The following is a 56,563-nucleotide window of genomic DNA, read 5'->3' on the forward strand; positions in this document are numbered from 1 at the left end:
AGCATTAATACTTGGAGTTGTTTGAGCCAAAGGTCTCCCCTGCACTAACAGGCTTCTTTCCCTAGCATTTCATTGAGAAAAAAACCCAAAGTGTTTCCCAAACATACAACAATTCATACATTTTTATAACCTTTTGTTCATTTTTACAGTGATAATACACTTCAAGAGTACATTACAGTTTTAATATCAAACATTTTTTGTGGTTCAAGTATCACAGAAACATGTAAGCTTTTCTTTACACGTTTCCATACTCATAGCTTTTGTAGCAGTTGAGTAATTCACATAAATAATATTTAGCCTTACAAACACTGGAATACTATGAAAACCCAGCAGTCTTCCTCTTTATTTTCCTAGTGGATATGGACCTAGTTCCAGACACAATAAAGTTTTTAAGAAACTTAACTGCTATTTGAAGAGGATTTCAGCTACTCTCAATAAGCTACTCTCAATAGTAGCACGAAGCATTTTTTAATCTGGACATATAAATCTTATACAGGAAAATCCATAAGAACAAATGAACCAAACCTGATATGTTGTAACGCAAGCTGGTATCTTAATTATTTGGATATTCATCAGCTTCCCCAAAACTTGAAAGTTAAGGCTGTTTTGCAAGTGTGGTAATCCATCTGCTTACTGTTGTAGGCAAACAATTATTTCCCACATGGGGGAAAAAAAACTGTTTCAAAAAAGATAACTCATCTTAGACATTGAGCTCAATATCCACTATCTATCATTTTTAAACATGGTATGACTAAAGATTTCAGCATTAAATCATGCCATCATGTGATATCGGAAAGTCTCTTATGCCCTGTCTGATTGCTTAAAATAACAAATTGCCATTCCTTTGGGTTACGCAATTACTTAATGTTGGTATAAATAATGGCTGTGATTTAAGCTTCTGTGTAAGATGCTCCAGAAAGCCTGCTAAGGCTAATTTCACAAACATCTTCAGAATGGCAGCACATCTTCTCTTCCCCCTAAAATATCAGTGTATTTGTTAGAGAAAGTATGGTCAGTGAACAGAATATCAGCATGTGAGGGTACTGAATTTCACTGTTGAGTACGTCACTACTACAGCTGGAAGGTGAGACATCTGCTAGAATAAATACTATTACGTGGGGATCTTACAGGTAAACCTCCTGTTTTACACTGCTAAAGGCTTTAAGGCCAGTATTGGTAATTTCTGCTCAGAATTGTATGATTTCAGAAATTATTCTAACATACCTAGCAGATACAGGAAGAATGTTCTGAAGTTGCACATAAGGCAGTTTTCACAGTAAAAGACAACATAGCTGAAATTGGGAAGTAGCCATTTCTTCAGTCCAGACAAGCAGTTATCACTGGTAAAGGTTTATCTAATAAAATTCCCAGTCTAATGAACAAAGCAGTATTTCAGTTTGATTCTGTTTATTTTGGGGAGGTCAATGAAAACACAACGCACTCCGATTAGATCAGAACTAGAACTCAGCTACTATAGAAGAGACGACACTGGTGAAGAACAAGCTGACATCTGCAAGAAGTGAGGTTGTTCAATATGCTTCCAGCAGTGTTCAGCTGTTTCAAATGATGTCTACCATCTACAAAAATAGTTTAAAAAAATAAATAAAAAATGCCATGCTTCTTGAGATTGAGGTTTTATAAAAAGAGGAAGGAATAAGTAAGTGACAGAAAGAGACAACAGGCACAAGATGCCTGCCCCACAGATGGGGCATCCACAAACTCCTTGGGCAACTTGTTCCAGTGCATCACCATCCTTTGAGTGGAAAACTTCCTCCTAATATCTAACCTAAACCTTCCCTGTCTCAGCTTAAAATCATTCCCCCTTGTCCTATCTCACCCATGTATCAACCCATGTAAACAGTCATACCCCCTCCTGTTCATACGCTCCCTTCAAGTACTGGAAGGCCACACTGAGGTCTCTCCAGAGCCTTCTCTTCTCCAAGCTAAGCTAGCCCAGTTCTCTCAACCCTTCTTCATAGGAGAAAGGAGAAGGTACCAAAAGGATTTCATTTCATTTTTAGTAGGCCAGTAGTTTACTATTGATGAGGGTATTGCAATATTCTCCTCCAAATCCTTCTAGTTCTTTCCTTGCCATTTGAATAAGACAATTTCTGGTTGTAGAATCAACGAAATCCCAACTAGCAGAAAAGAAAGCATGCATAAAATTTATGAAGGTACCATTATGATTGATCTGCTGTAAGCCTCCTTAGCAGTGGACAGAAGTGATTTTTTTATACCCAGGGAAAATCTTACCCTACTTCTTGTTTATTGATGTGGAAATACTGACCTCTGTAGAAAAACTCAAACTAAAAATATATCTGACTACAAAATTCCCCAACAAGAAATTTCTGGAAGTTGAATCCAAATAATTCTAATAAACTAAATTCAGTTCTATTGTTAAATGAGGATACGTTGATAAGTCTCAGGTTTTCACAGAGTTCAGACAGTAGAGAGAATATCATAAAAATACATTCTTTTCCAAGAGGTCTATTTTCACAATTGATCCTGTTTTAAATTCATTATATTCCATGATTCTTGGAATGCGTATTTATTCTCCTCCACAATATACCATAGTTGTAAAAGTTCTTGACTTTCATACTTCTTAATATCAAAGAAACTGTATAATTACATCAGCCTGGTACTTAAGTCTGACTTCAGTTTTACTGAAGTAAATCCATATTATCATAGAAATGCATAAAAAATAAATTTTCAAGTCCCACTCAAATACGCAGAGACAGAGGTCAGTCTGTGAACCTCGATCACTGCTGTGATTGTCTTCAGAAATACACAGAGGCTCACTTTACTAAAGGAGATCCAATCAACCAAGGGATGACATTCTGTGCAATATTTTTGGATGACAGCAAAGCTTTCAATACTGTTTCTCACAGTATCCTGATGGACAACATGTCCAGCATACAGCTAGGCAAAAACATAACATGACAGGTGAATAGTTGGCTGATGGGTTGGGCTACGTCTGTCAGCGGTGGGCTTCACACGGCTCCATTTCAAGTCCAATTCTTTTCAATGTTTCTATTAATTACTTGGATATGTTTCTTGAAGGTATACTAAATAAGCTTGCAGATGACATCGAGAAGGAGCTGTTGACTCCCTTGAGGGCAGAGAAGCTCTGCAGAGAGATCTTGGTACATTGGAGAGCTGGGCAATCACCAACTGCATGAAGTTCCACAAGAGCAAGTGCTGGATTCTGCATTTGGGATGAGGCAACACCGGATCTAAGTACAGACTAAAGACAAGAAGATGGAGAGCAGCCCCATGCAAAGTGATATGGGGGCTGTGGCAAGTTGAATGTGAGCCAGCAGTGTGCCCTGGCAGGCAAAGGGTCCACAGTGCCCTGGCAGGCAGCAGGCCCAGCGCTGCCACTGGGCGAGGGGAGGGGTTGTCTCACTGTGCTCTGCGGTGGGTGGCCTCGCCTCCAGCACTGGGGGCAGGTTTGGGTGCTACAATATAAGGACATAAAATTGTTAGCGTCCAAAAATTTGAATTAGACTTTTAATTTTACTGTTATTAATTAAGGAATTAATTAAAACAATTCTAAAGAAATCAGATTTTTGTCTAAAATTGTTCCACTTTAAGAACTTCAGGAGTTATGATTTAGGCTTGCTATTTATACATAACTTCTGAGTTATCTAAGGGATTTTTTAAATAGATATAATTAAACTAATACAAACATCAGTGAGCTAATATATATGAAATAAATTTACCTATATCTGCTGAGGATTGTGAAGATTAATCCAAGTGTTACTGTGTATTATCAAAGAGGCCAAGAAATCAGACTGATTTATCATTTATCAGACTGATTATCAAATGTTGTCTCCCCAGGTCAAATCTGAAGGTTGTTTTTTTTCAGTTTTGCATCTGGAATACACATAGTTCCCAAAGATTACATCTTAATGGATATTATTAAAAAAATAATAATTTGTCACTTACTTAGAAATCACTTCTACTAAGAGAGTCGTATTTCAGAGATACAATTGACTGCAGTTTAAAGCAGAATTTAGAGTGCAAATTAAAGGGTGTAAGAACTCAGAGGACTGGTAAATGTTGGTGTGGGTTGACTAATAGAGGACGTAGAATGAACATACGAAGTTTAATTCTGTTTGGCTAGATTGAACGCCTGGTAGAATAAGAAATCTGATGGAATGAAAAAGATTGAGTGAAAACAGTTTTACTCAAAATGCAACATTTCTAAACAAGTAGAAGAAAAATTGTCACAGAACTATAGAGGTAGTTCTGTATATATAGCATAGAACTATAGAGGTAACTTCAGCTTTTCAAGGCAATACTGTAGCAACATTTTGTTTGCAGAATAGACAACCACAAGATGGCTCCTTTCATACTACGTTAGCTAGAGAAACCTCGTAACGTAAACTGCCTGTCTTTTTACTCTGTTTCATGAAGAAAAACACCAGACACCATCTTCTTTAACAAAAAGATGGAGCTATGATTGCTTGATTAAACCACAGTTAGGACAGAAGCACGTTCTTTCTGAAATGAGTAGACTTAAACCCTCAAACATAGCAGCTAATCTCAGGTTGAGGGTTTCAAGAATACTTGCCAGGCTTAGAAATAGACGTGTCATACTCTTCATCTTTCTCAAGACTTTTGTTTGTTCTCTTTGTAAGAGGATATGACATTTTTCACTTCAATACGTGTTTTTCTTTCCCTGTGGAAAGATTTCCAGATTATGGAATTGGAAAATCAGATGATTTATCAATTCCAGATCCATGTAAATGCAGTCATGTCATGGATTTATTTGTTACTTCATTTGACATTTAAATAAATGTTACCTAATATATTTCTTCAAGCTTCCACCCAAGTGCAAAACAGAATAGTACACAGTAACTGTAAAGATATTCTTAATGTAGAAAGATTTGTTTGGTGTGATTTATCATGCTCAGTTGCATAGACTCCACATCTGCAGCCATGAATTCCAAGAGCTGCAATACGCAGCACCCCGCAGTATCCTTCTGGATGCGAGAGATGAAATTTTCACACAGTCATTAGCATTCCTTACATCTCAACGTAGCACAGAGCACAAAGTAACACGGACAGGTTGCTTCCTCCACCGCTGCACAGCAGGGCGGAACACAGCAACTACTCACTAGTGCTTAAAAGGGAGGAAGACAGCATCTCTAATGAAGTATCAGGAGGAATTCAGGGAGTCATCATGTGAATTGCACAAAGAGAAACTTGAGCAACACTCCTCCACACACACACACACTTCTTTTCTTTTTTTTTTTTTTCCCTGATGGAAGTTTGTTAATGAATAAAAGTGCTTGGGAATTCAGTTTTATATTCATCTTCAGTGTGGACATAAATGGAGAAATGAACTTTCAGTGTTCAGGTAACGTTGCAGATTATTTATTTATTTATTTATTTATTTATTGGAAGACAAGAACGCTGAAGGACCTTTTTATTGCAGTGGTTTAGGCTCAGTACAAATTGAAATGGTTTGATATCGATTCCTTACAGGTTGTTGTTGTGGTTCTTGTTGGATTTTTTGTTTGTTTGTTTGTTTTTAACAGGTATTTTCTCTCTCTCGAAATCTTGATTTTCAGTTAAACCTTGTAAGGAATGTTGAAAAGTGAAGGACAGTTTGTCAATAAGCCAAAAATCATAATCAACTCCTTTACTGTCAGGCAGCAGACCTCTTTAAACATGGCCCAGATAAGTCCCACCATGAATCAGGAAAAGAATTAGTTGCGTGGAGGCAGAATTGGCAAAAACTCACAATGAATAAGGTCACTCTTCCCAGGCTCGTAAAAGATGGCAGCTTTACAACTGTAGAGTAACAAATCTGTTTTTATTTTTTACCCACAAAATCACATTGTTTCCTAAGCAATGAAGATTTTTTTAAAAGGCTCCTTTATACGTATGTAAATATTTTTCTAATGTAATCTTAATATATCTTGCAAACCAATCCTAGTTTATTTAACAGTGAGATAGCTTTCTCCAGGGAAGGCAGGAAGAAATGGGGGATGGCAAAGGGAGAGTTTGGCTCCGGCTGCAATAAGCAGCTGCTCTTTGCTACTTGCCTGCAATGGAGTAATACGTCAGTAATTATTTGAAAGTCAGACAGATTCCCTGCTTTCCTTGCCAAACAAAATTCTGAGAACTGAGGGCTGGAAAGGAGGACAAAGAACTTTCAGTTTGCTCTTTTTCCACTCATGGCTTTCTTTCCATGTAAGCAGCTACTGCTGCTATTAATTTTCTGGTCTTTGTGCTCTGAGAGGCCTCACATACTATGCAAATTTAATTTTAGCACTTGGGCTTTAATGCTTCTATGTTTATTAAATTAACTTTTTACAAAAAGAATTCAGCTGCTTCTCCCAGTAACTTCCACCGGAAAGATTAATGTTGATTTGCCACACTGTTTTAGGAGCAAACACAACAGAACAGTTGGTCTTCTAGAAGAAAGGTGAAGACAGAAAAAAATCCACAAAAGAACGAACAAAGTAAGTCAAGTGGTACAGTGCTCAGTCGTGGTCTTAAGTGTAAGAAAAACCAGGAAGTAAACCTAAACTTTGAACTCGTCTCTGAAGACGATGAGTCAGATTCTATTTGCACTAAGGAAATTATAGAAAGTTTCTCACCACTGCTAAAATAAATACATGGCATCTAAAGAGGTGCTACATTTTCACCGCAGTTCACAGATTTCCAAAATAAAATGAATGATGAATAATGTCAGAATTAGTTTGTCCTTTTGTACTTGGACAGCATGGAATTGCACGACAAACTCCTACAAATACAGGTTGTTTTAAGGGAATCAGTTCCAGATAAAATGTGAAGAAGTCCCTGTGTGACCAGGTTCATCAATGTAAATGATATTCAAGAAGGGCCTATTTGTCAGAATGTAGATTCTTAATGCAACCTAACAAGGCTGTTATTCAGAGATACATTAGCTTTGTACAGTGGCAGGTAACCTACATAAGCTTGTACCATTTTCCTGCAGCAGTTGGCAACAGGCAAGAATACTCTTGGGCGTCTCAAATGGCACTAGACAAGTATGTATGGCAACTAAATAAAACTCTAAATGTTAACCAGTGCAAGCTCTCCATAAGAAAGAAGGAGGGATTTGAACAAAGAATGTATTCTATTAAATTCCAAAGTTGGAGTGGTGGTGGTTTTGTTTTGTTTTTTTTTTTTACAAAAATACCCAAGACCATTCTGTGTGAGTTATCATAAAGTCCTCCATCTTCAACCTTCCTGCAAAGAAAAATCAGCAAATGTAATTAATTTGTACAAGAATGGCACATAGAAAATGCAGAGTACATTACAGAGTTGTGTAAATCATGGAATCATTAAGGCTGGAAAAGACCTCTAAGATTATCTAGCCCAACCATCCACCACAAATGTTGCCCACTAAACCATGTTTCTTAGTACCACACCTAAACATTTCTTGTACAAGTCCAGGGACAGTGACTCAACCACCTCCCTGGGCATCCCGTTCCATTGCCTGGCTGCTCTCCCAGATAAGAAGCTTTTTGTAATATCAAACCTGAACCCTGATGCACGTTGAGGCCATTCCCTCTCGAACTATCACTGTTACCCAGGAGAAGAAGCTGATTTCCACCTTCCTATAACCTCCTTTCAGGTAATTGTAGAGAACAATGAGGTCTTCCCTGAGCCTCCTCTTCTCTAGGCTGAAGAATCCCAGCTCCCTCTGCTGCTCCCCATAAGATCTGTGCTCCAGACCCCCCACAACTTCACTGCCCTTCTCTGAACATGTTCCAGGGCCTCAATGTCTTTCTTGTAGAGAGGGGCCCAAAACTGGACACAGTACTCAAGATGCAGCCTTATCAGAGCTCAGGAGATGCGTTCACAGTGTTCACAGAACACTTTAAAATCATGTATTTGGTATCTAAATGTATACTTATTAGACTCTACTGAATATTCAAGAAGTCCTCATTTATGGACTATTTTATTTTATTTTATTTCACAACCTTGAGGCAAAAGAGAACATAAAAGTAAAACCAGCTAAAATAAAACTGCATCTTTTCTGTTACTTCCTTGGGGGAAATGCTGTTCTGTTAAACTCCTGAGTAAGCAGAAGGCCCACCTCCTTGAACTGACAGAGACAGAAAGCTTCTCACTTCCCTTGAAAGACCAGGAATAGAAAGAGGACAGAATTAATGCAAATAGGCTTGCAAATAACAATTTTTTTTCAAAACACACATATATGTGGGCAACTAAACTTAGTGGTTGAACTCTTCTGAAACATAAGAAATTATGAATATATTTTGTTGTGTAAGTAATACAGTAAGCATACTATTTATACTACTTAGTTAAAGAATTTTATCTTATAACATGCAGCATAATACCAGAACCAGTGATTTCTGTGAAACTTAGAATATTTGGTATAGATAACCGGTAAGGAAATACAAAAGGTTAATGTCACAACAAAAATTCTAGTCGCAAAACTTAAGCCTGTAGACTCACTGGAAGGCTGAGGCTGGCAGGGCCCTCTGTGTCCCTTTGGCCCATCCCCTCATCATCAGGGCCACCAGAGCAGGGTGCCCTGGCCTACAGCCAGGCAGCTTTAGGAGGCCTCCAAGGAGGAGAATCTATAGCCTCTGGGCAGCCTGTGCCAGTGCTCTGGCACCCACACAGCACAGAAGTGCTGCGTGCTCTTCAGAGGGAACTCTGAACTAAACTGTATTGCAGTCTGTGCCCACTGCTGCTTGTTCTGGCACTTGGCACCCCTGAAAGGAGTCTGGCTCCATGCTCTTGGCATCCTCCCTTCAGGTATTTAGTTACATTGATGAGATCCCTGAGTCTCCTCCAGGCTGAAGAGCTTCAGCCCTCTCAGCCTTTCCTCACTCCAGTCTCCAACTATCTTGGTGACCCTCCATTGCACTGTTTCCAGTATGTCAAGGTCTCTCTTGTACTAGAGTCCCAGTAGTTCTCCAGATGCAACCTTAGCAGCACAGAGAAGAGGGGGGTCTCTGCCACAACCTCAGGTCCTTCTTTGCAGAGCTGCTTTCCAGCTGGGTGGTCCCAGCATGTTGTGGTTCCAGGAATTGCTCCTGTCTGGATACAGGACTCAGCACTTCGACTTGTTGAACTCCATGAGATCTCTGTCATCCCTCTACAGCCTTCAAGGTCCCTGTGGATGACTGCTTACTGTGGTGACTAAAAATGCTAGGATTCAGTTTCACAAGCAGAATTCCTGCATAATACAGTTAAACCACTTCCTTTCTTGGCGTTTCACTTCCTTATTTGTAATATGAGTGCAACTGAACTCAGCTATCTTGCAGGAAGTGGTAGAAGTTAGTAAGTTAATGAATTTATATAAGGAAGTTAGAAAGTCCACTGTCTACCTGGTGTGGTAGTTTCCATATCCCCGCAAGAGATGCAAAACATATGCAAATCCTTAATATGAATCCTCAGTAAAGTACTGATTAATTTCTGTTCATCATAATTAAAAAAAAAAATTTAATATTCATTACTTTTTATGATAATCATAAACAACACGAGTGACTACAAACATTAGTGTGTATATGCACTGTAAAAGCCGCTTGCCTGCTTTCAGTTGAAGAAGCTGTTTCATTTAATACCAGACGTTCTGGTAATTACCATTTTTATAACATAAGCTGTTGGTAGGGTTGTATTTTTTCCTTCTTTCAACTGTTCTATCATATGGTACCTTCATTATTTAATTCCAAAGCAAGTCAAACAGTGAGCATCAAACAGAGCAGTTTGATGTGGGGAAAAAATACACATAAATCACAAAAGAAGTGTGTATGGGATGATAAACTGTGAAAGCTAAGGCCAGGTGCAGCCTTGCATGCCCCATCCCTGGAGATGTTCAAAGCCATTTTGGGATAATCAGAGGACTGGAGCACCTCCCTATGAAGACTGGCTGAGAGAGCTGGGCTTGTACAGCCTGGAGAAAAGAAGGCTGCGGGGTGACCTCATTGCAGCCTTTCAGTACCTAAAGGGAACCTAAAACAGGAGGGGAATCAACTCTTTGAAAGGGTAGGTAACTGCAGGACAAGGGGAAATGGTTTTAAGTTGAGGGAGGGGAGATTTAGGTTGGATGTCAGGGGGAAGTTCTTTACAGAGAGTGGCGAGGTGCTGGAACAGGCTGCCCAGGGAGGTTGTGGATGCCCCGTCCCTGGAGGTGTTCAAGGCCAGATTGGATGGGGCCCTGGGCAGCCTGGTCTAGTATTAAATGGGGAGGTTGGTGGCCCTGCATGTGGCAGGGGGTTGGAGCTTCATGATCCTTGAGGTCCCTTCCACCCAGGCCATTCTGTGATTCTGTGGAGCTGTGGGCAGCGCTCCCTCCCTTGGCCACAGCGCTCGGTCTCTTTGTGCTTCAGCATCACCATCTATGGAAGGGCTCATTTGTAATCCATCCTCCCTCACGCGACCTAATATTTATAATTATTATTTTGGGAAAAAAAAAAGACGGGGGGCCGATGAGGCAAAGTTTCAAACTAATCTTGCGCGTGTCTTCACACTGACAAGTATCCCTTCTGCCGGGGCACTGACAGTCGCTAACAGCACACGACGGCCGTCAGACGGACTCGCTGCGCTGCAAGCCCAGCTCGGGGCTCACCGTACCGACGGCTGTCCGCCTGGAGGCAGCGCTGCGTTTCCGGGCGAGAAGCTGGAACGCGGGCTCCCCTTCTCCCCGCCGCGCTGCCCCCTCAGGCGGCGGCAACAGGTCCTCCGCCCCGGGCAACGGGAAAAAACGGTCCAGCAGTGCGCGCAACGCCAGCAAACTCTGCCCAACCCCCCTCATCCCCCCCTCCCATCCCCGCGAAGCGGATTGGAAGAGCCGGGAGCGCGGGGGCAGCCGCGCGCTTCCCGCCGTGCTCTGCCTCGCGCCCGCCCCGCCCGCCCAGGGAGGCGCCGCCCCGCCCCGCCCGCTTCCTTTGTGCTCGGGCGGTAACGGCTGCCGCAGTCGCCGCCGCTCGCAGCCCACTCCGCGCGTCTCGGCCCGCCCGCTCGCTCCTTCTCTCCCCCTCCTTCCCGCTTTCCCCCCCCTCGCCCCGCTGCCATCCCTCTCGCCGCTTTCCCTCGCCCTGCCCGCCATGTCGCTGGGCGCCGGCCCCGAGGCGGGCTTCTCCAGCGAGGAGCTGCTGACCCTCCGCTTCCCCCTGCACCGCGCCTGCCGCGACGGCGACCTGCCCGCCCTGTGCGCGTTGCTTCAGAGCGCGCCCCGCTCCGATCTGGCCGCCGAGGACTCCTTTTACGGCTGGACGCCCATCCACTGGGCCGCGCACTTCGGCAAGGTGGGGCCCGGCGCGGCGGGGGGAGGGAGGCGAAGGGAAAGAGGAGGAGGAGGAGAAGAAGGAGGACGGCGGGCCGGCGCGCGGCGCCATCTTTACCCCTTCGCACGCTGCCGGGAGGCTGCCTCTTCAGAGCCGGGCTGGGGGCGGCGGTACCCGTCAGCACCGGGCGTTCGTGCCCTCCTCGCTGGGAAGAGCCGCCCCCACGGCCGGGCTGGGGAAAGGCGCCCGTCGTCCCCGGGGAGGGCTCTTCCCTTCGCTCCGATGGCCCCGGCTCGGCCGTCGCCGTCAGGCTCCTCCGCACCTGGAGACGGTCGTGTTGTGCCGGCCGTGTTATCGCAACGGGCTGGCTGGGCGCCTGGGGAGATGAGTGTGCCTGTGTGCGCCTCCTGCGCGGCCCTCGGGCTGGGAGGCGAAGCGCTTCGGCTTCGTCGCCGTGCGGGTGGAGAATCAAAAGAAGCGGCAGCGTTGAGCTGAGGATGTTGTTTGTGGATCCCGCGGGCAGAGCGCTGTTCAGGTGCAGGGTAGCAGCGTTTGCTTGGCCTCGTTCCTCCGGCTCCTAAGAGCCCCTGAGCGATGGTGGTGAAGCGGCGGCGGTGCGGGCAGCCCCGCGGTGTGCGAATTGTACTGCCGTGCTAAAAACCGTGCTAAAAACCGCTCAGCTCCTCGTTACCTTTGTTACCTCGTTACCTCGACTGACGAGCCCGAACGCGGGCGTTAGCAACTCGTTGCGAATGGAAAAAGATACGCGAAGCTTTCTAAAACGCCCTCCTTCCCTTGGGTTATCGCTAACCTCGAACCTGAAGAGGAGTGGTGCCTTAATGTATTTATTTGAGCTGGGCGTTCCCTGTTTATAAGCGTTCAGCCGGCACAGCGTTCAGGCCTGGGGGTGCGTATTTCTTTTCTTCAGTGATTTCTCTGCCTCCTGATTTTCCGGGACTTACGCTCTGTGCTCTCGCTCTCCCTTCTTTTCCTAATATGTTTCTACTGTGTATTGATGGTGTGCCAGGGAAGGAAGATTAATGTGTTCACGCAGGTGTAACGATTTAGGCGAGTACATTAAGAGACGGGTTCTGTATGTTAAGTGATCTCATCTGCAGTGCTTGTGAAATACCTTAGAAGCAGAGCTAAGTAGTCCTACTGTCTCACAGAAAAAAAGAAAAAAAAAAAAAGACAATAAAACAACAGAAACTCCAAGACAATCTGTCTATCCAGAAAGTAATCTTCCGTGTTCAGAAACAAAGTGTAGTAACTTAGGTTTTGTCTTGAGATAAAATCTGTCTTCATACAAAATCTGAAGATACTGGTTTAACATTAAAGCTTTATATTTGTCTTGTTTGTCATAGAGTCATAGGATGGCCTGGGTTAAAAAGGAAAACAAAGATCATCTAGTTTCAAGCCCCTGCTATGTGCAGGGTTGCCAATCATCAGACCAGGCTGCCCAGAGCCACATCCAGCCTGGCCTTGAATGCCTCCAGGGATGGGGCATCCACAGCCTCCTTGGGCAACCTGTTCCAGTGCGTCACCACCCTCTGAGTGAAAAACTTCCTCCTGACATCTAACCTAAACCTGCCTTGACTCAGTTTAAAACCATTCCCCCTTGTCCTATCACTATCTACCCGTAAACAGCCATTCCCCTTCCTGTTCATATGCTCCCTTCAAGTACTGGAAGGCCTTAATGAGGTCTCCCTAGAGCCTTCTCTTTTCCAAGCTAAGCTAGCCCAGTTCCCTCAACCTTTCTTAGAAGAAGTGCTCCAGCCTGCTGTTTCTTTTAGCGTATCAAAGGAATCCTTTACTTGCGTGTTAGTCACGTTAGTGTCCTTCAAGTATATGTTCAGTTCTGTTTTCCTTAAGCACCTTTAGTTTTCTGCTAGCCACCTGGAATAAGTAAATCATGGGTACCTTCTTTCCTATTGGAGAGATTATTGCATAGAAAGCTGTCAAAGGGAGTGAGTCAGTGTGCAAGCTACCCTATTTGCCATGTTCACTCCTAGGTACCTCACCAAAAAGTAAAGATTTGTTTTAAAACTTCTTGCAATTAAAGTAGAGAGAAAACTTTTTTTTTTTTTTTTTTCAAGTGAAGTGAAACTTTTTAAAAAGCTTTCTGACAGGTTAGGTGGACTCTGTGTGTGAAAGATACCTGCGTGCTTTGTAGCCTTGTTAAGTAATGTTTCTTTGAGTCAGACTGTGCAATGGAACTGCGGGGAGGCTGAGGTAGGAATGGGCCTGTGGGTCCCTCTGGTCCCTTGGGCTGCAGCAGGGCTGCCAGAACAGGTTGATCGTGTCCAGGTGGTTTCTGAAGATCTCCAAGGAAGAAGGCTGCTCACCATTCCAGTTACCAGTCCCCTCACAGTGGGAGAAGTATTTCCTGATGTTTCCCTGTGTTTCAGCGCTCTGGACAAGTTACATTTCTGTAATTAGGTACAGTGCTTGACTGACTTCTCACCAGCTAATAGATGATGGCCAAAAGGGAGACAGTAACTGTTTTTAGTGGACATTCATATGCATGTCATATGTTATTTATGTTTTTTCTAAAATTTGGAATCATTTTTGCAAATGGGAAGTTTGTCTGCATCTCAAAACACTGGGGCTTTAAAACTTCTATTTTTGAAACATTCATTAGGAGTTACTAAATGACATTCTTTCCTCTCTTCTGAGAGCTACTTGTTACATTGGATTCTGTGGGGTTCTCACTTGGTTTTTCTTTGCCTGTAAGAAATTAAATGGCAGCTGAACTTCATGGCTGTTGATCTGATATGGGATGCTTCAGCAGCACAGTCCAGCAGGCACGACCGATTGTAAGAGGCTGAAATGACAAAGCTGATTTAGTTCCTCTTTACAAGAAGTCCTTGCGGAACAACTTGCTGTAAGCAGTGACATCTAAAACCCTTTCTGCACACTTGCATGCACGTACACGCAGTGTTAGTCTGGGCTTGGTGAAAAAACCCTCTGTGCACCAAAGGACAATGCAAAATTACTTTGGAAGAAAGCTAGGTAGAACTGCCTTCCTACACATAGTTGTAGATGCCCTGCAGTAGGGAAGGAACAAAAAATTTAACTTAGGAGCGAAGTTAGAAGTGAATGTGCAGAAGATGATAACTTTTTCTTGGGAATTACTGATCTAATACTAGTATCAATAAAAATATAGTACCCTATGACTAGAAGAAGAAAACGTCATGCACTTTAAATACATAACTTACTCTGGAACGTGACTGTGGACCTTACAATTAATAAGTGAAACACCAGCAGAGTCATTTCTCAATGATAGATAAGCATTCCTAGTTGCAATATCTGGAATTTTAATGACAATATGGTCTGTTTTTTTCTTCCAGAAGGCAGTACAGATTTAGATAGCAGTGTGTTCAAATTTACTTGCTGGGTTGAACATCCGTGGTATCTTACACTTACCTTTATTCTTTGTAACCACTAGCATGTGCCTTTCTGTGCCTTTCTGTTTTCTTTACTTATATCTGCTTACTTGTGCTCTCTTCCTCCTTCTATTTTTGCCATTTGATTGTTTACGTTATAGGAAGCAAAACAGTAAGTACATTCTGTTTCTTCTGGAACAAAAGTAGTACAGATAAATAAAAACCACACATTGCCTCCCTGGTGTTTTGCCAGTATTACGGCTTAGATTGAGGCCTGTCTTTCTTCTTTGTTAAAACAGTTTAGGTATAGCAGTACAGTGGAAAATATCTTCTAAAATGTTATTTAAAAAACCAAACTGATATGTCCTGATCCAAAGCAGAACTATTCCAGTGGGATATTGGTTTTTGCGTGTATTGCCTCTTCCTCTGCACAGAAGTAATCTACCACGCTCTTTTAATAGCATCCTAAGTAGGAGCTTCTGTGCTGCAGAAGAACCTTGCTCCAGCTTTTAAGGGGATGAAACATTCTCTTTGTTGTTAAAACCCCAAAAAAGCCCTGGGGGGAGGGAGAGGGTGACCATCAGGTAGATGATATTGCAAATGCATTTTCACTGGTATGCTTGGAAGAGTCCGAGGGAAAAATATGGGGAAGCTATGCACAAAGAATGTTTAAATATGAAGTTTAATTGTAATTAATCATGCAGCATTTTTAGAAAGCAAATCTAACCAGTGAGGGATGACACTGATGCACCGGTTTTAATGCTTTTCCCCTGTCAATTGCCAGGCTACTGTGTCTACATAATTAAGGAATTTGATTCAGCTGTTTCTGTGCAGGAAATATTTCCTGAAGATGTAATGTTTCTCTGTTTTCAAATTAATTATAACAAACGCCTGGTGTTCTAAAAACGGCATGGATTTTATTTTTGTTTGAAGCAGAGGAGCCTCTTGGGGTAGCTGGTGCTTTTTGTATTGTATCACTTACTAATGATTACAGCTTTACAGTTCTTAGTCATTATTAAAGGGTGATTTAAGCAGTATTGAGATTCTAGGTTGTAGACTCTGAGGGAAGTCTTAAGATTAACAAATATAAAATTTATTTGGATAATTTAGCATTAGAAAAACACAATTGTAGCACTTCTAAGAATATACATGATGAAACTTCTTTTTCCCTAGCAAATGTACTGGTTTGTTTTGGGGAAAGTTATTTTTTTTCTTCAGTAACGTTGAGATTTCTGGAGGTGGAGCTGTTAGAATTGTAGTAGTTCAGTTAGTTTGTGGTAAGTTAATGGTATGACTTTGTTAAACTCATAAGCTGGGGCTCTTCAGCCTGGAGGAGAGAAGGCTCTGGGGCGGACCTTATAGCAGCCTTCTAGAACCTGAAGGGGCCTACGGGAAAGCTGGGGAGGGGCTTTCTATAAGGGCAGGCAGTGACAGGATGAGGGAAAATGGCTTTAAACTGGAAGAGGTTCGATTTAGATAGATATTAGGAAGGAGTTCTTTACAGTGAGGGTGGCGAGACACTGGAACAGGTTGCCCAGTGAGGCTGTGGATGCGCTCTACTTGGAAGCATTCAAGGCTAGGCTGGATGGGGCTTTGAGCAACCTGGTCCAATGGGAGGTGTCCCTTCCTACAGCAGGGGGTTGGGACTGCGTGATCTTAAAGGTCCCTTCCAACCCAAACCATTCTGTGATGATTCTGTGATTACCGTCCAAAGGAATCTTGCTTGTAAAGAGTAAGCTTAGTATGTTTCTTTGAATTGTATAAGGGGAAAAATATGTTCTTTATGAACAGCTTATTTTGTAGCTATTCTATGGCTAATAAACTTTTATTTTTAACAGCAAAACACTGACGTAGAGGTTTTCATTGTATGTGAACCAATGACCGCAGTCAATGTGATGTTTCTTTGTTTTGTTGTTGTGGAGGGTTGTTTTTAACCCTAACAAATGGAAGCCTAGACTAAACTGTTTATGGTAGCAGTAGAACTTTCCTGTCTACCACAAGGCAATGTTATTATTTGACAGGAAAGGAACTTTTTTTTTTTTTTTTTTTGTTAGGCTATTTGTGAAAGTTGAGGTCATCCTGGCTGAAGTTCGGGTAGCTTCTACAAATGTTATGTTGCAAACAGTTAAATATAGTAGCTGGATATTGGATACTTCTGGTAGTACCAGTGGAAAATAGAAGTCAGAATATAGCTTGACAACACTGCACTTTTTTTTTTGTTGTTGCTGTTTAAAGTAAAGAGAGCTTTATTTTTTGGTGTTGGCGCAAACATGCAGTACTGGTTTTTAACATTTCTTCACCCGTAATAACAAAATTGTGAGAATAATGGATTGCATGCATAGGTTTTTAGCATAGTATTAATGGTATTAGCTGCAATGAATTATCTGCTTCTTTCACTTCAGGAAAACATTAAAGAAATGTAACAGCTTTCTTGCATTTTCATTTAAACTCTTCTGGAAATGTCTGTGTATCTCCTAACAATGCTTCTGTTTTGCAAAACATCAGCTAATGTCTGTTTAATAGTAAATTTGCAGCTTTGCTAGATCAGAAACTTTTCACTAACAGAAGTGAACTAAATAGCTTTCATGGTCAGCTCTGAGGTATTACTTGGGCCCTCTCCCTTATTCCAAAAAATAAATGCTGGAATTGAGTTTTGGTTGAGAATCAAGTATTTTTCAGGTATGCGGTGTGACTGAAGGAGGGGGCAAATCCTATTGTTCATGTCTTCCCATTTTTTTGCATCCACTTGGTTTTGCTAGTAAGTTGAGTTTTTCTGGACTTAATTTATGTATTTGGCAGATGCCAACTGTGGTACCTCTGTGTAACAGCTTTTGGTTTTTCTTCCTTCATGTCTTTAAAGCTGGAGTGCCTAATGCAGTTAGTCAGAGCCGGAGCCTCTGTAAATGCCAGTACAACACGGTTTGCTCAAACACCAGCCCACATTGCTGCTTTTGGAGGACATCCACAGTGCCTGAATTGGTTGATCCAAGTGGGGGCCAACATAAACAAACAGGTATGATTTAATGTGTGTTTCATGTCTGCATATGATTCTGTAAGGAGTGTCTTGGTCCTTTCTTGCTATGCGTGTGGTCCTTACATTCACAGACAGACAGGTTATTTTTAACATCTCTCCAAAAGACAAAGCCCTTTATCTGCTAATTAAGATGTCACTGTAGTAGAGAAGGGCTCATAAATGTTGTAGGTCACTAAAGTTCTGGAGAACATTTGTTTCAGGAACTAGCATCTTTCTCCTTCTGGAACAAAATGGTGTCATGCTGCTTTGGTGTTGGCAGCATTACCTGATGCTCTGATCCTGTAATGCCTATGAGGGGAAAAGCAGAAAGGACTAGTGAGATACATCTTACTTCACATGTGAGAATTGGAAAATCAGCCAGTTAATTCATCATTGCCTATGGAGCCATGAGACCTTTGTGGTCCTTGATGACTAATCAGATATCTAACTAGTGACATCTTTCAAAGATATGACTTGCTTTAAGATGTGTTTGGTTTCATGCTGATATCATCTTTTAAATTATGTCTAAAACTCTTCCAATAACTTCCTGCAGGTAGATCAGAAACATGCACTTTACTAACAAATAGTGAATACATGTGTGGTTTTTCTTAATTGATAATTTTCCATTACTGTTACCATGGTTATAGATATTAATTTATTTGATAGCAGAATGCAATTAATATAATAAAGTTCATGTAAAGGACTTTCATGCTCTGCTATGGTAACAGAATCAAGTGCTTAAAAATATTATTCTTTTGGAGAAAACATTTCTAGTATTGAATGGATTTATTATGTATGCTATGCATACATAATGTGTTCCCTTACAGCAATACTCAAAATTATTTATGATCTTATATGAGAGCAATTATTGCTAGAGTTAAACTAAGATTGCTGGGGAACTTGAACTTTGCATTTCTGGAGTTGCTTTTTTTTTTTTTTTTTTTTTTTTTAAAGTTATGCAAAAATAAGAAATGGGGAAGTTTGTGTTGAGTTTTCAGAAAAGAAGGCTGGTGCATTGAGAACAGCTGTGAGACACCAGGAGAATTGTAGAAACAATGAAGGTGACGGGATGCAGAGGCTATAGATGGCATCTTCTCCTTGGTACCTGACAAAAGTAACTTATTGCATAAGTTATTGCTGCATAGTGGTAGAATCTTCAGAAGAGAAAATACAAGAACTAGAAATGCATCTGGAGACCAGGTAAGAATGTAAAGAAACTGTGATTAGAGAGGAGACATGGCATGCACAGAATAAAGATGTACAGATATCTTCTAAATGAGAAGAAAAGAATGAATGAGAATGAATGAGAAGAATGAAAGTTTCCAACTGTGGATAAAGAGAAGAACTGACCAGTAAGGCTGAAAAGGCTGAAGAACCACTGTTCTAGAATAATACCTTCTAGATGTTCTCCTGGAACATCTACAGTGTGAGGTTATTCAAAAAAAGAAAAAAAAAAAAAAAGAAAAAAAAAAGGCAAGAGGAAAATAGCAGCTAGCTCTGAAGAAGAGAGGAATGCAGAGAGAGCTATCTGTGGACTGAGGGCAATGCACAGATGATTGTAAGGGAAGCAGAAGACAGTATGATATGCAGTTTAAAAATAGACTGGTAATTTGTCCCACCTTAGAGGAGGCTAGTTCTGGTGACTAGCCAGTGACTCAGGAGTCTTTAAAAATTGGTAGCCTGTTACAAGAGCAAATCTAAGCAATAGAGGAGGAAGAAATAATGTGATTCTGAATTTTTCAAATGAAATAATGCCGATAGTATCCTACAGACTTTGAAAGGCAAATTTAGGTGTTCACAGGTAGAGGATACCAGCGTGAACAGCACTTGAGAGTTGATATTGTGGGAAGCTGTGTGTGTTGTTGATAATAGTAGGGTCAAGTTACACTTCTGTAAAAACTCCTTTTTTGCTTCCACAAAATATTAATTGAACAATAGGAAGAAATTTTAGGTTTGGTTTGATGGAGGGTGTCTCAGTAGTTAGAATCATAGTAGAAACAAAAATAGCTCTTTATTAAGATGCATCTGTTCAGTCACACTGGTTTCGCATGCATGAGCACTCAAAGCTAGACAGTTTACTTTTGTGATACCTACAGCAAATGCAACCCACGGATACTTGTGATGTTTCACACATGAGTGTGTAAAGCATAGTGCATGCTGTGCTCTCCACAGTTCCTTCAAGATGTTTATAGAATTGCAGTCAAAAGCCTGCTGATTCTTGTTTGATTTGCACTGCTTAATATATGATTTTACTTACTTAACTTGCAAGCTCTTTGAGGTGATCATCTGGGGCTTCCACTCACACTTGAGGTTTTGGAGCGCTATTTCCTGATGTGTATTCTGTTTATTCCTTCCAGCTCGCTGACTGATGCTGTACTTCAAACAGACATAGTCACTGGCTAATGCTTGTGTGAGGACAAGTGTTCCATGGACACTGGATACAAAACACATGCTGAGAAAGATCTGGGAATACTTGATATTTAAACTAGTAAAACTTCCCTTCCAAACTGACTCCTGGTCACTGGCTACAGACTAACCAATCACGTCTGGAAAAAGAAAAGGATAGCTTCTGAAAAGGAATCCACTCGAGTCTCTCAGTCCTAATGTAAACCTCTGGTACTCAGTAGAACTTGCGTGCATGTTTTCCTTTTATCTACCCTGAAGTATTGTAGCTCATGCTGCCTGCCATGAAGTTTAGGAAAGCATTAAAATGCATATCTTAATGCTGGTGGCAGTTGACTGAGAAAGATCCTGGGCAGCAATGAAGGATAAATGCTGAAATCTGCTTGTCCCCACTCTACCTTGCTCTCTAAAGTAATTTCTGTGAGTATATCCCATGATGTCCAGCCCTCTTGTTTAACTGTATGTGCTGGCTAGAATCATTTATCTTTTTTTTTTTTTTTTTTTTTTCCCTCTCCTTGATTGGTGGGCAGTTTTTCCCTGCTGTCCCTTACCCCCTAAGGGTCAGAGAAAGCCAAAGAGCCAAGCAGTGATCCTGCCTGTTCCTGCCTGCCACTGGACACAACAGGAAGTTATTTCTTTTTCTATTCAATGAGCAGTGCCTACTAATAGTTCTTAATATCGTGAGTCAAAACTTGCATTTAGTTTCCCTCTTGTTTCAGTTCTCTCTAACAGTACAAAGCAATTATGCTGCTACTTTCCCTGATTTTTTGTTTTGTTTTTATCCACGTCAGAATGCAGAGTGATTCTGTGCTGTTGTGCAAGATAATGCAGCAGATATTCATAAGTTCTTTCTGATAAAGCCTGTTCCTTCATTCAAGTGTATTTTTCCTCTGACCTCGGTACATCAAATATTTCTTCTGTGTTACCTTCCATAACTGGGGAAAGTAAGCAGAAGAATGTCGTGTGGCCTGCCTTAAGGGGAAGGGCTAAGAAATACTCCATCCCTACAGGTGATGTTAACTTTACATCCCACCAGTTTACCATAATTTGGTAGTGAGGGCAGACAGATATAGGAAATATAGACACCTATACTGGCAACAACTGTAAACATACTAATATCCTTGGTGAGGAAAAAAAAAAAGTCATTTCTTACGTGTTTTAGTAGCTTTGTTAACCATCTATGCCTGCTGGATTAAATCCAGATTTAAAAAAAACACCATTATTTCTCATCTGTACTGAAGATCCAGAAGGTAAAACAATTGTGAATTCAAAGCATATCTTACTGAAGAATGTGGGGAAAAAGTTGCATCTTCCCAGCTTTTGCTTTCTGGCTTCAGACAGGTTAGATTTCTAGGTCTAGGAAATCTGACCACTTTTTGGGAGTGTGGTCAGTTACAGGCTTTTGAAATTGAATCAATTGAATAAGGGGTGGTATTGGTTTTATTGTCAGGTAAAATAGTGCTTCTGTGTCTTAAATGTGTACTAGAAGCATTATACAACTGCTTGTGTAGTTCAAAAGCCTTCAGTATAAATGTGCATGGGAGTATTTTAAGAAAGAAAGAAAAAAAAAAAGGCAGGTAAGTAACTTTCAGAAGGAAGGGAAGTAAATGTATGAACTTAACTGAATCATTCAGGAGCAAGTTTTCCACTTTCTCCTCCAAGTTCAACTGGAACATTGTAACACCAACAAATTTGTATTCTAAAAAGACAGAACTGGGGGAAATCGAAGGGGAGGAAGTGTTATAAAATGAACTGATGAACAAATGAAAATGTCTAGAAGTCTGGAGAAACTCAGAGTCTGAGGAGAGGTTTATAAAGGAGGTGTCTTTTGAGGCTAAGCAGCATTGTAATGAAAGGCAAACTGATTAACCAAGCTGAGATGAATTCACTGAAGAAAAAATAATCAACAGAAACAAAAGATTCCTCAGACACGTTTATAAATGTAAAATAAGGAATTAAACTATATAGCTAGTCAGTAAAATGAAAAGCATCAAACATAATCTAGTATGTCTCCAAGCTGAATAAAGGAGAAAAGCTTTGTCTTTGCAAACTAGAAGTATCACTCCTCCAAGGGGACGGAGGAGGATGTGGTGTGACAGTGAGTTGCAGAATATGTGTGGAAGTGTGTTCATGGTGCCTTGTGACACTTCCATCTGTTCAGAAGCACTTTACGCAAAATATCATCTTCACAGAAGCAAACAAATTTGTGTTATCTTGAATGCTGTATTAATACTAGGAAATATTTTTTCCTGTACATCTGTTTGCTATGTGACTTCTGGATTATGAGAGAAGTCTGGTCAGTTGGTGCAGTGCTACATAAGAAGGGTAAATGGGGACCCCAAAATTTAATCTAGACAGTGTTCTTGGAAAAACCTCTATCTTAGTGCATTTTGTGTTTAGTGCCATCCACTCCAATTGTTCAATTAACAAAGTTGCTTTCAGTCTTGTAGAATGCTTCTTCCTCTTTTTTTTTTTTTTTTCTGTTGAAAAAATACATAAGCTTTGCAGCTGTTTTGCAGTGGAAACCTTTTTTTTTTTTCCTTTCCTCTCAGTATAGCTCATAAGCCAAAGAGAATTCCTTTACAAAGCTAGGAAACTATTTTAGATAAAAAGGAGAGCAAATAGTTGTGGTTCCACAGGAGAACTTCAGAAGAATGTAACTAATGTTAGTGAATATAGAAAATGAGGTGTAGTAATTTAAAAAAAAAAAAAAAACAAACTATTACAATCTAAATCCATGCATTCTGTTCTCAAATTATTTTCTCAATTCCTTAGCTTCAAGGAAGTGCGTGCCTTTCTGGGCTAGTGATTGAAAGAAGTCCTTCTCAAGACATACATTCTGAGATACTAATGTTTTTCTGGTTATTGGTGACAAGTTTAGAGCAGCTAATAAGCATAGCTTATTCTCATAACGTGGCAAGGAGTATTTTCCAAAGGTCCTTTCTCATCCTTCTATCACTTCCCAGCGGCAGTACTTCATAATTTGGCTGAGCTCTTACTGTGGGCAACAGATCTGTTGAATGAGTAGAGGTTTTTGTCACCTTCATCATACGCATTGGCAAGGTGACCTGATTTGTCCTAAACTGAGCTTCGTATTGATGAGTATCTTTTAAATTAAAGGTGAGGCTATAAATACTAATGCTGAACAACGAAAAAGAAGTGTAAAAAAGAAACTGTTTTCTTTTAAATTTGTTTAACAGAAATGGGGGAATGGAAACCATAACAAAGTGATGCAATTGATGACAGTTGCTGTGATGGGAAACTTTATTCCAACACTAAAAAAAATTCTTTTTGGATGCGTTAGTGCCAGATGAGTTTTCATATAGCTAATAAAATTGTCTTCCATTGGGCTTATCAGTCTTCTGTAACTTCTAGAAAAGCTATAAATAAAAGAAGTGATATAAAGTTTGTTAGCACAAAGCTTGCAAGTGGTCTTAAGGATCATCTTCCAACCGATGTGCTGTGAGTGGTGTTGTCACCCACCAGGTCAGGCTGCCCGGGGCCCCATCTGACCTGGCCTTGAATACCTCTAGGGATGGAGCATCCTGAGTTTCTTGGGCAGCCTGTCCGTGTGCCTCACATCTTAAGCTGTCTTCTATTCATGAGATACAGCTGTTTTGGAAGAAGGAATTTATCACTCTTTCCTAATACCTATGGACTACAAGAAGTTTTCTGTTCTTTTCTGTCTCTCTGCCAACCTCAGCAATTATCCTTAATTTAATAAGAAGGTAAACTTTTTCTGGTTCCATGACTGTTCCTTGCTGGGGCTGAATATGTGTCTTAAACAGTCATAAACTTGTTTATCTTCCATGAATTTCTAATGTGTTTAAAAAAAAAAAAAAAAAAAATCATAATTAGCAAATTGAATATGTGGAACATAATCCAAAATTCTTTCCTTCATTCCAAGTTACATTTACGTGGTCTAGAAAATGTGACTGAGTTTCTCAGAAGCTTGGTGGAAAAATTCCAATGCTTACTACCTTACATGAAGATGGTGGTGTGACCCTGTTTTGAATATATTCATGTCTCAGAGCTGACAGCGTAGCCAGTAGTGCACAGCTAAGCATGGGCCACTGTTTTGTGTATAGACTGCTGACTTAGTAAAGCTGGTGTTGGTATTTCAGTAAAAGAAGAATAGTGAAAAAAGGAAGAACAGAAAGCTTGCTACGCAATGGAAATGTTGAGGACTATGATAAAATGTAACAAAACAGTAACTGAACGTTTACTTGCTACCTCAAAGTCACTTTTCATTTCACATTCTTCTGTTTCCTACTACTTAGTTACTATTGACATTAAGTAAAACTATTAAGTTAATAATAAATTATTAATTTAATTGCAAGTACTGAATTTCATCTGCATCCTGTAGGTCACAATGCGTGGAATTCACCTGCTGCTTACCAACCGCATATATAAAATTGCGTAGATTTTTCCCTCTTACCTGTGAAGCTGGGTAGAGGACCTGGAAAGCATACTGTGTTCCTATTACATTTGCATTTAATATAAAAAGTTGAAGTGATTGAACTTATTAGTTAGCACTAATGGAATTTAAATGAGTAAAGGTTACACAAAAAGAATGGTAGATAGAACACGTAAGTCAAATGTGCGTATCTTAGGAGAGATCTGACCTGTCCTGTGAGCTCTGGGCATGCTTATGTTACTGTAGAGGTGCACTAGATAGCTCTCACCTGGTGAGTATTTGTTGTGCCATACAATACTGAGTAAGAGTGACAGCAGGATCTCAAAGTAGTAGCAGTCCCACGAACTTGGCCACCTTGCTTCTGAATTCAAGATGGCCTGCAAAGTGCGGGGTACTGGGGAACTAAAATGCTGGGAGATAAATGTTAGAGTAACTTGTTACAGTATCATGTGTTGATCTTTTTTAACAGATTTTGCTGCATATGACTTTGATTATCTAGTTATTGGATAAAGGCTCATCGTGTGAGATTCATGCCTTTATAATTGTTTCTTGCTAAATACCTAAAGTATATAAGAGCCTACTGCAAAAAACATTTCATAAAGTACCTGATATATTTGCTAGCTAATAAATGCTGCTTTTATTGTATCTGCTTTCTTAATTAAAATGAATAACGTAAAAATAAGACTGTCGTTTTTAGGAAGATTATTATGCTTGACAAAATGTAGTTTGTCTTTACAGGATTATGTTGGTGAAACTCCTATTCATAAAGCAGCACGGTCTGGTAGTGTGGATTCCATAAGTGCCCTTGTGGCTCACGGTGCGCAAATAGAGTAAGTGAGGTGGTTGGTTTTTTGTTGTTGTTGTTGTTGATTGTTGTGCGTTTAGCTGACTAACTTAGACTGGTAAACATAGATACTAATATCAGAAAGAAAACTCAAAACAGCAGCCACCTGATTAAAAGACAGCTAGACATGTTCAACTGTAGTAAAGCCCAACATGTTTTGCATGTCTAGTAATAAAGTTTACCTTACTGAAGTGATACCAGTGTGCTATATTAGTATTGTATTTAAGTGATGTATTAAAAAATGTATCCCACTTCTGTGAGATGGCCCCAAACTGTACACTTTATGTAGTTTGTTGGGTTTTTTTTTTTTTTTTGCAATCAATTGACACCTTACACTGGTAAATAAATGCAGAAAACAATGCAAAAACGTGCAAAATAGCATCTCGCACACTTTTTGCAGTTAAATACTGTTTGCTAGTAAATCGTGTATATTTGCCCTTTTAACTTTTTTCTTTAAAGGTTTATGTACTGCAAAAACATTCAGAAAATCTCACAAACTTTTGCAACTTACAGCATGGACAAAATGGATGCAGTTTTCACCTAGAAATGTTGAGTATAAGCTCTATGGCTTATAATGTAAATACTTTAGCCATTTGTTTTAATTAGAACTAGACTTTTTATCTTAAATGGTAACTAATTGTTGTATTTTGACCTGCAATGTGAAACTATTGAGTTGAAAGTGAAGTAAGAATCATGTAGTTAACTCCTTGTTTTACCCTTTGGTTTCCATCTTACTGTTTTGTAATGCTGCCCTGATAAATCTACCATAAATTTTAACATTTTCAGTGGTATCGTAGAGCATTCAGGAAATAGAGAACCTTTTATGTTAATAGTAATCAACAAGTAATTTTATATGAAAAGATGTTCTTCACAGAGGATGACACTGAAATAACTCATGCAGCTGTCAGGTAAATTATTGTCAAGTTCATTAAATCATTAATAAATTAATAAATTCCCATTTTGCACTCGCTTCCAGATGCTTTCTGATAAATGAATTTAAATTTACTGTGGAATTGAGCAAACCTTAATTATCATCATCAATTAGCATACGATCTTGTGGTTTTTAGAAAGTTTCCAGGCAAAAGAAGTGCATAAACAACATGAAATATGTGACTTGAGTCTGATGTAAATGAAGAGAAGCTGTTACATCCATAGGACTTTAAAAAATAGGAGATGAATGGAGGTTGGATTTGTGGCTGCAGCTTAAATTTACATAATTTGGATTTTGCTCCCTTAAACATTGTATCTGTAAGCCACAGTCAAAAACCTTGGAATGTGTTTCTTGCCTTTGACCAAAGCTCTTGGCAGCAGAAATGACATAGATTTTATAGCAGTTCTAGTGAAAAGGAAATTGTTTGAATTCACTGTTTTCTAACTTTGAATTCTATCTATGTTACAGTAGGATAGACTTCTCATAGGTTCTATAGATAAATAAAGTATGAGATTCTATCCAGGAAACCATAAAATCAATGATGCCAATGCAATAGTCTTGCGGAGCACCCCATGTTTCTTTCTCATTTAGAGCAACAAGACTTGGATGAAATTCTGCTGCTGTCACCTAAGAGAGATAGCTAATTGACTGGGGTTGGAGATTTATTCCATGGAATGCAGTTTTCAGTGTCAGTATGTTAAATTGGGCCAAATTGATAAGTATTTCTCTGATGATTCAATTTTGGGTCACCTGGATTTGAAAACTGGACCCATATCTGTAATGGTTATATTGATTTCCTGATTTTTGTAGCATCTTCAAAATGCTATTTTCTACTAATGAATAATTATTGAAACACTGCTGTTACAATGAAGTTACTTGGACTAGTGTAATCTTTGATATTGGTGTCTACTCTATTCCCATATACTTCCCTTGTTTGGTTGTGTTGGAAGCTGAAGAATATTGATGGTAGTCTAGTAAGGATAAAATAATTGTCTCACCTGAATTGCTCTGGTTACTTCATTTCAGGCTTGTTAGTATATTAGTTTTACAGAGAAATACTATATCCTACAGTCTCTAAATTTCATGAAGTTTTGCATTGTTTTTCTAATTGATGAGAGAGAATTTGGGACTCTATTCCTGTGTAAATTTTTTAGTAATATTAAAAAATAATAATTGTACCCTAGTGAAAATATTTTGATTTTTTTTGTGGTATTTACCTTCTCATTTTAGCTGAAGCATATTCTGTGCACAGTATGTCCTACAGCCATAAAAATGGTTACTCCACTAACTATGGTATTCATGGACCCTTGAAGAGGGGGAAGCAGGTGGTCACAATGTCCTCATATGAGTGAAAAGGTTTGCTGTGTAAATGATTTTTAATGTGGATAGTATTTTTTTTTTTTAAAGTATCCATAATAACTGCTGGATTTTCGCTGAAACAGCATAATTAATGCAATTTATGTATGGTTAACTGTGTATTTGCTATGGTGACAAATTAGTATCCACAGCTCTTTAAAGAGGAAAAGCCTTCTTGGTGCCATGTTTTGTTTTGCTCTTTTACATGATTTTTGAAATGCTGGATTGTTACATGGTTTCAAAGGCTGTATCAGTACATATGTGTATATATATAAAATACAAAGATCAGCTATTAAAGCAGGACACTATTAACTAAAAGAAAGTAGGAAAAGGCAGCTGTTAATTATAATAATTTGAACTTAATTGTTTCTCTCCATGTCTGTGTTTCCATACAGTTCACTCGTACAGCAAGTTTGAATATTTCTGAATAAAAGATCTTCTGGAACTGTCATTTGGACAGTTGTGCATTACAGAGTGAATTGGTTTGGAGCTAGGAGAGAAGTTTCAAATGCAGCATTTCTTTGGGATAGAGAGATGTACCTTATGGATTAGGATGGGCTCAGCTGTGCCTGTGCTGGGCCCTTTGGAGACATCTGGAGCAGGTTCAGCATGAAGCAGCCTCTTGCCTCCTCTTGCAGAAGCCACCTCTACAAGCCCCTGTGCTACCAAGACTGGGAGCTGGCTCAGTGATCCTTGTCAGTCCCTTGTAACTTGGGATATTCTGTGATTCTGTGTGACTTGACATGCATCCAGTTGAGCATGATTACTAGGTCATTCCAGGGTTTTGTTGATCAAGGTACTTGAATACTGAGGTAGGAATCTTCATATTTTCTTGCCAGAAATCTTAAGGTTTTTGGAAAAATCACTTTGCTGTGCCATGAGGGGATGCTGCAAGACCCTGAAGAGGTACTTCTCTGTTCTGATTTCCCATGCTCTGGTCATAGGACATTTTTCAAATCTTGATTATGGCTACTCCTACAATATCTCAGCTTTTGTTCTTGTTACCTCTGAGACTTCTTTACTTTTTGAAATTTCTTCAAAATCTCTTCTGTCTTATTAGCAGACAGGCAGAACTATGTACATTTCAGGAGGATAAACAAAGTAGAAATCAGCAATTACTTCGTTACTACTTCTGTCAGCTTCCTTATCAGGGAAACTTATGGCCTGTTCTCTCAGGTTTTAGCCATCTGTTTTGGTTCATTTGTGCTGGAAAGTAAGGCTGCATGTTTCTGGGTTTCTTCCTGGTCTCTTAAAAATTTAGCAGAAACTTGTTACTTTTTCATCACGTGCTTGTTTCCCTAGCTAGTCAACGACCCAATTTTAAATATATGTCTGCAGTCTCTTTGTGGTGTTACAATATGTGTGATGTGAACAGTCATTATTATGTCATGGTTGTACATTCAAAGCTGTCCTATTGATTTACTGTAGAAAAAGCAACATCGACTTTCTTATGGTCTTGAACCCCATCTTGAAAATAATGCTTCTGCTTCTTACTGTTTAGAAATAAGAGTTATAATAATTGGTTAGTTAGTATATTGATTACAATCTGTTTGGTACTTTTAAAGCTCAGACTACTTCAAGCTGAGGCAAATTCAATAATTCATGTTCAGTTTCAGAGTGGAATATTCTTAGTGGAAGCAGTTGTTGATAGAAGCTCAGGAATAGAGAAAAGTGCAAGAAGTTGCACTTTTTATGAGTAAAGTTAAATCCTTCATTAAAGCAGTGATATTTTGTGACCCTTCTGAAATGTGAAGAAAGAACACAGGGTTATAATCCAGCTTCATAGGAGAGCTTAGTCATTAGTGACAGGCCTCTGTGAGTTATGGTGGTTTTATTGACTTCAGTCCAAAAGAACTGGGTGAAGAAAAATAATGTGTTAGTAAGAATTTTAAATCTCAGTAGCTTAGGTTTCTGACAAGGTTGTTGTTTGCTTGTTTCTGTTATTGGAAGTGATTTTCCTTCCTGTGCAGCTTCCTTTCAGACAGGTCTTTTTTTTTCTGTAAAATAAACTATTCCTGGTTACAGCAAGTAGGTGAGAGGCCAGTGTTACAAAGAGGAACTTGGGTAGAAGATGTATTAAACACAGTGAAAGAAACAAGGATACAGTATGTTCCCAAATACAACAGTCTTATCGGTTCTGATGGTTGGTCTTGACACTGATGGTGGGGATGATCTGTATGAATGGCGTGTTTGATCTGCTGGTAAATTTTGATTGAGTTTGTGATTGGAGAATTGTTAGAGCAAATGAGTTGTAGTTCACCTTTGGTTGTAAATGTGTTGATATGGGTTTTGTTTGCTATTCAAGTTTGGGTCTTTTCAGTTCGGTTGATCGTAGCTCAGCAAGTCTCTTTGGACTTGGACCAAAAAAAAAACAAAAAACCATAGGCCCAAAACATGTTCAGGTTGGTCAGAAAGGATTTTCTAATGCTGTGTGACTTATGCTACGGGTTGTATCTCATTGCATGGAGGGTTAGCGAGCCTTTTGAAGAGTTTCGGGAGCTATTACTTAGCTAGAATGTTTCATACAAATTCCTTCTATGTATTCTGCAAGATGTTGCTGGTATGTGGTAGATAAGCCTTCCTTAGTGTGAAAGACAGTGTAAATTGAACAGACTTTTGAAGCTTCCATGTGCATGTTCCATGTGCATCAGTATTTTCTTAATCCAAAAAAAACTTATGTGTTAGTGAGAGCATCGAGTCACAAAAATTTAACATTTTATTGTAGTTTGAAAAATCTTTCTCTCTTCATGTCTATTACTGAGAAATAGCAAGTTCATCTGATTAGTTCTTTCATTCCTGATATTTTCTTCCCTTTGGCACAGAAATATCTGTTTAAAAGGAATTTTTCTCTCTTTATTTTTCCCAAGCAAAAGTCCATGTTTTTTCTACTAACTCTCTTGAACTTTCTTCTGTATTTGGCACGTTTCAAAGAAGCTTGCTTTCTTACTTTTTCACATTTTAGGCTGTATTTGCCTTTCAATTAATATAAAGAGAAATAAGGTGATTGTATTGCCTCTATCAGAGGCACCTTCCAGAATCTGCATTACAAGACTTGATCTTTTTAAGTCAGAGTCTGATCTGAACTTTTCCTTAATGGTCTTCTACAATGCTTTCCTACTGCAAGCACTGCAGATCTGTAGAGACATAATAGCAGCATCAGTGTTAGATCTGATTTTTATGGCTGTCTGGCTGTATTGTCTTTTGACTTAAAGAGGCTACAGTATTAACAGGACACTTAATTGAAAGGTGTTGTTGCTAGTTACCTCTACCTAGGAAGCTTTCATTTTCACTTCAGTGGTGAAGATCTCTTCTGTTTTTTGTATCATTTTAAAGGTTAACATATTCATTTATACCTTTTGTGAGTTGTGTTAGGAATTCTCTCTTACATAGTAGGGTATAAATTAAAAATTACTGTTTATTGCTACTAGCAGGCAAAGTCAGACAGTGGTCTTCAGGCAAAAGTTTACATGGGAATGACTCACGTTTTCCACAAGAGATACTGAAAATTGAAGTCCACTGTTTTAGGTCTTTCTTAAAGCACTTAAGCCAGAAACCAAGGCAGTAAATCACCGTTGGATGGTGATGACTGTAGTATTTCCAATGTGATATATCGTGGTTAGTTAGTTCTTTCTTGTGTCAGTAGGTGCAGCTACGTGATCCTTTGTGAACCGTAACACTAAGATGGAAAAAAAAAAAGGCTTCACAGAGAGCTTCCTTCTTTCCGGGATACTCACCACGTTATGATTTTGGAGGATGTCTGAGAATCTCAACCAGGATTTGAAAAGGTCTAAAATGATTTCAGCTGCCTCATTTTGTTGTGAAATAAAAACTTGGCACCAACTTGTGCTTTTGTAGATGCCCAAGATGTAATTCTAGCATGGATTTTTAGATTTCTTATAGCTGTCCCCAGCAATGGCACGCATCTGTTTGGTTAAGAATATTTTTATCTTGGTATCTGAAAAAAGTTTTAAAACTATTTTGCAACTTTTGTATTTGGACACCAAAGGGTTAAAACAGTTAAAGTTTAGTATTCTAAAATCACTTTGCTGTAGAAATTTTAGACTAGTATGCTGGTGTTTATAGGAAACTTTTTTCTCACTGTGGGCGTTTTCGTGTTCTGATCTTTTTTTTTTTTTTTTTTCTTCTTTTATTTTAATCCTTGTATCTGCTAATTTTTATATAGGAATAGTTACTAATTCTTTTGAGATACAGCCTACTAAATTTAAGTGATTGAAGCCATGGGTTGACTGGTAATTTTAATTTATTCTATATAAATTTCAGTGAAGAACTGGCAAATGGGTTTCAGGATGAAAGTAATAATACTTTAAAGGCATAAAAGGCGTAGTATCTTGTTGTTAAGGTGGTCACATGATAATGGCTTACATAATGAATAATGTGCTACAGCACTTTATGTATGTTAATGTAACTTTTAATCATATTGTTGCCTGCAAATATGTGATCCCTTATGATTATAAGTTTCCTGTTTATGCACCATTGCCCGTTTAAATCAAACAGAAGATTCTGAAACTGTGAAAACTACACATGTCAATGTTTTACAGCTACGTAATTCGAATTGACTTGATTTTTTCAAGTAATCCTAGAAAGGGGGAGCATTCCATATAGAAACTGCTGAAACTGCCACAGGTGCTTCTCCGAAAACCTTACAGTTGTGGCATTGAATGTTCAGTATCGCTTCCTTTCTGCACACAAGGCATACTGTTGAGGTATTTGTTGCGGTGATTGGTTTTAATGCTAATCTAGGAATTCAGATATAGAATCTATAGATTTGCATGCTTTGCTTACCCTAATTTACGATTATCTACTTTATTTGTAAACTAACAATAGATAATTGAGATCAGTATTTTTAACAGATATTACATTGATATACAAAAACTGTGGTTTATTTCTTAGATTGTCGCATGGCATTAACAAAAACACAAGTAAGCTGGAGGTGATGTGATCACTATTTAAAAATTTTACGTTTAGCTTTTTCTACATAATGAATGTTTTTTCAAAGAGATTTAATGTTGACTTTTATAGCAAACATTTGTTTTGTTTTTCAAGGTATGTGACATTATAAGTGGAAGATGGTGTATTTCAAGTAGTAAATATCAAAAATGCATTAAAATGTACTTTTTTCCTTCAGTAAGTTTAACACGTTTATATATAACAACTTAGAATCAAGTTCTTTTTATGTGACTTCAGTATAATTCATAATTAAGTGCAAGAACAACAGGTCTTCATCTTTTCTTTCTACAGATCCTTCTAAGAGCAAGGCTTTTTTAAATTATCTTGAAGTAAATAAATCTTTCTTACAAAAAGGTGCACTTAAGCAATTCCAAGTTATTTTTTCTGTTTTTTTCTGTAGCTCATGATGATGGAATTATCTTCCATATTTTCTGAGAGCTTGCCTCTGAATTTTCTCCTTCCTCTAGTGAGCTTCTCAAAACAGCAACTGCGTTTGAATTGAGATAGTAAAAAAATCTTCCTAAACTAAAGCTGAATTGAAAGTTAATTTTACATTTCTATATTCCAGTCCTGTTTGGCTAGGGTAGTTGTTCCCTTGCTTTTGAAGAATGAATTAGGCACGTGGTCAGCCTCTTCATAAAATTTCAGTTACAGTAGCATCATCTTCATAGTTGCTTTGATATCGGTTGTGATGTCAACTGGAGGGAGAAGGGCAGATTAAAATGAGTCCCCTTCATGCCAAAATTAGTTTTGAAGACTGCCTTGAGGACATCAATTGATGGATGAAGAAAAATTGGTTTGTAAGAGTGTTTTCTTATTTGAGCACTGTATAAGGTATGTGAATAAACATATATACAAAAGTCAGAGCTTTAACTCTTTAATTAATAGTGCATATTTTCAGCTCGTTTATGAAATGCTTGTCACTGCAGAATAATTCAATTGTTAAATGTAATCTGTCAAGGAACCTCAAGATCACCTACTTCTCTGCATTCAGATTTCTTTCAATTCTTCTTGCGAATTTTTTTCTATTTGTAATAACTTTATAGTATGAAAAACTATCATTCCAATTGTATTTTTCTTACTTTGCTTTGGAGTTAGCATCTCATTCTGTGCTTTGAGGTAAATAATATGTCCTTATTTCCAGCGCCTGGCTTTCAGCCCATAAAGAAGGTTGAGGGTAAATAACATCATACTTCTAATTTATCTGCAGGAATAAGAGTACAGATAGTGAATGAACTGCCAAGCCAAATGAAATATTGCTAAGTAATCTTAACAGGATAACAGGACTTATTTGTTTATTCAAGTTCATGAATTTCTTTGGAAATGGTGACATGCATGTGCCTTCTAAGTGTACAATGCATCAACTGTGTAACAACCTACGAAAAACTGCATTTGATCCTCAGTAAGGTATAGTCAGTTTTTTCTTATGTTTGTCAGCACTGCAACGGAATTGTGTTGGACACATTTCTGTGTGGAGGAAGTGCCAGTAAGTGGAATTATGTTTTCAGAGCTGTAGTTTTCACTGTTACTTTTTTGGAACATATCTGCTTTAATAGAAATTCGACCAGCCTTTAGAAAATAATAGTACCAAGTCAGCGAATGCTATTTAGTAGACGACTAGTTGTGAAATGCACATAATGCACACAAGGCTTAGCCTGATTTTCTTTCCTTTAATATTACTTCTTCCATCCTTCCATACTTTCATTGCTGGCAGCTGTTTTGTAAAATGATTTTGAAAAATACCAATCTACCTAGCTAGTTATTTCCTTGATCTTATTTTAGCTAGGTAGCCTAGTTTAAAGAGACCTGAAACAAAACTGTCCTCAGGTGCAGTATCTTTTTCTTCTTCTTCAAAAAAACAGCCTTGCTAGGTTTTAAATAATGAGTAATAGAGAAATAGAGCTGTCACATTTGCAGCGTGATTAGAAGAAACAAAGGGATATCTTGCCTGAAGATTGAATATCAGATAGTATATTTTGAGTTTCTTTGAGCTTTAACCATTTCAAGATTGGCGATAGTCAGCTCAAAGCTAGAACTGAAGGGATTTTTAAATTATAAAAAATGAAGGATAGGAGGGAAAAAAAGGCTTTTCAAGAAATAAAAATTTGAGGTATTCCATCTGTGCTGTCCAAAGCTGTTTTTTACTGCTTTTCTTTCACAGCCCATCTTCATGTTACTTTAATACCCTTTATGTGTTCAAATTCTTCCCATAAGCAGCTATGAGAAATGAAGCGTTTCTTAAGAGACGTTCTAATAACTGAGGTAGTTGAAAACTTACTCCAATGTAGTAATTACCTCTCTGAGTTTCCTTCTGATGTTTTGACAATGCAATTCACATCATATATACTATTCTTAATACCAAAACTAATCTTTGATTACTTTGATTTCCTTCTTAATAATTTACATTGTTAGAGTTTATAATCAAGGACCGGTATAGAGATGGATTGCATATAAGAAATGGAGCTCCTTATTGTGTCTTGTGTAGTCAGTGCAGGGAACAATTTCTATTCTCATTTCTATAATGAATTTTTTTTCTCTTTTTTCCTCTTATGTAGCAGATGGCCAGCAAGTTTCTAGTCATCTAGATCCTGTAATATCTCTTTATTTGATTTGTTTTTTTTTTTAATCACTGATTTCCTGACAAAAGGAATTATTTCGAAAATTATAGGTTAAATTCAGATTTTTGAGAAAGTTCTAAGCTGTCAGAATCAAGAACGTTACATCCAGTGTGCTTCAGCCCATTCTAAAATATTCCTGTTTTTCTTCATGTATTAGGAACAAACTTTTTAGGATTTGGGAAGGGGAGAGATCTGAAAAAAATCTTAGTAGGTTCATTACATTATAAAATAGGTGAAACTTCAGATCACATCTCTGTTTCTTCTTTTTTTTTCTGGGAAACAAACCTTTCTCAAAATTTGGTTTATGCAGCCTTGCACACTTGTCTAAATTTATTTCAGTGCCTTTCAGGGGCCAGCAAATATAAAGTGGATTAGAAATAACTGAGCTATTGTTTTTGTTCAAAAAGGGTTATTTTTCAAGTTTATGTTCCTGAAGTTTTTGTTGCATTGTGTTATGTTTGTTTGCAACGTTCTAGGAAGAAAAGCTAAGCTTTGTTCTTCATGCTCTTCACGTGAGCTGAAATAAGTTGATTTCTGTTTCGTATGAGTTTCAACAGGAGGATTAGGTCTTGTCAGTCTCTAAATTCTTATTCTGTGGCTAGTCTGTTTCTGAATTTTCAAGTAATGAACTTGTCTGAATTACTTAAGGCCCAGATACAAATCCATTTTCTGATGTATTGGAAGGGAGGAAAAAAAATTAGGAAAGATGTATTATCGTTTTTAGCCCTCTTGTCACCACTTATTCACATTTCCTTATTATTCTGTATTCTATGCACAGACATGTATGTTTGTTTAAATACAAGCGATAACTGCACTCTTTTTCAAATTAAACTTCATAAGTCTGTGTATCTTACCTGTTTTCATTTATAATATTCTTGATGCTTTGGAGTATTCAAATTCCAGTGTCATTTCTCTTGTACATGGAGAAAGTCTTGATACAAATAAGAAAGCAAGTCCCAACACTTATGATGTCACACACTTTGAAATGAAAAACAAACCAGAAAAAAAAATCCTATAAGCAAAGCATAACTAAGTATAGCATCTTTGTCTTTTTTTTCTTTATGTGTGTATATTTTATTGTTACCTTAGAAACCAGAATGCCATGGACAATTGCCAAGTCGTGTTAAGTTTGTTTCAAGTATTTGATCTTTTACTCAAGATATAGATTACAAAATAAACTGCAGAAGATCATAGATGGTTAATTTCAAGGCTTTAATTAGTCTGAAGTTTATGTAAAAAGCCAGGTACTTCAGACTATTTTAGATTAAAGCATTTTGAGAAGTTTAAATAGGAAGATGCTTTTTTCTTAAAGCACATAGTATATTGATTTTATTTTAAAGTGTATTGTCTCCCAAATTTTGCTTAGAAGACAGATGTATGTGAGAAAAGTTAAGTTAGTTATAAACTATGATTGATAACTAATTTCTTAATGGAAATTTACTAAGTGTATGTTTTCTCTCATCGCCAGCAGATAGATAGTCAGTAAGGGCAGCAGCAGCAACAAGCTAGATTGATGAATGAGTGTAATTCAGTTTCTTTGTATTGTACAGCTTGAGAAATGCCAGTGGCCTGACAGCAGCAGACCTTGCACATACCCAGGGCTTCCAAGAATGTGCCCAGTTTCTCTTGAACCTCCAGAACTGTCATCTGAATCGTTACTATAGCAATGGCACCTTAAATGGGGGTCATCAGAATGCAGGTCCCAATCCATTCAGTGGTGGGACAAGTCGAAAGAGATCCTTTGAAGATGTGGAGTCTGCTGGAGTAAAGAAAGCTAGAACGGAAGGTGAGACCCTAGAGGTAAAAGGGATGGGGTGACGCTGTTGCTGAGAGAGGAAAATAAACGTTTTAAAGCCTTTCAGAGTGGATGTCGAGTGTTATTCACAAACTCACTATCATATCTAAATTAAGCATTGATACAAGAAGCAGGTAAATACAGTTGTTCCATTCTTTGAGGAGTGTACACATGTCATACGATTCAGTTCTCCCTGTCATCATCTTGACGTCTTCAGAAATTTCTATTCCCAGAGAGTGCTGTAGTTACACGACACCAAGAATAACATATAGAAGAGCAGAAGCTGAAATTAGCTCCTGCTTTCCTCGCTTTCTTCTCGTAGTATTTTCACATAATATTTTAATCCACGAAGAAGTCCAGATGTTCTGATGATAGTTTTCCACTTTGGGATTCACTCATTCTTCAGAAATGGTTTACTAAGCAAGATGGATGAAATAAATTTGATACAGAAAGGTTTCTGAATTGGTATGGATCGTGTCTGTAACATGAAGTGAATGTACACTAAATATCCAGGATCGCTTTCCAAGGGGAACTGTTAGATTATACAAGAATATCAGGTGGGAATGAATCTGAGGGATTCATATTCAGTCCAGTGCACTGAAGATGCTGCTTCTTTCTCTGCCCGCAATGATAGGATAATATCTTGAAGATATTTTTGGTGGCTATATGAAGAAATCTTTTTCAAATCTTAAATAACTGCATGAATAACATGAGAGAATATCCTGTTGCCTTGCTGTGGACATTCTGTTAAACTCATACTGAAGAGAAATTGAGCATTCTGTACTCAAACCTCCTTTGTTCCTGTACCAGCAATGGAATAGGGACTCTATAGACCATCGCTGAAGACATCTGCGTGAAACTGTGTTTTGTTCTAATAAGCATGGTTTACAGTGAGCCAGAAAAACCTGGGCTTAACTGGTGCTTAACTGCAGGGAGTGAGAGTGGAAATGAGACCAAAGCAACATTTTAAAATCTGATAAGAATAAAATAAATCACAACAACATTGTCACTCCATAGCATTTGCTTTAGTATTTACTGTCCAGCCACCATTTCAGTTCTCCTGGGATTGGAGGCATTAGCGTGTTTACTCTGAAGCTAAACATGTCTAAGATATACCACTTGATCTAGTTGTTCCAAACTAAATAAATTCCTGATGGGGAAGAGCGCCTATTCAATTAAATGGAAGGTGATATGCCAAGGAATAAAGTCTTTAAGTAGTTGCTTGGATTGAGAAAATGCAGTATGCAGTTGGACGTAACTGCTGAGGAATGACGTTTTCAATGCGTTCGTGTTCTGGTATGAGAAGACGTTGCTTGAAGTCAGAGATACACACCTTTGGTCTTGAAGAGCTATTCCTTCTGGATATTCATAACCAGCAAGCTCTTTCGTTTCAGAAAATGGTTCTAATGTAGTCAGTAGGTAGCATTTCCCCAAAGTCTGCTGGAGTGGCACTGAGCCATCTATGATATGTTGCCATGAAATAGCAATATCTGCATTATCTTTCAACGTAAGGAGTTGGAGTAATGGGTAAGTCAGATGAAGCAAACAAGTACAATATGTTCAAATGAAAGAGGTCTCCTAGCCAATTACCAAGATACTAGGGAAGCAATCAGAATAGGTATTTTTTTGAGGTTTTACTACCAGTATGACTTTTAACACCTTTGCAAACAAGGTAAAAACTGCTGCCTTTGCTTGAAGATTTTTAGAGCAAGTAAGAGATGCATCCAAACTCGCAGTTTCTGATGCAGTGTCTGCCTTCAAAGACATCAACAGCAGTAATATCACAGTAATATAAAAAGCCTGTTGGGAATGAGTCACCTTTCTTGAGGCACCTTGTAAACAACAAAGGTGAGTAATGAGGAGTCATCAGTATGTCTTTGGGCTTAGCTAGCCTTTAAAAAAAAAAAAAGGAGCAAATTCAGGCAGATTTGCCTTTAGCATTGCCATTTATTTGCACATGGGATTCCAGATATCCAGAGAGTGCAGGCAGTTATGACCAGATTACAGCAATTGAGAAAAGCTTACACAGTGCCTTGGCATGGTATACACAATTTACAATGAGATTGTAAGCAGTGGAGTAGGGGAAAATACTGAAAGAGGCTTCATAGTTTGTCCTGGAATAGCTAAACTGGAGAGGAGATGAACTTTATGTACACGATTTTGGTTTTTTGCACACAAATCTGCTATTGGGCACATAGTATTAAAAAAGCCTTCAGCCTCAAATTTATGCAATGCTGATACAAGATGCTCTGTGACTGGTGGAAGCAAATGCAATACAAGAACAAGCTCCAGAAGCTGAACAAATGTACATTCGTAGCTCTTGCAAGTCTGCGTTCAGAATGCACACTGAATCATTTCCACTTTTAACTTGGGAATATCAGCTGAATTTTATGTCAGTTCTTCTGAAGTAAGTTCCAGAAATCTCTCTCTTTGATTCCTGGGGCGGTTGGGTCACACAGTGAAATGCAAAGATGATTTGTGCCAGGCCAGCCGATCACTTGTGTGTTTGTTGCAGTCCTCATCCATCTAGCCCGTGGCCTTTGGCAGACTGGCTTTTGCACTGTGCTGTACAAGCTCAACACAGTTTGCTGCGTGCAGGAGGTGCTCAGCTGCATGTCATGGCATTCGACATGGCTGCTGTTGGGTTATCTTTGTGGGATGAAGATGGGGAGGATTGCTGAGTGGGTGTACCCTTGCATATGCCAGCATGAATCTGCACACCATATTTGTCTAGATATCCAGAGAAAATGTCTTTTTCTTCCTGGTCTGGGTGATATGAATCTCACTTCTCTAAGAACTCTGGTCTCCTTTAAGACCTATGTTAACTCTGGAGCCCTGAAACACACTGGCAATTGCTTAAAGTTCATTAAAAGCAAGTCGTTTACTAAGGTTTCCCTTGTGCCAAAGGTAATGCAAAAAGACTTGCAGTCTACTGAAGTAGCCCTCTATATTGTGGTGTGTGTGCAGAGTATAGAAAAGTGTGACAGCAAAAAAAAAAAAAACAGTGCAGGGTCTGTTGGGCTCATACTGAAGGGGTGCACTGGAGGGTGCTGATAAGAGGTAGCACAGTCACACCCTTTTTGCTTGTTAAAGCATTGCCCACGTCTCGACACTTCTTGGCTTTTATCAAGAGAAATCTATGTGCAGTTCTCAGATGGTCCCTGGAACATCTCACAAGTAGGACATGAGTTAATAGGAGAGCAAAGGGGGAACATTCATAACTGACACTGAATGCTCTCTGGGATGGAGTCTGCTTATATCCACAGGGCATGCTATCTGGGCAACCTAAATTACTCTTCAGTCAATTTACACCTAGTAATTGCTTGATACATAGGTGCAAAGTCTGATAAGTACGGTGGTAATTCTGCATTTTTGAGGATAGTAATGAAAGTGCAGCTACTCACCTTTTGCTTATTCCACATGTGTTATCTCAAATGTCAGAAGCTTTCACACGTGAACAATTTAGATTCGAATGTAAAAAGCTTTTGTTTTAATAGCGAAAGTACTCATCTGTTTGTTGGCTGAGTTTTCAAGTGTGCACCAGTGACTAAGCGAACTTCTTTTTTTAATCAGCTTACAGCTTTGATGGCTTAATACCAATGATGAATGGAGGAGTTGAGGACGATGCTGACAATATGCACGTTGACAGAGAGTTTGCTGTTGTATCAGGTGGGAGTGGACAGTTTCCTGTTAACTACAACAACATTCAAATGGTCGAAGACACCAAACAACAGGAGAGTAGTTCTGTTGGACCAAAAGAAATTGAAATATACACTGTTTCTGCAATGCAAACGCCTTGTCATTGCAAGAACCAATACGCATTTTATTTTTAAGACTTAATCCTTTACTTTTGCACATGATGACTAGTCTTGAAAACTGTTGTATTGTAACACCCAGCACCATGGGGTTCTAGTAGGTGTCTAAAATTAGCTGTTTCATGCAATATATTGTAATGGTGACAGAGAAGGTTTAATAGCAGTTCTCAGATGAACAGAAATCCACAGTGGCTGTTTCACTTCTAACCTGAGGCTTGTATTACGTTGTGCCTTGCTTTTAGTTGCCTATGATTTCAGGTTAACGGAAACTCGGAAGTAATGTAAATGATTCACTTTGTTTCCATTACGTAGTTTTACTTGCTGATAAGACTTGATAGGGAAACATATCATAGTGCTTATATGGCTTTGAAAATAATATATGTTACAACTAAACTGTACTCAGCATAGTTTAACAAATGCTATAAAGAATAGTCTAGACTACATGATGTGTTCAAAATTTGTTCAGACAATATAAGCACAGGATTTTGCTATGAACAAATTTGTGGGTTTTAGTGGGAAAAAAAAAAAACAAAACAAAACTGGATACTGATGTTCTTAAACTAGTTTGGAACTAAATTTGGAGCTGCAGTATCAGAAAGCTGTTTGGACTTCGTACATTGATCCTCACGGAACAGTCATAATATTAGTGGTATTAGTGGATATTAACAGTGTTTTTTTTTCAGGGCTGCTCAATCAGATGCTTTTTGATAACCCCAGGGTGTGCATAGAGCTTTGATAAAACCTGTTTGGGGTCAGCTTTTCCATGCACTTTGTAGGTAAAGCATGGAGTTACTACGATAGTGCATTATTATAATGAGAAATGAATATCTTACCTTAATTTGTTCTGTGATTAAAATGTTTATGCTTTGTACCACAAATCAGATTTGCCAAAGGGAATGATAACGGACAGATATTTTAATATATTAGAAATGAATATATATACATATATATGCAGTCAGTTCTTAAAAAGTAGATTATGATATTTTCCAGTGATAATTACTAAGTGTTCTTATTTATGGAAAAATGATTGTCATTCATAAATACTCTCTATTACTATAGGTGCTAATCTTTAATGCGTAGTAACGTTCTATAATTATCACTAGAATTATTCATTACCTACTTTTGCATATTAACTATGGGTAGCGCCACTTTTATTAAATTTGACTTGGCAAAGCCAGTCTATGAGGATTTATTTTTAAACAGTTAAAAATTTCACACTTTTCAGTTAATAAACACTATCTGAAATTCTTTCTGTGCGTTTTCATCACTGAAATATTAGCTTTGGTGTCTCGATGGGTTTGGGTGGGGTTTTTTTTTCATTTTCAGTAAGAATTTGTTGTTAGTGAGTTCTGTTGACGTCATGAAGGGAATGAAACAGGAAACTCCGGTTAGTATACACAGTGAGGTTCAAAATTAACACATTTCTTGGCTTTGTGTATCGCTGTATCCATATTGCAAAACATATCCATGCAATGGACTAATAACCAAAGCTTCTGGTTCTTCCTTGTCAAACAGTGGTACTCGTGTCACTTAAACAGGAACCCAGTTGCTTTTAAATGTGGAAAATTACCAGCAGGCAGACTAACTTACTGGCTCGATTTGGAAATGCAACTTCAATGCAGTCCTGTTTTGCACATAGGTTTATGCATTTATGTATTCACAAACATATGTGCATATATCCAAGAACAACAACAGGACATAAAATCTTTAAATGTAGATGTATAGGCCTGTAGTTTCTACACTTGCCTCACTATTCTTTACCAATACAGATATAAATTTTAGATGTCCTTTACCTGCAGGCATTTTAAGGCAGAGTGTATTCTGTTAGTTGTTGAGCTAGTACTTTTGAGTACCACTGCAAAAAAAAAAAATGCATTTCAGAAATGCTGATGAAATTCTGTTGATGGAAATAATAATGATTGTACTAAACTACTAAATCCATCAGAAGTTGCTTTAAAACAGTTGTCTATTTTTTTGCATGCACATGTTTAGAATTTTGTTCCCTACTATTAATCTTTTTTTTTAGTCTTCTGTGCACTCTGCTGTTGCTGTTGTATGGCCTTTTGCATGGCCTTTTGCATGTGGATTGTACAGGTGTTATTATAAACTCATTAATATAAACCTCACTATCTCATCTAGCAAGCTGCTAGATGAGTTGAAGAACTTTCTAAATAAAAGCACTTTGACACATTTTATATTAGCATCCCAGCATAACATTTCTTTATCCGACCTACTTCAGTGTATTCTGTGCTGTAAGAGTGACCACTGAAAAGAAAGAAAGGAGTCACAGACTAATTACTACAGAAAATAATATTTTAAAAAAGCCAACTCTTCACCCTGTCACAGATATTCCATTATTGTATATTTACAATCTTAGAACCCAAGGGGGCATTACAGTGAAGATGGAAGGATGTCTTATTCCACTTTTCAAACTGCTGTTCCAGAATGCAGCCTGCTACACTTACAGAAAATAATTTCTGAAAAACTCACGATGTCTTTGAAAGATTAATACAAATATAATTGAATGTAGGTAAGATAGTTGCATTTTTGACATTAAAATCCATGCCTCAATCCAGCTGCCACGAACACGAACTGCGTATACTGTTACCGATAAGGAAAGGGCAGGCTTATTGGCAAAGTTGTGTGTGGAAGCATTTTAAAGATCAGTGGAGTGTAGTGGAGACGTTTTGATGTATTTCGATTTATTCTTAATTTTTGGTGACAGGTGTATTTCTTAATGCAGATATGAATAGCAGTAGCTCCATATTGAATGCACTGACAAATGGATGTGCCATCAATGGACATTTGGATTTCACCGCCGCACAACAGCTCAGTGGGATGGATACCAGGCAAGAGGAATGTTTAACATTAACACCTACTGGAATAATTCCTGGAGTAACTTCTCCCGGTAGGCATCGAATTCATACCAGTAATGGCACCGAGGAGCCAGAAAAGGCCATGAATAATCCCACTGATATGTGTGGATCTCTCCATCTGAACGGAAGCCCAAGTAGCTGCGTTTCTAACCGCCCCTCGTGGGTGGAAGACCCTGGAGATACTTTGCACTATGGACACTACCACGGTTTTGGGGATACTGCTGAAAGCATCCCTGAACTTAGTAGTGTCGTTGAGCATTCCAATTCTGTTAAAGTTGAACAGAGGTACGACAATACTGTCTTAGGCACAATGTATTTGTACCACGGCTCCTAGATCAACGACCTTTATACCACGCGCATATTGAAATTGCTACCAAATGAATCTGGGGGCACAAAATCTTCACATAGCATTACATTTGAAAATTGCAACTTACTGCTATTTTTACACTTTGTTTATATAAAAGGTAAACCTTTCATTTGACGGCCTTATACAATAGTTTTAGTTTGTTGCATGTATGGGGCTTGTTTAGTGATGAAGTAGGTGCTGTTATGATGGAATGGTTATTTTCATTTTTTATGGAATGTTCCGGTTTTGTATTTTTTTATTTCTAAGCTTGTGAACACTATCTTTCTCCTTCTCTCTTTTTAGAGCTGTTTTCCCTTTTATTAAAACTATGTTTAAATGAATTTTGTGAAGAAAATGTTACATATGTGCATCACTTAGAAGTAAAGATTTTCCTTTTCCATATCTTCTGCTGAAGCTATGGTAGTAATATCAATGCCAACTATCACTATGCAAGGTTGAAAAGTGGCAATCTTACGGAGCTTCTCTGACTTTATTATAGTTTGTACGTTTGTTCAGTATAATTAGGTGTTCATCTTCACATTTTTGAGCAAGTTGTTTAAAAATGCAGAGGCAAAATTTGGGAAAGTTAATGTTTCACTTTGCTGTAGCATGGAAGTGCTTTCTGTTGTTGGGCTCTTGGCATCATAGAGTGGGAAGGTGGGTTGCCTTTGTGCAGTCAGGTTGTGCCTCAGGTTAGTTCTGAATTTGTGGCATTTTCCTTTTGCTTCTCTTCTTTATATGTATGCTTGATATTTTACCATAGCTCACAGACCGGAGGCATGTTGGCACTGTTCTGCTTTGTATGCAGTTTAAAATTACTGTTACTTGTTATAGAGTTTGGCAAGTCAAAATATTTGAGTTTGACCGTCTTGGATATACATCTATTGTCCTTTTTTTAACATACGCTTTGAAAATGTAATGTTGTGTATTCTGGGCAATGCTCATAGATATACGTTGTATTTAAAGCTTAATACATAAATCAAAACTCATATAAGTGCACTATATAAGCACTAATAATATAAGTTGCTGCTTTGTGATATGATAAATGAAGAGTGGGAAGAATATGGTAAATGAGATAAGCCCTCTGAATTGTGTTGATTATTTTTTCTGTTGTTTTGTTTAAAAAGGGACCTTTACCATTTGGATTCAAAAAATAAACATATTACATTGTATCTGAATGTTCTGTTTAGACATGATATTTTTACTGGATGCTTGAACATGTCCTTAATAGCTTTTAAACCACATTTCTCCATAGTCTTTCTCAGAGCAACTGTAGAACTTCATAATTTTGTCAGTATGTGGAAGCAGATGGGGCCAGCTGAGTCAGTTGTCCTTGAATCACAGAATCACACACTAGATAAACTGGGTTTAAAGGTTCTGTCAGCCCTGAACTCCAAAAACAGGTTGCAAGTACTGTCTGTCTGATCATGGAAATTGTGCTCACCTTTGAACTTCTCTGCTTAAAATGATACAGACTGCAGAGAAATCAATACTGTAAATACACTGTAAATGGTTCACTATCTACATATAATATACCTGCGGTGTATTCAGATGGAGAGCTGCATTCTCACTGAGCTGCACTGGCAGCTGCACACTCATTCTGCACGTTGTTGGCCAGTCCAGTGAAACTCCTCAGTGCCTTCTGGGGACAAACAAGGCAATTAAGGAGAGGTGACTCTCACCTGAGGCACTCTTTCTGGCATGCACATAACTTGCATGTGCTTGAATAACTGCATCCAGGCTCTGTTATTCCACAATTTGATTTGTTTATGTGGTGCCCAGAGGCATGTGCCATTGCCATCATACTAACACAACAACAATATTGTTTTTGTATATGCAGAGCTTGCTGCACGCATATGCTTTCTTACGCTTCTCAAATAAATCAGAGCATCACTAAGTTACAGTAAATATGTTATCAGAAGTATTTGGCTATAACCTGATTCCTAAAGGATTTTTTCTTTGGGTTATCAACAAAATTTGCATGTGTCCATTTACATTACAATTTTAGATACAGAATTCTAACACAGCAAGATTTATGGTCTAAAGCAAGATCTTCAAAAATGCATACACTTTGGTTTTATTCAATTGCTTTTCACGTCTCTTACCTAAAAATGCTTCGGAAGACACTGTATTTCAAATTCAAAGAGAAGACTGAACATTTTATGTTAGAAAGCACTTCTTGTGATTTCATTTGAGTGTTCAGCCACACACTAGTAGAGATTTCAAGGTGTTTATCTCTCGTCAGGCACAATGGAAACAAAGTACTACATTCTAATTCAGTGTAGAAGATCAATGAAGGCATGACTTAGACATACTGTGTGAGTTTGCTAGGTGCCTTCCATTATTGGTGACACGTCAAAGGGCAGAAGTCTGTGGTAGAAAACGTCTCAGACAAAGGCTGAGTTGTGTAATCACAGAATCATAGAATGGCTTGAGTTGGAATGAAACTCAAAGCCCACCCAGCCCCAACCCCTGCCATGGGCAGGGCTGCCCCCCACCAGCTCAGGCTGCCCAGGGCCCCATCCAACCTGGCCTTGAGCACCTGAAGGAACAGGGCAACCTGTTTAGTGCCTCTCCACCTTCCAAGTCAATAATTTCCTCCTAATATCTAACCTAAATCTCACCTCTTTTCGTCTAAAACCACTTCACCTTGTCCTGTCACTATCACGCAATGGCAATTCTTTATACATAAAAAATTGCAAGAATTCTCAGCCTGCCTTTATACAAGTACTTTTTGAGACAACAGCAGAGGCCATCTAAAATCTTGTTTTTAAATTTTGACATAAAGTTTCAGTAGAACTTTAGACAGGGAGTCACCAAATCACGACATGCTTGAGACTGGCAGATTCAGTCCTTAGGAGTAGGCCACCGTTAGGACCCATACCAGTGGCATGGGAGAAAAAGGTTTTCTTATGTTTAATTAGAATTTAACCTTTTTCAGTTTGTCCTGTAGTTTCAGCTATGTAAGAACAACGCAACTGCAAGAATAATGAAGCTAACAGATGCAATCGCACCACTGATGGGCAATTGACGTAACGTGTTGACTTAACTACATTAAGAATTTATACTTACCAGGTGCGGTCATCACAGAATCACAGAATTGTAGGGGTTGGAAGGGACCTCCAGAGATCATCGAGTCCAACTCCCCTGCCAAAGCAGGTTCCCTACAGCAGATCGCACAGGTAGGCATCCAGGCAGGTCTTGAACATCTCCAGAGAAGGAGACTCCACCACCTCCCTGGGCAGCCTGTGCCAGTGCTCCGTCACCTCACTGTAAAGAAGTTCTTGCGCATGTTTGTGCGGAACTTCCTATGCTGCAGTTTCCAGCCGTTTCCCCTTGTCCTGTCTCCACTCACCACTGAAAACAGTCTGGCCTCGCCATTCTGCCCCCCACACCTTAGATATTTATAGACCTGGATCAGGTCCCCTCTCAGTCTTCTTTTCTCAAGGCTGAACAGACCCAGTTCACTCAGCCTTTCCTCATAGGAGAGATGCTCCAGGCCCTTCACCATCTTCGTGGCCCTCCGCTGGACTCTTTCCAAGAGATCCCTGTCTTTTTTGTACTGGGGAGCCCAGAACTGGACGCAGTACTCCAGATGAGGCCTCACCAGGGCAGAGTAGAGGGGGAGGATCACCTCCCTCGACCTGCTGGCCACGCTCTTTTTAATGCACCCCAGGATGCCATTGGCCCTCTTGGCCACAAGGGCACACTGATGGCTCATGGCCAACCTGTCGTCCACCAGGACACCCAGGTCCCTCTCTGCAGAGTTCCTCTCCAGCAGGTCATCCCCCAACCTGTACTGGTGCATGCAATTATTCCTCCCCACATGCAAGACTCTACACTTGCTTTTGCTGAACCTCATCTGGTTTCTCACTGCCCAGCTCTCCAGCCTGTCCAGGTCTTGCTGAATGGCAGCACAGCCTTCAAGTGTGTCAGCCAATCCTCCCAACTTCGTATCATCAGCAAACTTGCTGAGGGTGGCCACTATCCCCTCATCAAGGTCACTGATGAAGATGTTGAACAAGACCGGACCCAGCACAGACCCCTGAGGAACACCGCTGGTTACAGGCCTCCAGCCAGACTCTGCACCGCCAACGACGACCCTCTGCACTCTGCCAGTTAGCCAGTTCTCAACCCACCTCACTGTCCACTCATCTATCCCACACTTCCTCAGCTTCGTTATAAGGATGTCGTAGGGGACAGTATCAAATGCCTTGCTGAAATCAAGGTAGACTACATCCACTGCTCTCCCCCCATCCACCCAGCCAGAGACAACATCATAGAAGGCTACCAGGTTGGTCAAGCACGACCTCCCCCTTGTGAACCCGTGCTGACTACTCCTGATAACCTCCTTTTCTTCCAGTTGTCTGGAGATGGCATCCAGCACAAGCTGTTCCATTGCCTTTCCAGGGACAGTAGTCATGTCTCTCCATACATAACCACCAGTGACAAGAGAGGTATTTTTTTAAAATATCTTGTTATTTGCGTCATTAGACCTGCTGAAAAGTTTTAAAAGCCTCACAAGCCCTCTTCAAGCCTACAGAATAACATTTCACACACTACTTACAGAATCTTAAAATCATGGCAGATCCTGAGTTGGCCACAAGGACCACTGAGCGCAGCTCCTGGCCCCACACAGCACCACCCGGTGTTCAAACCCTGTGTCTGAGGGTAGTATCCTTGAACTCCGGCACTGGGCTCCGTGCCCACAGCCCTGTGCATCCCGCTCCATGCCCACGGCGCTGTGGTGCAGCCCCTTTCCCTGACCCCCAGCTGCCCTCCCCTGACAGCTCCATGCCGTTCCCTCGGGCCCTGTCGCTGTCACACAGAGCAGAGCTCAGCGCTGCCCCTGCGCTCCCTGTGAGGAGCTGCAGCCGCCATCAGGCCTCCCCTCAGCTCCTCTGCTCTGCGCTGACTATAATTTGAAACGTAGCAAAATCAGAAAATCATAGGAGCGTTAGAGTTGGTAGGAACGCTTAAAGGTCATCGGGTCCAATTCTGCTGCAGCAAACAGGGACACCTACAGCTTAATGAGGATGTTCAGCCCCTTCCAGCCTGACCCTGTGTGTCTCCAGGGATGGGAACCCCTTTGCAAACATGTACTTCTCCAAACATTGATCTTGCATCTGGCTGTGCTCACGTCTTGATCTGTGTTCAGATTCAGATTCACATTCCTTGATAAAAGTTTCTCTGAGTCTTTTCTAATAAACTTCTTTAACAAGCTATCATCTTTGTGCAGTCCGAAGATGTACCCCAGGTTAATATTTATAATCAAGCTATAAATCACTGAGGAGTTTCTCCTGTTTGGATTACAAATGCACATGTTCAAAAGCACTACTTTGCAAAACATCAAAGTCCCGAGAACAAAAGAGAACTAGAATTAAAAAGTAATATTTGCTGTCTTATATGCTAGTGCCTACCTGCAGTACAAGTTCGAATTGGTAATGCACACTTTCTGAAGTACAGCCTTGCATATTTCTGTACTTACTTTGTGTCCAGCCTGTGCAAAACTACATACTTGAAAGCAAACAAACAAAATCAGAAAAATAAATTAATTGCTCTAGCACTCTTTCACCAGCCTGCCACTCATGGCAGCACATCTAATGCAACAAGTCCTGCACATTGGGGAATTGGCAGCAGGAGATAGGCAGCTGGACTGCTTCTCCACAGGCATAGAATCATACAACCTGGGTTGAAAAGGACCACAATGATCATCTAGTTTCAACCCCCCTGCTATGTGCAGGGCCGCCAGCCACCAGACCAGGCTGCCCAGAGCCACATCCAGCCTGGCCTTGGATGCCTCCAGGGATGGGGCATCCACAGCCTCAATGATGGGACACACTGTAGCCTCCCACTGGGCCCTTTACATCTCGATAGTTTTGCTCAAGGTGGTTGTTACTTTGGTAGAATATAAAAAATAGCAATCTCTGGCCAGATAAGCACCAAGTGGGAAGCTTTGTAACCAGGTCAGTGTGGCGCTGAGCCCAAAATAAGGAGCTCAGTTTATTAGGTCTTTGGTACACTGCCTGAGGTTAAGCCTGTCATGGCCTCAATAGAAAAAGGCAGAGCAGCTGAGGGAGTAATCCTATGGAACCTAAAGACAGAGGAATGAGATCAACCCTCGGACTAAACTTGCTTGGTGAGACAACCAAGATACGCACAGGGGACCTCTTGCTCAAGACAGCTGAGGAGTATGGAAATAAAGACAGCAAACACCTGTTGAGGAGAAAGGAAATGATAAAAATAGTGCATAGGGAAAAAATACAAATGTCACATCAGAAGCAAACTCCAATCACTCCCATGTTCTCCACTCCTGAGGCTTTCAAGGAGCTGCACTGGTACAGTAAAATCAAAATGCCTTTGTAACAGCAGCCTCCATCAGCAAATGTGTAGAAGGCTGTGAGAATGAATGTTTGACACAGAAGTGAGAAGGGACAAAAGCAAAGTGCGGAAGGCATTTAACGAGCCCCCCTTTTGCTAGAGGAGAAAGATGGGTGAACTCCTACACACTGCCTTGCCTGCTCCAAAGGGTTAGAGGAGGGATTTGGAGCACGTAGGTATCGTTGAAGGATTTTAATCGTTGTGCTTCGTGGGAAGGGGAGTGCTGCTCAGCATGTGCCTTGTGCAGCATGTAAAAGTGGGAAGCTTTGTCTTGCAGAACACTGCATGTGGTATGCACTGCTTGAGTCGACCTCTGGTTGCACTTCCATTGCCACTGTGCACAACTGCTCTAGACCCCTTCTCCATGAGACTACTTAGTATTGTCAGTGGGAATGGCATCACTGCAAGGAGGACCGCAGAGAGAATTTTTAAACAGTAATCTGCTGTGCTTTATTGCACATGGACTGAGGGAACATACGGGCCTCTCTGCACAGCTTGGAAGTAAAGAGAACAACTTTTGTAAGGAAAGAAATAGTACGGTATCAGCCAAGAGGCAGAGCAAATGCTGTGGTCAGATCCCAGAACAGGGCAATCGAATTAAGGATCTGCTGAATGAACTACAGCTACAGTGAAATGCGGAGAAAAAAAGGCATAATCTCATCTGATACAGACTAAGGAAATAAAAGTGGCTGTTAGTGGGGTGCAAATAAAAGCCACGTCCAAAAGGAAATGAACTGCAATTAGATGAGGAGAATGAAAATAGAGTTACTCTTCCTGTCTTAATGTCTAAATGGGAGTGAGTGTGGACATCCATTTCCCATGGCCACCAGGAGTCAGCAGTGGCTCTCCACCAAAGGCACTGCAGCCAGTCTGTCTAGCAGGGTGGGAAAGGGGAGGTGTGCATGCTCAGCCTGATCCCAGACGCAAGCAGCAGTGGTAAGGCAATTTCAGGCCGTCCCTTGCATAACCCTCTCATGGATCTCACAAAAGGATGGGTTATGCTTTTTTTGCTGTGATTAAATGGGAAGTTGTGGTGAGCAGTTGGTCTCTGCTCCCATGTAACTACTGATAGGATTAGAGGGAATGGCCTCCAGTTGTGCCAGGGGAGATTCAGGTTGGATGTTAAGCAAAATTTATTCTCCAAGAGAGTGGTTATGCATTGGAATGGGCTGGCCAGGGAAGTGGTGGAGTCACCAACTCTGGAGGTGTTCAAGAAACGTTTAGATGTTGAACTGAGGAATGTTTTGTAGTGGAAAATATTGGTGACAGGTGGATGGTTGGACTGGATGATCTTAGAGGTCTTTTCTAACTTTTTCCAAACAACAGCCTTCTGCGGTTCAAGAGGAAATGGTTTTAAGTTGAGGGAGGGAAGATTTAGGTTGGATGTCAGGGGGAAGTTCTTTTCAGAGAGTGGTGAGGTGCTGGAACAGGCTGCCCAGAGAGGCTGTGGATGCCCCATCCCTGGAGGTGTTCAAGGCAGATTGGATGGGGCCCTGGGCAGCCTGGTCTAGTATTAAATGGGGAGGTTGGCGGCCCTGCATGCAGCAGGGGGGTTGGAGCTCGATGATCCTTGAGGTCCCTTCCAACCCAAGCCATTCTATGATTCTATGAAATGAACAAAACCAAAAGAAAGCTCTTTGGAGGGTCTTTGTAGATTACTGGCTGCTCTACCCATCTGCTGACAGGTGGCTGTAGCATCAGAAACATATTGTTCCCTGTTCATTGGGTTGCTAATGCAGCCAGCTTAATTTACTCTGCCAGAATCCAACCACGTGTGTGGCATGCTAAGTGTTGAACCACAAATCATTTCTCTGTCTGAAGCCCTTATCCTTATGTGGGCAGCTTAGATGAGGGCCCTATTATTATGAAGTTAAGTACATTTTTGCCCAGATTTCAGTTTTTGAATATTCAATATGGCACGTGTGGAGGGTACCCAAATGGTCACTTTGATTTGAAGCCCCATGTCCATTCACAGGTCAGACAGAGTGCATGTTCTGGCAGATTGCCCTGCCTCCTCGTTTGGTGCCTTTGGTGGATCCTGGAGTAACATTTTCTGGGGCTGTGTAAATCGTCCCAGCCTCAGCAACAGGGCACTCCTCAACCTTCAGCTTCTTCAGTTGGCCATCTACTTCTCACATGCATTTACAGCCCTATCCTGCATGTCTGCTAATGCTCAGTGAAAATGCAAGGCAGACAAACATCAGACTGCAACAGCAAATGATGGAGCCTTCAGAGGCTTTCACTGCTGTGTCAGCTATTGCTGCAGCTTAAAATGAGTGCATTTCCACCATCGTAAGGCTGGAGTTCCGACACACAGCACCCTCATCACTCTTGCAGCTGGATTAAGGCAGCTACTGGGACTGAAGGAGATGGCCTGAACAGAAGTGACATGCACAGCACTCCTGCAAGTGACTTGGTCTATGTACCCCTTGCTGAACTTGGGAAGAGTTTTCATCCAGTTCAGAGGTAACAGAGACAAAAAACACCTTCCAAAACCTCAATGTAAGGACAGAGCCTGGAAGGTATTTCTGCTACTTGATATATACATTTGTTGGAAAGCAAGTTGGATGTGAACTGAAGACTTAAAAGAAATTGGATTACTTGCGAGGGCACTGTAATTGAAAAGAAGAGAAGCGTGTGTGCTTGAAACAAATTTATTTACTACCGTGGGAGAACTGTAATTGAAAAGAAGAGAAACTTGTAGAGCGGAGCATTTGAAATTGGCTGGAGAGGGAGAGAAAGTAGGGGCTCCCACTCTCTGAAATTAATTTCCTGCTTGATTTGTAGTACCAAACTTTAGAAACATCTATACCAATTAACTTGGAAGTGTAAGGTTTTCCTTAGGGAACATTGCCATACTGCACAGGGATAGAGAAGTGAGATGCTTTAACCTTGTTCCTCGGCTTCTACACAAAGTGGAACAAGGCACTGACTAAGATGGCACTTGATGGCAGCTCTGGGTCCAAGTTTCAGGAGCCTGATGAGTGCACTACAGATCTTGCAAGGCACTGGAGGCTTTAAACTGCACCTCTACAGCCCTGGGCCACAGCTATGGGCAGGTGGGACTGAGTGGCCCCATTTATAGGAACTATCAAACGAAGCAACCAGGGATGCACGCCCTGCAGTGGGTGCCTCAAATGGCCTTCTGATCCTCGCCATGGCTCTGCAGGGATCCAGGAGCCAAGCGCAGTCACAGCTTCATCTCATCACGAGTCCCAGGTCACCCAGAGGTTTTGGTGCTTCTTCTCATGTAATTGTGCTCTGAAATCTCTGAAATCCCTTTTTATCTTTCTTCTTTTTCTTTTCTCTCTTTCTCTCTTTTTTCTTTTCTTTTTTTTCTTTTTTTTCTTTTTTTCCTGCCTACATTTATTTCTTTGTAAGAACTCAATAAAAAAGAAACAGGTGAACTGAGTTTGGCTCAGGGACAGTCTTATCCAATTTCACAGGTAAATCCCTGGTAAAACCTTCTGACCTCTGACAATCTCACACTAAAGGAATTAGGGTTTCCACTTCTACAACATCCTTTGACAATGAGCTCCATTTCAGCACACGCTGCGTGAAGAAGTGCTCATTTTTGTTTGTTTTAATCTTGTTCTCTGACTCTTTCATTCAGTGACCCCTGGTACTGTGAGAAACAGTGAATAAATTTTCGTATGCGGCACACAATTTTGTAGAGCTATCTCATATTTCTCCTCAGTCATCTATTATCCAAGGAGGAGAATCATATTCTGTTTAATACTTTATATGAAGCAGACCTATACAGCAAATCCTGATTATTCTCTGTATCTGTTTTTCATTTCTACCACAATCTTTTGAGATGAGATGACAGCACATGAAAAGAGGATGCATCATAAATTCACAGCATAATGATGTACCTTATATTATTCTCTGTTCCTTTCCTAGTAATTACCAACAGTTTCTTTACTGCTTAGCATTACACCAATGTTTGCAAAGAACTGCTCAAAAACACAATAACATCTTTCTCATATAGTGACAGAAAACGGAGAGCTCATTGTTATGTCTGCTTGTGTTGTTAGGATCATTTTCCCCATGTGAATTACCCTGCCTGCTCCCACCCAAATTCATTTTCCAGTTCCCAGTACTGAGATCCTTCTGTCATTCTCTGCAGTTGGGTTTAGTTCAGATAACTCTGGATAGTTTTGCGTGACCAACAAATCCTCTCACCTCACTATTTATGTTATGTTTTTTTGTCCTACCTCACAAATATTTTGAACACCATAAGTCACAACATGTATAGAAGCGATTTTCCCACATGCATTAGAAGTGATGGTCCCACTGAGTAAAGTTGATCCTCCCACTGTAATTCCCACTTGTGCATCCTCACTTTGAATATGGCATGAAGTCTCACACCAGAAATCCATCATTCTCCCTGACAGAGCCCCAGCTATTCTTAATAATTTTTCCTACCAATTAGGTCCAATTTTCTTCTGCTGGCGTGCTCATTTAAGGCAGATCCATGGGCCTGCCCTCTGGTAAGAAAGATCTGTGAGTGAGTGAGTGAGTGAGTGAGTGAGTGCGCGAGCGAGTGAGCATGAACACCAGCAAAGGCACCTATAGTTTATGTGCCTTCGAGTTCCAGGGCAGTTTCCCTTTCAGTCTGCCAGAATTCATCCTTTTTGCATTGCTCTCACTGGAGACATCCTCCGTTCTCCCATGGAATGTATTTACGTGACTTCTAATAGTCCCCTTTACTGTTTTAAAAACACAAATGGGGCTTTTTTAGGTTCCTTTTAAGAATCTTTTGGAGTACATTTTTTTTCCTTTTATCCTCTGACGCAGTGTCCATAAAGCCTCTTTATCCCAGTGGAAATCGTTCCGTCCTTTTCGTAGTGCCTTTTAATGCAAGTACTTTGTTATATATGATTTGTCTCCTTGAAGTTAAGCGTTACTGCAATTGACTTTTGTTTTTTTTTTTTAACCGTTTCGTTCTTGTGATTGAACTGAGTATGACTTAGGCCTACTGCACAGGGTTCCAGTGAGAACTGCATCTTGTGAGGGTCCTGGCAGCTTGCTGCAACTCCGTATCATGTGTTTTAGCTGTCCAATGGTTTGGGCTCTGCACCATGCTCTTTTGTCATGGTTGCTTGCCCACATAGGAATCATGGAAATGTATGTATTGTGCTCTCTATCCTCTCACCATCTCTAATCTCTCTTTAGCTTTCAACGTCCAGATGACTGCTGGCAAAGTCCCAGTGATAAGGCTTAGAATCATAGAGTCATAGAATCATAGAATCATCAAGGCTGGAAAAGACCTGCAAGATCATCCAGTCCAACCATCCACATACCAGAAATATTCTCCAGTAAATCACGGCCCTCAGTACCACACCTACACGTTCCTTGAGCATCTCCAGGGATAGTGACTCCACCACCTCCCTAGGCAGCTCGTTCCAGTGTCTCACCGCTCTTTTGGAGAAGAAATTTTCTTTAATATCCAACCTGAATCTCCCCTGGAGCCATTCCTTCCTATCCTATCACTGTTACATAGGAGAAGTGACCAATTCCCACCTTGCCACACGCTCCCTTCAGGCAGTTGTGAAGAGTGATAAGTTCTCCCTTGAGCCTCTTCTTCTCCAGACTGAACAATCCCATTTTCCTCAGCCACTCCCCATAAGACTTGTGCTCCAGACCCCTCACAGCTTTGTTGCCCTTCTCTGGACACACTCTAGGGCCTCACTGTCTTTCTTGTAGGTAGATATGAAACTCATCTCCTGGCTGCCAGCTGAGACACCTGGTTGCACTCTGGGATATTTCCTGATATTTCCAGCACCTGATGCATCCCCTACAAATTGCACATGCGCATGGGCATTATCTGGCTGAAGAAACATGAGTGTCTGTTTCATGTGCATCCTTTAGGACAAGAAGCAGCACCATTAAGCTAACAGCTGGAAAAGGTACATGGAATGGGTGCTGAGATGAAGTTACTTTATTTTCAACTTTTCTCTCTCTTCTTTTTTTTTTTAATTGCTGCTGGAATTGTTAATAATACAAGTGGTCTATCACAATCTGCTCTGCAGTGTTACTGGAGTGTACAGGATTCTAGACACATTCTAGTCAGGGAAAAAGAGCAAAACTGATTTCCTGCAGGATCTCCTGGGCAGCTGATGCTGAAATGCCCTTTCCACAATTGTGTTACTCTGAGCAGCTTGCCAGGTG

The 56,563-nt window shown here is 39.9% G+C and overlaps 1 protein-coding gene across 1 annotated transcript; it reads left to right on the forward strand.

The window, feature by feature from the left end:
* Positions 1-11,060: 11,060 nt before the first annotated feature.
* ANKRD10 (ankyrin repeat domain 10) lies at positions 11,061-43,996 on the forward strand (the record flags this gene model as incomplete). Its single annotated transcript, XM_079542928.1, has 6 exons — positions 11,061-11,261; positions 17,487-17,639; positions 25,198-25,289; positions 36,727-36,962; positions 40,545-40,640; positions 43,530-43,996. 6 exons carry the CDS (start codon positions 11,061-11,063, stop codon positions 43,994-43,996), a joined length of 1,245 nt encoding a protein of 414 aa, XP_079399054.1.
* Positions 43,997-56,563: the final 12,567 nt, after the last annotated feature.

This window comes from Tetrao urogallus, assembly GCF_951394365.1.
Source record: "Tetrao urogallus genome assembly, chromosome: 1".
NCBI classification, from domain to species: domain Eukaryota; kingdom Metazoa; phylum Chordata; class Aves; order Galliformes; family Phasianidae; genus Tetrao; species Tetrao urogallus.